The 62,500-nt window shown below is 52.5% G+C and overlaps 3 protein-coding genes across 3 annotated transcripts; 2 read left to right on the plus strand and 1 right to left on the minus strand.

The window, feature by feature from the left end:
* Positions 1-4: 4 nt before the first annotated feature.
* On the minus strand, positions 5-24,695 carry LOC149271098 (ribosome biogenesis protein bop1-B-like; the record flags this gene model as incomplete). Its single annotated transcript, XM_089507631.1, has 14 exons — positions 24,498-24,695; positions 23,556-23,735; positions 22,548-22,667; positions 3,234-3,388; positions 3,002-3,119; positions 2,806-2,907; positions 2,477-2,689; positions 1,888-2,049; positions 1,688-1,768; positions 1,442-1,511; positions 934-1,066; positions 560-740; positions 150-438; positions 5-66 (listed from the first exon to the last, which is right to left on the minus strand). Coding segments are annotated over exons 1-14 (2,064 nt in total), but the record flags the coding sequence as incomplete, so codon positions are not given.
* Positions 4,675-11,432, plus strand: LOC149271099 (basic helix-loop-helix transcription factor scleraxis-like). Its single transcript, XM_089507630.1, has 2 exons — positions 4,675-5,178; positions 11,394-11,432. Exons 1-2 carry the CDS (start codon positions 4,675-4,677, stop codon positions 11,430-11,432), a joined length of 543 nt encoding a protein of 180 aa, XP_089363756.1.
* Positions 24,696-24,882: 187 nt separating the features above from the next.
* LOC149271100 (heat shock factor protein-like) lies at positions 24,883-35,560 on the plus strand. The gene is made up of 14 exons (XM_089507629.1): positions 24,883-24,990; positions 28,434-28,542; positions 28,657-28,793; positions 28,960-29,084; positions 29,834-29,909; positions 31,754-31,815; positions 32,138-32,234; positions 32,392-32,522; positions 32,604-32,837; positions 33,780-33,863; positions 34,541-34,646; positions 34,771-34,836; positions 34,926-34,992; positions 35,364-35,560. Exons 1-14 carry the CDS (start codon positions 24,883-24,885, stop codon positions 35,558-35,560), a joined length of 1,599 nt encoding a protein of 532 aa, XP_089363755.1.
* The last annotated feature ends 26,940 nt before the right edge of the window (positions 35,561-62,500 follow it).

The raw sequence follows: 62,500 nt of genomic DNA on the forward strand, positions 1-62,500 counted from the left end.
TCGTGGACAGGTCCATGTCAAACCAAGCCAACTTGGAGTCATAACTTCCGCAGATCAGATTATCACCTGGACAGGAAACAGTTAATGGTGGTTAATGTGTCTCTATAGAGCGCCCCGGCTCTCACTAAACCCGCGGCCGGGTCACTCACCGGCGGGATGCACCGCGATGCTGGACACCCACTTGCAGTTGCAAAGTAGTTTCTTGGCCAGTTCCTGCTTTAAGAGGTTGTAGACGCGGACGTATCGCTGGGTGGCCACGAAGAAGAAGGGCCGGGTGGGGTGGAAAAGGACGTGCTGGACCTGGCCTTTGTTTTTACGGAACGGGTTCTGGCTCCGACGGCGGCTCAGCTGATGGATGAGAACCTGCGAGTTCCCGTTATCTGGGAGAACCACAGCGAAGTAGTCTCCTCGGGCGTGCCACGTGACCTGCTTCACTGCCTGCAGGAGAGACAGCACGAGACACTCACACAGCATTCTCAAGACAGTCTCTTCGGTAAAGAGAGAGGCTGGGGGGACAGGAAGAGAGTGCCGGGCGCGCGGCGGGGGGCTGCCGGCTCACCTTTTCGTGGTGGATAAAGAGGCGCACACCCTGCTCGTGCCGAGCGCCTTCCGCCTCTTCCCATTTCACCGGCTGCTGCCGCTCCTCTTCCGGTGGCTCGAAGGAGCTCAGGTGCTGATCCGTGGCGCTGCAGAGAAGTCGGTCTCCCAACCCAGGGTTCAGCAGGATGACGGATTTCTCTCTGCGGAGTTATAGAGGGGGGGCGAGTATCACCATGAGTGAGCAGTGCGGGGCTGGATGCTATGCGCGTGTTTACGTGTGCGGCAGCGCATGGTATTTAACACGTTCAGGAAGCCAATGACCTGGAACACGCACCGTGGTGGTGTGCATTGCGTGTGATAGCGTGTATGTAACGGTGGTTGTCAGACACTCACATGCACACGGCCACCAGAACCAGCGCCGGGTTTGGGTTCCAGCTGACGCTTTTCACGGCTCCATCCAAAGGCACGGTCTTCATACAGCGGCCAGAACTCACCTCCCAGAACCGCACCGAGCAGTCGTCGGAACCTGGCGGAAGAAGACACAGCGTGACGGGGGGACGGACCAGAGCCGGCGTGACGGACCAGAGCCGGCGTGACGGACCAGAGCCGGCGTGACAGGGGGACGGACCAGAGCCGGCGTGACAGGGGGACGGACCAGAGCCGGCGTGACAGGGGGACGGACCAGAGCCGGCGTGACAGGGGGACGGACCAGAGCCGGCGTGACGGACCAGAGCCGGCGTGACAGGGGGACGGACCAGAGCCGGCGTGACGGACCAGAGCTGGCGTGACGGGGAGGGACGCAGGCAGCGTGACGGGGAACAGAGCGCAGAATCCGCGGCTATTGGACGCGTTACTCCAGACGGAGCCGCGCGGTGAACAAGCGCAGAAAACGAAGCCGTACCTGACACGAGCCACTGGCCGGAGGGAGACGCGCTGATCGTGCGCACGATGTCTGTGTGACCGCGATAAACCTAGAAAGAAAACATCGAAGTAAAGAGAGGGGACTGAGAGGCACCCAGCGGCCGGAGCCCACCGGGCCACCAAACACGGACAGAGAGGATAACCCGGCAGCGACCGGCGACCAATCACATGCGGACTGGGAGGAAGGGGAGGAACGGGAGGAACGGGAGGCAGAGATGGATCTCACCAGAGACTGGAAGGTGGGGAACGGCTGCAGGTCGCGCGGTTTGGGCAACTTAGGAATGAGATCCTCCGGGTCCACATTCACCTGGAAGAGAAGAATGTAAAATCAGAGGACGGGAGGAGAGCGAAAGGGAGTGAAACAGGAGGGCAAGTGAGAGGGGAGGGGGAAGGTCAGATAAAGGCGCTGCAAGAGCGTCCACTCACTCTCATCTTCCTCTGACGGGGACACAGATACAGGTCCAGGCAGCGCTCAAACCTCTCGTGAATGAACCGCTGGAACGCAGGGACTGCACGCAGGCATTTGTACCGCTGGGGCACGAAGGGCAACTTCCTGTCTTCCGGGTCCTGCTGCTCCCACGCCAGCCTCTAGGGGGCACCCAGAAAGGAGACCATTCAAATACACAAAGGGTTAAACGGTACGGGAGGTCAGTATGGATCAAACCACAACAAATACAAGAGGCCAGAATCTAAGACGCGAGGGTCAGAGGCTGAGATGTAAGGAAAGTTGGCTTTACTGAGAGGGTGGTAGATAAATGGAAGAGCCTCCCCAGCAGAGGCGGTAGAGGGTAATTGAGTGGTGGGGATATAAACATGTGTGGAATAGGCATATGGATAGATAAGTGGAACAGCCTCCTGGCAGAGGTGGTAGAGGGTAATACACAGGTGGGGATATAAACATGCGTGAGGTTGGAGTCTTTAGAGCAGGAGAAGCCGGGGATGAGATTTGTAACCCCGTCTGCTCCGCATATTGACCTATTAAAAGTTTAAATGCCCCCTGATGCCCCCCACAAACCTCCTCTTCAGTCATCAGATACTCAGGGGGAGGGTTGTACGACTCCTCGTGCCCCGGAAGGGGCAGTTTGGGGGCCGGAACATGCATCTTGTGTCGCCCTAGGATGGCATTGGGATCTTCTTGTGCCCAGAGGTCGTAATAGCTGGGGGTCTCCACGCGGGGCTTCCGGGGCTGGATCCAACCCATCTTTATGGCGTGGACGAGCTTGGAGACCTGGCAGACGAGAAAGAGAGCTCCTGAGAAACAGACTATTGTGCCCTGTACCCCATCTTCATGTCCCAGAGTCAGCGGGGGGCCCCAGAAACCCGCCACCCGCGCCATTCCATTACCTTCTCCTTCTCGATCAGCGACGGTATGAAGCTTCGCTTGTCGGCCGGCCGGTTGGTGACCGGATGGATCATCTTCTCGTGAGTGAAGAAATCCACGGCCGGCTACGGATGGAAACAGGAGGGAGAACGCGTTACAAGAGAGACCGCGGCGGGGGAGGGGAATAGAAAGAAACCAGAGACGCCCCCAAAAAGTCACCTCGTAGGGGTCGTAGTTTAAGTCCCCAAACTGCCCCCGCTGCAGCCGCTCCACCAGGTCCACCTGCTCATCGGTGAGCTTCACATCCTGACCGGTCTTCTTATCGTGGATCGTGCGCCTGGAGTCGGGGAAGCAGTCATCACATATTATTCACAATCTGCCCCCTCAGCGTCCCGAGGGCACAGCGCACAAAACCGGCCACCGCTTCACAGGCGTGTGGCCCCCGGCTCACCAGTAATCGGGGTTCTCCATCTTGTCGAGGAAAACCTCCAGCTGGTCTTTACTCCTCAGGGGCTTGAAGATCTTGCGCCCGTCCAGGTCGTAGCCGATGTGCGGGAAGTCCTGGTACCACTCCATCGGGACGTTGCCCACCGTATTGCGAATGTCCTGCCAGGGAATACAGAATAATAAACATTTCCTATATAAATCGAGAGGGGGGGCCACCTCTGGACTCAAAGATTAATTCTCCAGCCCGCAGGAAAGGAAAAACCCCCAGAGCTGGAGGAAACCTTTAGAGAAGCCATGGCTGGAAGAATTGCCCTTCCCTCTGGACATTAAGAGGTTAATTCTATCCTGTGGATGGGGAAAAATTACATTCAAACCAAAATACAAATAATTTATCAGGGTGTCAGGCCAACAAACCTCAACGGTCTCTCCGTGAGACAGCAGAACCGAAAGCTGGCGACCTAAATTATTATTATTGATTTATAGCGCTATCAAATTCCGTGGCGCTGTACAACGGGTGATTATCATCAGCAGAGAGGCCGTCGGCTCTGCCTGGAACTAGAGGCTGCACGATGCGCATGCTCGGCACATACCCCCCAAAAGCTCCTGTGTGAGGCATAATCGGTGGGGTTGGCGTATATTGCTTCGCCCCCCACTACATATTCCGATCCTGATGAGTCCTTTTTAACCCAAACACCCCCGGAGACCCCTGCAAGCCCCCTCCAGACCCCCAAAACGAGGCACCTGTGTGCTGGGGGGGGTTAACCAAAACAAGTAGATATTGGGGTATTAGGGGTATCGGGGGGCTTCCCATCCTGCACCAGCAGAGAAACCAATAAGAAATAATGCGAATTTAACCCATTAAACGCCATTTCCTCCTCTCCTGGCTGCCAGCACTTTAATACCCTGTGCCAGCCCTTCTGGTTGCCCTGCGGCACGAGGGCCAGACTCCCGCTGTCTTCCAACCCCTTGGCCATTAATGCTCCTGTAAATTAACCCCTTTTTTGGGGTGCTGCTCTGGACCCCGGCTGGTTACTCGATCACCTCGAGAGAACCCCGGATAGAGCATAAGTTCCTCCATCGGCAGACACGCAGAGTGACGAAGGGTTAATGCTGCGTCTCGTTAAGCAGAGGCAAGTCTGGGCTGTTAAATCCCACAGCCGTCTGGGGACTCCCTCCCCCCCATCCAGCTTCCGATGGAGCCCCCCCTGCCCCCCCCTGTCTGCTGCCGGCTGCCGGCTGGGGGAGGACCAGACCTGCTCTCGCGGGTCACTATAAAAACCCCATCCCAGCTGCAGCTCCGACAGACGGCTGCGCCGCGCACGTGCGAGAGACAGAGGCAGACCCCGTCCCAGAGACCCCGCCGGGCACAGCCACGCTCACAAGAGCACCGACAAGAGTAGTGATCGCAGGTTCTCACCTCCCAGAGTCCGGAGTCCGTACCCGTCATGTCGTTTGCCATGCTGCGCCATGCCCCCCCGGCCCGCTTTCTGTACCCCGATATAAGCATGCTGTCCGACGACGAGGACAGCGCCAGCGACAGCTCCGGAGACAAGCCCTACCACTGCTCCGACGGGGCCGGCAAACGGGGCGACAAGAAGTGCCCGCGCCTGCAGCGGGAGCCCCGCCAGCGCCACACGGCCAATGCCCGCGAGAGAGACCGCACCAACAGCGTGAATAACGCCTTCACGGCGCTGCGCACGCTCATCCCCACCGAGCCGGCCGACCGCAAGCTCTCCAAGATCGAGACCCTGCGCCTGGCGTCCAGCTACATATCCCACCTGGGCAACGTCCTGCTGCTGGGCGAAGCGTGCGGAGACGGCCAACCGTGCCACACCACCACCCCCTACTACCACCACCACCCGGCCGGCGGAAGCCCCAACCACCGCGACGGCGAGCCGGCCCAGCCCAAGCAGATCTGCACCTTCTGCCTCAGCAACCAGCGCAAGATGGTGAGTAACCAGTACCGACCCTGCCTGACCGGCCCCCGGGGGCCGGTAACCATGCTACTGACATATTAAAAAGGTCCCCGGGTGACATCATAGGGCACAGGCGCGTGTTTAACCCCCTAGCGCCCGCAGGGGGGTCTGCTGGGGAGACGTTCGGTCTGTGGGACCCAGTGAGCTCCTGGGCCTTTTAACCCTTTGACCCCCATCGCCACATATCGTGACAGACCCCCCCCCCCCCCCCCCGACAGACCGGTCGGCGACCTTCCCACAGTAACATACAGTCAGATTAGCTTTAAAGACCTCGGAGGTCCCTTCTTCAGGTGACTGTGGAAGCAATGACCCACTGTACTGCCCTGCCTGGGGCAGCATTATTATTTATTCATTTATATGGCGCCATCATATTCTGGAGCGCTGTACAATGAGGCAATGAAATTAACCCTTTGCTTGGGGAGCTGAAACGTCTCTGTTGTAAAGAAGCCGCGTCTCACAGCGATGCTGAGTAATACAGAGAGCGGGGGATCCGCAGCGTACGAGACCCTGTCTGTCTACAGCCTGAGGGGTCACAAAAGCCCCCAGAATGACCCCAAACTTTACACAGAGGGGACGGGGAATGTTATGATATACCCCGGGCTGTCAGCATGACGGCACGACACCCGGCACAGCCTGCTTTATGACATCACAGCGCGGGGCACATCATGGCGCCCCCCCCCCCCGGCACAGGCTGCTTTAATGACATCACGGCGTGTGTACCCCCCGGCACAGGCTGCTTTAATGACATCACAGTGGGGGGCAGGACCCCCAAAGCATTCCCGGGGTAAATAATTCCAATACGACGAGGTTTACGCCATAATCTGTATTTAGTGAGTAAGGCCTCACCCGGGACACTTTCACGGGGCACGTGGGGGTCCCAAAAACACCGCTGGTACCGAGCAGAGGTGGCCCTCACGGCCCAATCCCCCTCTAAAGCCGTAGATCCGCGCGGGCCGCTCCATGGCAGACCTGCAGGGGAGAGGGGGCTTCCATTAGCCCCGTATGGGGGGCTCCAGAGTATATCCCCCCCACTGCCGGGACCGGCACCTCGCATTAACGCGAAGCCTGGAGCGCTGAACGCGATCGCATAAAAATAATACTCATTCTCCAACAAAACAACGAGCTCATCGAGCAGGAGACTCGCGAGACGCCGCAAACACAGACACGGTATCAGCGACACCAACAGAAAATAACTACTAATAATAATAATAATAATAATAATAACTAATACACGGTATCAGCGACACCAACAGAAAATAACTACTACTAATAATAATAATAATAATAACTAATACACGGTATCAGCGACACCAACAGAAAATAACTAATAATAATAATAACAATAATAATAATAACTAATACACGGTATCAGCGACACCAACAGAAAATAACTAATAATAATAATAACAATAATAATAATAACTAATACACGGTATCAGCGACACCAACAGAAAATAACTAATAATAATAACTAATAACTAATACACGGTATCAGCGACACCAACAGAAAATAACTAATAATAATAACTAATAACTAATAATAATAATAACTAATACACGGTATCAGCGACACCAACAGAAAATAACTAATAATAATAACTAATAACTAATACACGGTATCAGCGACACCAACAGAAAATAACTAATAATAATAATAATAATAATAATAATAACTAATACACGGTATCAGCGACACCAACAGAAAATAACTAATAATAATAATAATAATAATAACTAATACACGGTATCAGCGACACCAACAGAAAATAACTAATAATAATAACTAATAACTAATACACGGTATCAGCGACACCAACAGAAAATAACTAATAATAATAATAATAATAACTAATACACGGTATCAGCGACACCAACAGAAAATAACTAATAATAATAACTAATAACTAATAATAATAATAATAATAATAACTAATACACGGTATCAGCGACACCAACAGAAAATAACTAATAATAATAACTAATAACTAATACACGGTATCAGCGACACCAACAGAAAATAACTAATAATAATAATAATAATAACTAATACACGGTATCAGGGACACCAACAGAAAATGACTAATAATAATAACAATAATAACTGATACACATTAATCATAATACCTAATAATAAATAAAAGGTATCAGAAAATAAATCATAACTAAAATACCAAGTTTTAGAAAATAAATCATAACTAATAATAATAATACAAAAAATACATAAAAAGTATCAGCAACACCAAACTTAATAATTAATAATAATAATAAATACAAAAAACACCAAACTTAATAAATAATAATAATAATAATAATAATAATAATACACAGTAACAGCGACACCAAACTTAACAGAAAAGAATTATTATTATTATTATTTTCTGTATTTATTAATAATAATAGTAAAGTGCGAAGTATCAGCGCCAGGAAGCGGAAGAGAAAATAATAAATAAATAAATAATTGGGCTCCCCGCTTCGCTCTCATTGGCTGCTCGTTGTGAAAGCGTTATATATATATATATACACGTATAACCGGTGCGGGACTCGGGAGACGAGCGCCCTGTTCTTATCACACCCGTGTCATTATTAAGCCCCCGGCCGGCTGTGTTTATTATGCGTTAGCAGCCCCCCCGGACCCCAGCACACTAACACGCTACATACATTTAACCCCCCCCCCCCCTTGGTGACACACGGCGGAGGGGCAGATACCGGGGTGAGATTCAGCGATGGCGCACGCGCCCCGGCTTATGTGTAAATAAAACGACAGACACGCGGGACCCAACCATCGCCGGCGGGGGGGCCGTCAGCCCCATCTCTGCGAGGAAGCGGATGCCAGAACCAACTATTTACTCTGTCTGTACATCTGTCTGTACATCTGTCTGTGTGTCCGGCCGTAACGGGCACTGAGTATCACAGAGGACGGAGCCGGATGTCTATCCCATGCATGTTTAATACCCTTGCTGTATTACCCTCTACCACCTCTGCTGGGAAGCTGCTCCATTCATCTACCACCCTACCAGAGCCAGTGTTGTCTGATCAAATTTCTGTCCTCAACCGACCCTAACAGAGGCTGCCTAAACCAATCAGCAACTTAATAGGGGGACAGGAAAACCAATGGGGAGGAATAACCCTGCAGGAAGTTCGGTGCGATACACGGATACAGGTTATTTACATAGAAAGCGACGGCAGAGAAGAGGCGTCCGGTCTGCCCGAGTCCCGTATCTCGCTGAGCCTTATTCCTATCCCACGCTTGCTTAAATGTATTCACTGTATTAACATCTACCACGTCTGCTGGAAGGCTATTCCATGCATCCACTACCCTTTGCGTAAAGTAATAGTTCCTGATGTTACCTTTAACCCTTTGCCCCTCCAGCTTATGACGCTGTCCTCTAGTTGTGGTTTTATTTCTCCTTTTAAATAAACTCTTCCTTTATCTCGTTGAGATATTTAAATATTTCTATCATTCCCCCCCCCCCCCGTCACATCTTTCTTCCAGGCTGTATATACAGTATATATATATATAATGTGTATATAGCACAGTGTATATATATATATAATGTGTATATAGCACAGTGTATATATATATATAATGTGTATATAGCACAGTGTATATATATATATAATGTGTATATAGCACAGTGTATATATATATATAATGTGTATATAGCACAGTGTATATATATATATAATGTGTATATAGCACAGTGTATATATGTATGTACATAGCAGTGTATATATATATATATGTATGTATATAGCACAGTGTATATATATATATGTATGTATATAGCACAGTGTGTGTGTATATATATATATATATATATATATATATATATATGTATGTATATAGCAGTGTGTATATATGTATGTATATAGCACAGTGTATATATATATATATATATGTATATAGCAGTGTATATATATATATATATATATATGTATATAGCACAGTGTATATATATATGTATATAGCACAGTGTATATATATATATGTATGTATGTATATAGCAGTGTGTATATATATGTATATAGCACAGTGTGTGTGTATATATATATATGTGTATATATATATATATATGTATGTATATAGCAGTGTATATATATATATATATATATATATATATAGCAGTGTGTGTATATATATATGTATATAGCACAGTGTATATATATATATGTATGTATGTATATAGCAGTGTATATATATATATGTATGTATGTAGCACAGTATATATATATATATGTATGTATATAGCAGTGTGTATATATATATATATATGTATGTATGTATATAGCAGTGTGTATATATATATATATATAGCACAGTGTGTATATATATATATATATATATATATATATATATATATATATATATATATATATGTATGTATGTAGCACAGTGTGTGTATATATATATATATATATATATATATATATATATATATATATGTGTATGTATATAGCAGTGTATATATGTATGTATATAGCACAGTGTGTGTATATATATATATATATATATATGTGTATGTATATAGCAGTGTATATATGTATGTATATAGCACAGTGTGTGTATATATATATATATATATATGTGTATGTATATAGCAGTGTATATATGTATGTATATAGCACAGTGTGTGTATATATATATATATATGTATGTATATAGCAGTGTATATATGTATGTATATAGCACAGTGTGTGTATATATATATATATATATATATATGTATATAGCACAGTGTATATATATGTATGTATATAACCTGTCCTGGTAAGGTTTATCCTGTAATCCATGAAGCATTTTAGTCGCCCCTTCTCTGAACTTTCTCCAACATCTCTATCCTTCCGGAGATCCGCTCTCCAGTACTGTACACGATACTCCTCTGTACAACGGCACGAGTGATTCCCTCTCTCTGCTGCTAATACCCCTCGCTGTACAGCCCGGCCTTCTGCGGCTCTATTTCACTGTCCTCGTTAATAATGACCCCTGAGCCCCTCTCCTGGCACGCTGGGGTCAGGGCCGCATCAGATATTCTGTTCTCCGCCGTTGGGGGGTTTATGCCGCAGATGCGTTACTTTACATTTATTCGCATTAACCGTCGGTTGCCGCGGCGACGACGACCATGTCTCCAGTTTACCCAAATCATTTGCCATGGCTGTAACACGCAGGGTTTGGGAGTGAGGGATCCGCTTTAGATCCCTCAATCCATTAACCCTTTCCCCAGCCCGAGCTCCCGGCAGATCACTGGGAACCCGGCGCTCCCCTCCCAGCCTGCTTTTTCCATAACAGTAGTTAACCCGAGCCACGCCAAGCAGTCCCTCCAGACCCCGGCGGGACCCCGTCTCCCGTTCCACTGACAGACTGCGTTTAATCCCAGGCCTTTTCTTCATTAACAATTCTTTTCCATCTCATCTTTCAAACCTGTCTTGGAAAATCATCAGGACTCTCCGGGGAAGTCGGCGGCTGCTGGAAGGGTCTCGGCCCTTTAATAACTTTCAGGCTTCGTGTCTGTCCTGCGTCCGCCTGTCCTGCACACAGTCCCGTGTTTATCAGTGTCTGCCGCCTGTGCCCAGAGGCTGCACCATGTATCTACCCCAAGTTAGGCGCGGATTTCTGCTTCGTACCCCAGTGCTACGCAGCCTTCACTTGCGGCAAACGTCTGTTGAACCGGTCCATACCCAATACCCCTACCTCACGGGATCACCCTCTACCACTTCTGCTGGGAGGCTGTTCCACCTCAGTAACGTGAAACTTCCTTCCATTCCCTCGGAGCCTCCAGTGTCAGATTATGCCCTGCTGTTCTTTGTCAGGTCTAAGTGTACAGCGCTATGGAATATGAGGGCGCTATATGAAGAAGAAATGGTTTGGTTGTTCTCGTATGACATACAGTCCGTGTTAATCGCGTGTCCTGCGTTCATCACCATGATAAGACATCTCATGGGAGAAGTCACATGACACGGGACCGGCCCTTTAACCAGGTCACTGCCGTGATGTCACTCTAACCCCGGGGCGAGCGTCGTTCCTCCGTTGCCCCGGCTAGGGCGTGATAGGCACACCGTCCGTCCGGCCCCCCTGGGGTGCATTTATTCGGGGCAGTAGTGGCCGGAGAGGAGTTTGGGGTAACAGGGTGTGGAACGCACGGGTGAAGTCTCTGTACACGTGACATTAAACACGCTTCCCTCTCCTACAGGGCAAAGAGCGGGACAGAAAAACCGTCATCAGAACATAAGGAGAGCTGCGGGGGAGCACGGACCCCCGCCGAGGAGACCCCCAAACTCAGGGCACAGGGAGCTGCGTCAATGTGAAGAGTTCCTGCAGCGGCAGAGCGGACAGAACCTGCGCGACCGGACGGGGAGAGGGGACAAGACATTCATCCGCGGGGCACAGGAGAGAAGGGGCAAGTAATCTGCCCCCGGGCACACCGCAGAGAGCCCCTCAGCCGGCACAGGGGAGGCACACAGCGCCACGGCCGGGTACAGGGGGCACGCGATACCCCCAGGACAGACTGACGTACCTACAGCCACACTCAGAGGAAGGGGGCGCTATCCTCCGGCGTCTCTGCCCCCTCCCGGCAGCACCTCAGGACATTAGTGACAAATTTCTGCCGCAAAACCGACACGGACCCCCGACGTCCGCTCGCAGCCGTGCCTGGATACCCCCGACCCCCACGCCAGGTCCTTGGCATCTGAGGGTATGAGAGGCAGCGAAAGGGTGCGGCGGGCGACCCAAACCTCGTCCTTTGAATATAAGCTCTATAATTTAATACGGTGTCTTCAAGGGTTAATAAAGATAAAGGTACATAAAGCCACTTGTGTCACTGGGGGGGGCATTAAAGGTGCCAGGGAGAGACCCCCATCGCGGGGGGGGGGCTTACAGGCTGATGATTGGCCCTTAGGCGAGAATTCTTTATTAAAGACCTTTAATAATAAAGCCCCACCCACCACAGGGTCAGCCACTCCCCCTGCAGGGTGTTCTATTGAATGGCCCACGGGATGTGGGGGGGTGGCGGTGACGGGGTTAATGTTTGGCTGCGGCAGGATTTGGAGTCCTTGGCCGGGAGATTCACTATCGGAAAAAAATCCCTCAGGTCGGATTGGGATTTGGCGCATTCCGCTCCATTCCTACCCCCGAGCCAGCGCGCTCATTAACCCCCGCACAGCCAGAGGGGGCAACCCGGCCATAGATTAACCCCCGCACGGCCCGAGGGGGCAACCCGGCCATAGATTAACCCCCGCACGGCCCGAGGGGGCAACCCGGCCATAGATTAACCCCCGCGCAGCCCGAGGGGGCAACCCGGCCATAGATTAACCCCCACGCAGCCAGAGGGGGCAACCCGGCCATAGATTAACCCCCACGCAGCCAGAGGGGGCAACCCGGCCATAGATTAACCCCCGCGCAGCCAGAGGGGGCAACCCGGCCATAGATTAACCCCCGCGCAGCCAGAGGGGGCAAACAGGCCATAGATTAACCCCCGTGCAGCCAGAGGGGGGCAAACCGGCCATAGATTAACCCCCGCGCAGCCCGAGGGGGCAACCCGGCCATAGATTAACCCCCGCACACCCAGAGGGGGCAACCCAGCCATAGATTAACCCCCGCACAGCCAGAAGGGGGCAACCCGGCCATAGATTAACCCCCGCGCAGCCAGAGGGGGCAACCCAGCCATAGATTAACCCCCACACAGCCAGAGGGGGGGCAACCCAGCCATAGATTAACCCCCGGGCAGCCAGAGGGGGGCAAACCGGCCATAGATTAACCCCCGCGCAGCCAGAGGGGGCAATCCGGCCATAGATTAACCCCCGCGCAGCCAGAGGGGGAGCAACTCGGCTATAGATTGACCCACGCACAGCCAGAGGGGGGGGGGGGGGGGGCAAACCAGCCATGGAGTCTCTATACCCCAGGCGGCAGTACGGGTAAAGCGTGGTACCCAGGCTGGGGCACTAAACCTCAGTGCATACGGGAAGCTGAGCGCTCGCTCCCGGCCGAGACCAGGGTTTATAATAACAAGAGCAGAAAGCATTGCAGCCAGTGACCCCTATAATTACCCCTGAATGCCTGCGCAGCGCACACTCATACTAACCGGAGACACTGAAATCTCCGTAATCCCCCCAATTATCCTCATCACGCCCTCTTCCTGCAAACAGGGACGATCGGGGTCACCGGGGCTGAGTGGAGTATTCACCAACACGCAGCGGGTTACTGGAAGGTGCAGGTGATGGGGCACATGACGTGGAGTCAGCCCCTCCCACTGCGGGGCTACAGGGGGGGTGAGACAGGGAGAGTGCAGTCTGAGGTGGCGCCACCTGTCTGCCAGGCAGGAACATGCGCCACACACACTGTCGGCCGCCTCTGCCTGCATGTCTCCTCCTGACCCCCCTTCCTTTGAGCCTTAAACTGCTCCAGCTGTGGATGGGGGGGTCAGGGGTAGCAGGTGGGGGTTGGGGCATCCCCTGTGCCTGTCTGTGGCGGGAGGAAGCCAGCTCACCTCTGGAACACTTCACTCTCTCCTCATCTTCCCCCATCCCCATGGGGCAATAACTACCCCCACACTCTCTTCCTGAGCCCCAGATCAGCTTGCAAGAAGCTGCAGGTGACTCTTTAACCCTTTCACTGCCGAGGCAGCGTCCTCCCCCCAGGCACCAGTCCATGCGCTTCACACCCCCAGTTCCGATTACAGCCGGCCAGCCTTTAAACGCCCCACGTGGCTCATTCTCAGAAGCAGGGGCAGCGTGGGGCAGGCGGCTAGAAATCTGCCCCATTATTGGGCTTTTAAGAACGGAAACTAAAAGCCAAACTGAATGCACAGGAGAGCCGTCTCCATGCGCAGCTTCCAGCCTGTTTGGCATATCACTAGACCAGGTCTATCCAAACCAGGCCCCAGGGGCCCGAGACCCCACACAGGGCACAGGTTCGCCCACACAAAACATAAGAGCTTCTACCAGGCACAGACCCCACCTGACTCCTCCCCATGTGAGACCCCACCTGACCCCCCCCCCATATGAGAGACCCCTGTAAGGATGAGCAGGCATGGATTGTTCAAATTACAGATTGGGGGCTTCCTGTTGATCTGGTGGTCTCTCTTTTGATGTCGCTTTATTAAACTACCCGCTGTACCCCGTTCCTCTGGGGCTGGGGCTCGTTCCCGGGGGGCTGTGGCTCGTTCCCTTTAATGGCGTTTATGAGCCGTGCGTCTGCGGGCCGCCCGATCCCAGTAATGTATACATTAAACGTATAGGGTTTCATCGCGGACGGCACGCAGACTGCGGCTTACACAGATTCCCCATCGGCAAGAACCAGAAAGAGTTAACCCGGGGGGGGGGGGGAGAAACGGCTTTATTATCCTTAAAACAGCTGTCATCCGCCTTCCTGCTTTTAGCACTGGGACTAAGAGTTAAGGGTTAAAAGGTCATCCCCCATACAAAGGGTTAAAAGGTGAGTGTCAGCAGTGGGCTGTTTAATGTGTTACCAGCAGACAGTCGGACCCCCTGCAGGAATAAGCCTGCAGGTGGTAGAAACCAATCCGAAGGGGTGAACGTAATGGGCGGGGCAAGCCTAAGGACAGCCCTGGAGGAGCACCCACTGACCGCAAGAGGAGTGCTTTCCTGCCACAGATCGGCTGCGCCAAGCAGACAAGACTTTCCCGGATTGGCCAGTGGGTCTCAGGAGTACAAGAACTTTAACTGCAGGACGTGCGCGATGCGCATTAAAACACCCATCTGTCCTTCACTGGGGGGACTGCATGCAACGCAATACAGCGCAAACCAGGGACCGGGGGGGCTTCGTCGCTGACCAGGCACAGGAGGGCTTTGTCGTTGACGCACAGTGCAGGAAGTAACTTGGGGAGCGAGCCAGGAACAGCCCATGCCCCAAATACCAAGAGAATGACATCCGCTGCTCCGTGCACACAGGTGCCCCCGCCGCTCCATGCGCAGACACACAACACTGGGCAGCTTGAGGGTTAATGCGCGGCCAGCAGCATCTGCCCCAAATCCAGCCCGGTCTTATTAGCCGGATTGGAGGGGGACCACTTGCCAAGTACAGGAGGAGGGGGGGGGGCACCTCACAGCGAGCTGCTACTGAACAGCGACCCCCCCACTCCTGGGCCCGGGGTCAGACACTCGGCTTCTGCACCGAGGAGGGGAGTCCATGCGCTGCCCAGATCCTCATTCATTACCTGACAGCAGCTGCTAAACTCATTGTGTGCTCACCAGCGAGAGGGGGGAGCGACACCGAGCGGAGAGACAGGCGGCAAAGAGCGAGAGAGCGCTTAACTATACATTATACACCGATTTATTTATACATTATACAGGGGCAGGCTCACTGATTTATCTATACATTATACAGGGGCCGGTCACTGATTTATCTATACATTATACAGGGGCCGGCACGCTGATTTATCTATACATTATACATGGGCCGGCTCACTGATTTATCTATACATTATACAGGGGCCGGCCTGCGGATTTATCTATACATTATACAGGGAGTGGTGCATTGATTTATCTATACATTATACAGGGGCTGGCTCGCCGATTTATCTATACATTATACAGGGGCCGGTCACTGATTTATCTATACATTATACAGGGGCCGGTCACTGATTTATCTATACATTATACAGGGGGCCGGTCACTGATTTATCTATACATTATACAGGGGGCCGGTCACTGATTTATCTATACATTATACAGGGGGCCGGCTCACTGATTTATCTATACATTATACAGGGCTCCAGTCACTGATTTATCTATACATTATACAGGGCTCCAGTCACTGATTTATCTATACATTATACAGGGGGCCGGCTCGCTGATTTATCTATACATTATACAGGGGGCCGGTCACTGATTTATCTATACATTATACAGGGGCCGGTCACTGATTTATCTATACATTATACAGGGGGCCGACTCACTGATTTATCTATACATTATACAGGGGGCCGACTCACTGATTTATCTATACATTATACAGGGGGCCGACTCGCTGATTTATCTATACATTATACAGGGGGCCGGTCACTGATTTATCTATACATTATACAGGGCGCCGGTCACTGATTTATCTATACATTATACAGGGCGCCGGTCACTGATTTATCTATACATTATACAGGGGGCCGGCTCGCTGATTTATCTATACATTATACAGGGGGCCGGTCACTGATTTATCTATACATTATACAGGGGGCGGCTCACTGATTTATCTATACATTATACAGGGGCCGGTCACTGATTTATCTATACATTATACAGGGGCCGGTCACTGATTTATCTATACATTATACAGGGGGCCGGCTCGCTGATTTATCTATACATTATACAGGGGCCGGTCACTGATTTATCTATACATTATACAGGGGGCCGGCTCGCTGATTTATCTATACATTATACAGGGGCCGGTCACCGATTTATCTATACATTATACAGGGGGCGGTCACTGATTTATCTATACATTATACAGGAGTTGAAATTCTCCCACTGAGGTGAGCCCTTTATAATGAATAGTAAAGTCAAGGATCTAAAACCACAAGCCCACCGCAAAGTCTCCCTTTAATAAACCCCAAAGAGGGGACAGCATGAGCGGGAAAAGAGGGGCAAACAAGCAACGAGAGAAGGAGCAGGCATGCAGAGGGGAGGGGCATGCAGACACCAGTCGGAGGTAGAGTTGGTGGATAAGTGGAACAGCTTCCCTGCAGAGGCGGTAGAGGTTATTTCAGCAAGTTACAGACGTGGGGTTGTTTGTCACCAGTTACTAGGTGGGGTGGGAAACAGACACTGATTGGCTGTAATGAATTTCAGGGGTTTAGATCTCCTCTCCCTTTACTCTATGAAAGTTGTGTCAACGTTGCTTTACTGCACTGCTGCAAACCACAAAAACACCGGTCTTAACCGGCAGCTCACTATAGAAAGTCAAAGAATTGGGGCTAATTCACTAAATAGTAAGCTGAGACAGTAACATTATTAACTGTGATGATGCCATAAAACGCCAGGAGAGACGGGCAGCCGAGAACCTGAGACACACAGATGCTATACGGTAATATAACATAATATATATATATAATATATAACCCACCCCACCCAAGCGCATGCTATACGGTAATATAATATATAACCCACCCAAGCGCATGCTATACAGTTATATTACATAATATATAATATATAACCCACCCCAACCAAGCGCATGCTATACGGTAATATAACATAATATATAGGGCTGCAACAACGAATCGATAAAATCGATAATAATCGATTATGAAAATCGTTGTCAACGATTTTCATAATCGATTAGTTGAATCGATTTTTATCGATTTATAAAATTATGTTTTTCAGAGCAAACGCTCTGAAAAACTCCCGTCCTTCTATAATCCGATCTCAAATAGAGATCGGATTATAACTGTAGAATCCAGACCCCCCGCAGAGCTGCAGGAGACCTGGATCCTCTCTGCCACCCGGTGAGGGTCTGTGCAAAACACACAGACATCCTCCGCTTCTCCCCTTCCGCTTCTCCCCTCCACTTCCGCCGGGGCTTCTATTACTGAACCCGGCGTCACGTGACCTTCCGGTGCGGCTTCCATCATGGAAGCCCCAACGGAAGCGGAGGGGAGAAGCGGCTGTCTGCGCGCATCACACAGACCCCTACCGGCTGCCGGAGAGGATCCAGGTCCCGCTGCAGCGCCTGCAGGGGATTTGGATTTAAGTGGGCGATGTGCGCAACCTCCGGTACTTCATCTCGCTGCCACTTCCACCTGCCCCACCAGGGGTTAATATATCAACAGAAGAAAAACAGGACAAGTAAGCAGCACTGGGTAAGTATTATCTTTATTTGTATGCTCATTTGCCCTGTGTTTCTTCTGTTGATATATTAACCCCTGGTGGGGCAGGTAGAATTTTTGCGGGATCTATTAATTATGTGCATTTGTGTTTTTTTTTTATGTCTATAATATTTGATTTATTGTCCATATATTTATATATATTTATATTGTATTGTGTATTTTTTTTTGTCTATATTTAATAAATATAAATATAAAAAAACAATTTTAGTGATGTCAGTTTTTCTTATATCGGGGGGGCATAAGACATATCAGGGGGCACAGTGGCATAAAGGGGCTATAAGGCGTATCAGGGGGGACAGTGGCATAAAGGGGCTATAAGGTGTATCAGGGGGGACAGTGGCATAAAGGCGCTATAAGGCATATCAGGGGGCACAGTGGCATAAAGGCGCTATAAGGCATATCAGGGGGCACAGTGGCATCTCAGTGGCATATAGGGGTAAAAGGCATATCGGGGCATGGTGGCATATAGGGGGCTATAAGGTATATCAGGAGGGCACAGTGGCATATCGGGGCACTGTGGCATATATGGGGCTATAAGGCATATCAGGGGGCACAGTGGCATATTAGGGGACAAAGTGGCATATAGGGGGCTATAAGGCATATCAGGGGACAGAGTGGCATATAGGAGGTATCCCCTTATACCTCCTATATGCCACTCTGTCCCCTGATATGCATTATACCCCTCCTGATATGCATTTCTGGGACAGAGAGGCAAGCTGGGGGTGAGATGTGCATAACTGGGCAAAAATAGTTTACATGAATATTTACTAGTAAAGCTTTTTTTGGTATTTTTTGAGTTCTTGTTAAAATATAGCTTTAATTATGTCAGTAAAATAAGAAGGCGAATCGTGAAATGCCATTGTAAATTATACGTTTTTATTTAAAATAAACGAAAAATTTGCATATTGGTTTTTTTTTACCCGATTAATCGAAAAAATAATCGGCCAACTAATCGATTATGAAAATAATCGTTAGTTGCAGCCCTAATAATATATAATATATAACCCACCGCATGCTATATGGTAATATAATATATAACCCACCCAAGCGCATGCTATACAGTTATATTACATAATATATAATATATAACCCACCCCAACCAAGCGCATGCTATACAGTAGGGCTGCAACAACTAATCGATGATAATCGATAATGAAATTCGTTGGAAACGAATTTCATTATCGATTAGTTGAATCGATTTTTATCGATTATAAAATGAGGGTTTTTTCAGAGCAAATGCTCTGAAAAATACCCCTCGTGTTATAATCCGTTAGTGTGACTCACAGGAGTCACGGCAGCAGTTGCTACTTACAGTTCCTCCCTGCAGTCACTGCCGATTGGCCCGCCCACTTCCTTTTTCCAGTCCCTCCCTGCAATCGCTGCTGCAGAAAGAAAGGGGCGGGGCCAATCGGCAGTGACTGCAGGGAGGGACAGGGAGGAAGAAAGGGGGTCAAACGGCCGATTGGCTCCGCCCATTTCCTTAGCATCGCCATGGTTGTGACACTCATCTGAGTATAAAATTAATATTTGGGCTGCTGAAAGTTAGGGGAGGTGGGGGTTAATTTAGGGGCAGTTATAGTTAATGGGGTGTTTAGGGTTAACTTAGGGGCAGTTATAGTTAATGGGGTGTTTAGGGTTAACTTAGGGGCAGGTATAGTAAATGGGGTGTTTAGGGTTAACTTAGGGGCAGTTATAGTTAATGGGGTGTTTAGGGTTAACTTAGGGGCAGTTATAGTTAATGGGGTATTTAGGGTTAACTTAGGGGCAGTTATAGTTAATGGGGTGTTTATGGTTAATTTAGGGGCAGTGGTGATTGATGGGGTGTTTAGGGTTAATTTAGGGGCAGTTTAGGTTGATTGGGTGTTTAGGGTTAATTTAGGGGCAGTTGTGGTTGATGGGGTGTTTAGGGTTAATTTAGGGGCAGTTGTGGTTAATGGGTTAATTTAGGGGCAGTTGTGGTTGATGGGGTCTTCAGGAATAATTTAGGGGCAGTTGAGGTTAATGGGGTCTTCAGGATTAATTTAATGCTGAGGACTGAGGGTTAATTTAATAAAGTTAATTTAAGGTGCAGTTAGAGGTAAAGGGGGGCAAACTGAAGGGGAATCTAAATCCTGGGGGCAGTGAAGATTAACCCTGCTAAATCCTGCAAATCCTATGAGGGCACTATGGCATATCAGGGGGGTATACGGCATACCTTGGGAGGACGGAGTGACATCTGGGGGTATAAGGCATATGTGGGGAGGGCAGTGTGGCATGTCGGGGAGGGCAGTGTGGCATGTCGGGGAGGGCAGTGTGGCATGTCGGGGAGGGCAGTGTGGCATGTCGGGGAGGGCAGTGTGGCATGTCGGGGACGGCAGTGTGGCAGGGCAGTGTGGCATGTCGGGGAGGGCAGTGTGGCAAGCCTGGGCTCAAATATGCATAACTGGGGGGCAGGTTGGGGAAATAAAAACAAGAAAAAATGTTATTCTGCCGTTTGTTTTTAACATCCTATGTTACTTTATTAAATAATTTAAAATAAATGAAAAATTTAATTTTTTTTATCCGATTAATCGAAAAAAATCGGCCAACTAATCGATTATGAAAATAATCGTTAGTTGCAGCCCTACTATACACTAATATAACATAATATATAACCTACCCAAGCGCATGCTATACGGTAATATAATATATAATATATAACCCACCCCAACCAAGCGCATGCTATACGGTAATATAACATAATATAATATATAACCTACCCAAGCGCATGCTATACGGTAATATAATATATAATATATAACCCACCCAAGCGCATGCTATACGGTAATATATATAATATATAACCCACCCAAGCGCATGCTATACGGTAATATAATATATAATATATAACCCACCCCAACCAAGCGCATGCTATACGGTAATATAACATAATATAATATATAACCTACCCAAGCGCATGCTATACGGTAATATAATATATAATATATAACCCACCCAAGCGCATGCTATACGGTAATATATATAATATATAACCCACCCAAGCGCATGCTATACGGTAATATAATATATAATATATAACCCACCCAAGCGCATGCTATACGGTAATATAACATAATATATAATATATAACCCACCCCAACCAAGTGCATGCTATACGGTAATATAATATATAATATATAACCCACCCAAGCGCATGCTTTACGGTAATATAACATAATATATAACCCACCCCACCCAAGCGCATGCTATACAGTAATATAACACAATATATAACCCACCCAAGCGCATGCTCTACGGTAATATAACATAATATATAATATATAACCAACCCAAGCACATGCTATGTGGTAATATAACGTCCCCTGCGCCCGGATGCTATACAGTAATATAACATAATATATAATAGATAACCCACCCCACCCAAGCGCATGCTATACGGTAATATAACAATATATAATATATAACCCACCCCACCCAAGCGCATGCTATACAGTGATATAACGCCCCCTGTGGCCAAATGCTACACGGTAATATAATGGACCCCCCCGCATGGTATATACGGTGATATAATAGACCCCCCCCCTGCACGGTATATACGGTAATATAATGGACCCCCCCGCATGGTATATACGGTAATATAATGGACCCCCCCACACACGGTATATACGGTAATATAATGGACACCCCCCCGCACGGTATATGCAGTAATATAATGGACACCCCCGCCCCCCCCTGCACGGTATATACGGTAATATAGGGGACACCCCCGCCCCCCCCCTCACGGTATACGGTAATATAATGGACCCCCCCTCCCCAAGGTATACGGTAATATAATGGACCCCCCAGCACGGTATACGGTAATATAATGGACCCCCCCGCACGGTATACGGTAATATAATGGACACCCCCCCCCGCACGGTACACACCCCACAGGCACAGACCCCCCCCATAAGCGGTCACCGAAACACCCCACAGGCCGTGCTTCTTGTGTGCCCACAGCTCCCATCACTGATATGATCAGCTTGGCTGAGGATGATGGGAGATGTGATCCATTTAAGAAGAATAAAATGTTTATACTATGCGGGTATTTTCTCGTGTTTTGTGATTTATTTGCAGATTGGGGGGGGCTGTTTGTGATATAACGTCCGACACCCCTGCTGCCAGCTTATTGATTATTCAGGTTTTTTAGAACCTGTTCGGAGTCTCTGACCAATCAGCAGCCCTCGCTATACATTAAAGGGTTAATGGCGGTTCCCGAGACGTCACTTTTTTCATGATGGTATGAAACGCCGTGAAGGTGTTAAAGGGTTAAACATTGTGACACAATAATTTACTGTAATGCAGTATGATAAGGAGCTGGCGTGTTCCAGAGCACACGCGTGTAACCGACCCGCAGCCGTCCGGCGAAGAGTATGACGGGAAAAACAAACACCGCGTTCCGTGCGCCGCTCACCTATAACACTACACGGCGTAGAGCGGTAACGTGTACCCCACCAACATGCGCCCACCGAGCGCCATCAAGGGGAGCCTCACCTCCTCATCAGAAGAATCCTGGTCATACTCGTTACTCCGCGCCGGCGGCTCATCCTGCGATGCCAGTCCGGGATCCGGCTCGGAGAGAGGAGCCTTCAGAGACCTCCGCGGCCGGGAGACCTGGAATATGTAAAAGCATGAGTCCCACTACACCGTGCCAACTATACCCTTACACACCACTACACCATGCCAACTCTACCCAGCCTCCCCCTCACACACTACTACTACACCATGCCAACTCTACCCAGCCTCCCCCTCACACACTACTACTACACCATGCCAACTCTACCCAGCCTCCCCCTCACACACTACTACTACACCATGCCAACTCTACCCAGCCTCCCCCTCACACACTACTACTACACCATGCCAACTCTACCCAGCCTCCCCATCACACACTACTACTACACCATGCCAACTCTACCCAGCCTCCCCATCACACATTACTACTACACCATGCCAACTCTACCCAGCCTCCCCCTCACACACTACTACTACACCATGCCAACTCTACCCAGCCTCCCCCTCACACACTACTACTACACCATGCCAACTCTACCCAGCCTCCCCCTCACACACTACTACTACACCATGCCAACTCTACCCAGCCTCCCCCTCACACACTACTACTACACCATGCCAACTCTACCCAGCCTCCCCATCACACATTACTACTACACCATGCCAACTCTACCCAGCCTCCCCATCACACACTACTACTACACCATGCCAACTCTACCCAGCCTCCCCCTCACACACTACTACTACACCATGCCAACTCTACCCAGCCTCCCCCTCACACACTACTACTACACCATGCCAACTCTACCCAGCCTCCCCCTCACACATTACTACTACACCATGCCAACTCTACCCAGCCTCCCCCTCACACACTACTACTACACAATGCCAACTCTACCCAGCCTCCCCTCACACACTACTATTCCACACAAATATTCAGGTGGCTAGCAGGGCGACTTGCTCTCTGCACTCTCTTTAGAGCGTTACCTTGCGGGTAGAGGTCTCCCCTGCTGTATCGTCTTCTTCCTCCGCACTCTCGCTTTCCTCATTGTCGCTGCTTTCGCTTGCAGAGTTTTCCAGGCCGGAGTAAACACTCTCTTCACTGTCACTCAGGTCTGCGCTGTCCCCGTCACTCAGCACTCCATCCCCTTCAGAAAAAGGGGTCTCCTAGAAAGACACAGAGGATTAACACTCACACTCAGCCCTACACCACACTCAGCCCTACACCCCCCTCCCCCACAGCCTGTGCCCCCTGCTTCTCACATTCACCTACAACCACTCTGTGCCTCTCGCACTCGCCCACCAGTCAAAACCCCCTTGCTCCTCACCCCCAGTCAGTGCCCCTCGCACTCCCTCCCATCTAGTTCGCCTCACACCGAGCCCCTGATTCATGTCCACTACTCTTTCCCACTCCCCGGGGCTGTTACCGGCTCCAGGGGCCGTTTGGAGTCTCCTTTTTTCATATTGTTTCCCGCTCCACGCGTGGGTAAATGTAAGTGTCTCTGAGGTGAGCTCCAACACCGGAACAAGAACCTAAGAGAGAACACGCTGGGCTCACCGGAAGCTCCTAGGTCAGGACACACGCTGCCGGAAGTTACCCGCCATATTGCTGCAGGCACAGAGCCACATCACAACAGTAATTAGCACCGCCAAATGAACTGAGAGTGCTAAACACTGTGATGAGACGACCGCATCATGTCATAGAGCAGCAGCATATCGGATGGAGTCTGTCAGGGAGCAGTCATATAACACTATGAGCCTGTCAGAGAGCAGCAACATGGCCACCTGAGCCGGTCAGGGAGCAGCCGTCAGTGAGAGGACAAAGATGGCCGCCCTCGCTGGTGCAGAAAGATGGCGGACCGCGCAAGCGCGCACACAAGCTAGGCCGCCCTGACTGGTTACGACGTCACAAGATGGCGGCGACCATACCAGGCTGGGCCTCAAACCGTGCGCAGATACCCGGGGGAGTCCGTGCCGAGTGACCCCCAAGGCGGACCGATACCCAGTGCAGCTCACCGTGACTCGGTAACTATTACTCCAGCCCGCCAGTGTATACCGGGAATATACCGCATTATCTGTTCCAATGATCACTGTCCTGACTACTCCACTAAAACGCTCCTGCCTCATTTACCCCCGGCCTGTACCCTCAATTACCCCGTCACTCGTTTTATATATTATAGCGTGATGCCCCGCTTATTGCCCCCGCCGCTCTCTGTACCCCGGTGTCAGTGTTGTGAGATGTTTAACCCCTTGGTTTGTTTTTTCAGGCAGGTTTTATTATCTCTGCACGGACCGTTCTCCCGTACCCCCCGCGATGGACTCTCACGGCACCGGCGGGGGCAGTAACGTGCCCGCTTTCCTTGCCAAGCTGTGGACCCTGGTGGAGGACCCTGAGACGGACCCCCTGATCTGCTGGAGTCCGGTAAGGGCCTCATTCCCTCTGTAACTTTGTGTCTTCAGCTTCCCTGAAGGGTTAACATTATACGGAGACTGGCATGTCACCCGCAGGGTTAAAATACCCCTCGCGTGTCACTTTCCGCCAGTCGGGGTAATTGCGCAGCTGTCAGCAGTCAGAGTTGCCCCAGCTGTCGCGGTTGCGAAGGTGGGGGGGTATTTAGAGCCAATGTTGGCCAGAGGCGGTGAGTGAAGCCCCCTTGATGCTGCGCAGGTTGCGGGTCCAGACCGGGGCGGTATGCATGCAATTTACCCCAGCTGTGGGGGTCTTTGCTGGCTCGGGGTCAGTGACAGAGTAAGATCTTCTGTGTAATGTTTATATATTATGAGCGGGCCGGCGTGGGCCGAGACGTTATACCGCGCCACTCTGTCTGTATGGAGTGCCTCGTAGCGCCCGCCGTGACGCTGATTATTATGAAATACCTGTACCCGGTAACGGTCCCGGTAAAGGCGGAGCCAGCGTTCAGATGGAGCGATACCTAGATCCGGATACACAGAGCTACTAATTGGAACGGGAGCGCCGTTAACGGAACGACCGGCTGCTCTTTCCGGACGCAGCGATGGCTGATGGGTTAAAATGGACCGGTAACGTAACCTCCGGTGTGCCCCAACGAAACAAACCCCCCCCCCGCCGGCAGGGAATAACCGTGTCACAGAGCAGGTGTAGGGTCCCTGTGCTCATTGTGGCCCCAGGGCTTTCTCTCCCTTATGGTGGCCCCTGAGGCCTGGGCCCCCGGGGCTTTCTCTCCCTTTGGTGGCCCCTGAGGCCTGGGCCCCCGGGGCTTTCTCTCCCTTTGGTGGCCCCTGAGGCCTGGGCCCCCGGGGCTTTCTCTCCCTTATGGTGGCCCCTGAGGCCTGGGCCCCCGGGGCTTTCTCTCCCTTATGGTGGCCCCTGAGGCCTGGGCCCCCGGGGCGCTCTCTCCCTCTTATGGTGCCCCCCTGGGTTTTGCATCTCTGGGGGACGTCTGCTCCCAGATCCGGGTTCTGAAGGGTTTTCGGGTCAGGTTAATGCCGTGTCTGCCCCTCGTACAGGCCCAGGATAGTGCATGACATATAATGTATACGCGCCCCTCATTCCCCTGTACGTCGTATACCGAGGAGGCTTAACTTCCTATACTCGGGGCCTGTGTGATTATTCCTCCCCGTCAAGTTCTCTCTTGCTGAGTTTCTGATTGGTGAGGTAAGTATAGGCTTTGTAAGTGTGGGGGAGGGAGCTTCAGGACTGGATATTAAAAATAGGAGGGTCCTTTTAACCCTTTGAGTTCACACCGCATCTGCAGTATATGGTGGGCCAAGTGGGACCCCTTTCAGTGTGGAGTAGAGCAGCCAATCAGCTGCTGCAGAAACATAAGAAACGTTTTCTCTGGGTTTTCACTTTATTGTACCTTTATTCCTCCCCATTGGTACCATTATACCATGTGATTAGAGGCACAGTTTGCCTAAAACGAGATATTTATTAATAACTACATGCTGTTCCTTCTGTAAAATGTCACCTAAATATAACCAGCAAAACTGGGGAAACTGACCCGGCCTCCAGGGGGGGAAATGAGTCCTGAGCCCCAGCACTCAAAGGGTTAAACCAGAGGTTTCCAAACCATTATACCGATGGCAAAAAACCTGGGTGGTTCTGGTAACTGCCCCCTTTCATTGCCCGAGCCCACCGAACACGCGGGGCACTCTCTTCAAGCTGGGGTTCGCCGCGTTCATTATGCATAATAAAAGGTACTGTCCCTTTAAGAGAATGACCGGTAATGTCTCGCTGCCGCTTGTGCCCAGCTGGCCCCCGGTGGGCACTGTGCCCGTCCGCCCTCCCTCCCCCCATCCCTTTCTGTGATAAATAACTGCCAGCACCAGCACAATGTGAGTGCAGCGCCGCCCTGGCTGCTGAGGGGTTAATCTATGCTCTATAGTATGTGTTACAGCGCTGTCGGTTAACCCTTTCCCTGCCTGCAGCTGGTCGGTCAGCGGCACGCTGCGTGTCAAGTCCAGACACTAAAGTGCTTTTATCAACCCAGCCAGAGCCTTTTTATTAACAAATACTGCAGGGCGACAGGGTCTGCCCCTCCCACTACAGGGTGACAGACAGAAGGGCGTTATGGGACCCAGTCTGCCCCTCCCACTACAGGGTGACAGGAGTTACGGGACACGGGGTCTGCTCCCCCCCCTCACACTGCAGGGCAGTGTAGGAGGGACTTATGAGACATGGGGTCTGCCCGCCCACTGCAGGGTTACACATACAAAAGGGGGTTTGGGAAATGCGGTCTGCCCCTCCCACAGCCGGATGACACAGAGAGAAGAGGACATTGGGACACGCAGTCTGCTCCTCCCACTGCGGGGTAACACGAGGTATTGGGGGGGGCAGTGTTTGTTATCTTTCCATTGACGTTTTTCCAAGACTTGCAAACTCCTATCCTAAGTAACCCTGGGGCGAGCCCGGGGCGCACCCCCCGGAGGCTGCTTCAGCCGGGGGCTTCATCCATGTGAAGGGACCCGTGAGGGTGATGTACACGCGAAGCTTGCGTGTTGGCTGAACTCACATTAGGCAGTAAACATGACCTCATCCCGTCTGGAGCGCGCGGTCTGGGGAGGAATTCAGGGAAATTAGCGGCTGCCGTCGGCGGATTGTCCTGCCTGCAGCGGTAGCTGTGATCGGCCCCCCGGCCCCCGCCCGTCGCCTCTGTCCGCCCGCCAGGTCGGATACAGTTTCCTCGCTCTCCATTCTGTCATCTGCTGCGGCTTCGCTGTTACTGGCCAAGCGCAGCCCTGAAACGCGAGCCGCTCTCCGCACACATGGAGATCATTTGCACAAAGATCAGCTGGAGCGGGGAGCGCATTCCTCCCCCTCCACCGGTAGCCGTGAGGAGGGAGCTTTTGGCTACTGTCCGGCATGGAGTATATGATGGGGACAGGAAGCTGCCCTGCAGGGGAGTGGCTCCAGAATGGCAGGGACTGGGAGTTAGTTGGGAGGGGGCATTCGGTTCATGTAGCCACGTGGTATATAGTGTTGCTCATGTAGGTGTGATGGGGGGCCGCATGGTGTATAGTGTTGTTCGTGTAGGTGTGATGGCGGCCGCGTGGTGTTCGTGTAGGTGTGATGGCGGCCGCGTGGTATACAGTGTAGGTGTGATGGCGGCCGCGTGGTATACAGTGTAGGTGTGATGGCGGCCGCGTGGTATATTGCGTGGCTCGTGTAGGTGTGATGGCGGCCGCGTGGGATATAGCGTGGCTCGTGTAGGTGTGATGGCGGTCGCGTGGTATATAGCGTGGCTCGTGTAGGTGTGATGGCGGCCGCGTGGGATATAGCGTGGCTCGTGTAGGTGTGATGGCGGCCGCGTGGGATATAGCGTGGCTCGTGTAGGTGTGATGGTGGCCCGTGCCGGTCGGGATTTACAGCCTCTGCTCTTTTGGCAGGAAGGAAGCAGCTTCCACGTGTTTGATCAGGGCCGCTTCGCCAAGGAGGTGCTTCCAAAATTCTTCAAACACAACAACATGGCGAGTTTCGTGCGGCAGCTGAATATGTGTGAGTAGCCACGACGCCGCCACAGACCGCGCGGCCCCCGCTCCTGCCCCGCCTGTGGCGCGCGGCCCCCCGCTCCTGCCCCGCCTGGGGCTTACGCTTTACTCTTTGTATTAGATGGCTTTCGGAAGGTGGTCCACATAGAACAAGGGGGTCTGGTGAAGCCCGAGAAGGATGACACGGAGTTCCAGCACCCGTACTTCATCCGCGGCCAAGAAAGCCTTCTGGAGAACATCAAGAGGAAGGTTAACAATGTGAGTGGAGGGGCAGGAATGGGGTGGGTATAATGGGGGTAACCAGCTGGGGCGGTGGGGAGGGTTAGATGGTGGGGAAGGAGGGTAGTAGATAAATGGAGCTGGAAGTTAGGGTGTGACAGAGATGTGGTTGCGCAGGCTCACTCAGGGCCCTTGTTTTGTGCAGCTGTCTGGGGCCAAGAACGAGGAGGTGAAGGTCCGGCAGGACAACGTCAGCAAACTCCTGACCGACGTCCAGCTCATGAAGGGAAAGCAGGAGAGCCTGGACTGCCGGCTCATGGCCATGAAGCAGTGAGTACGGCGCCCGCCGCCTGTGCCGCGCCCCTGGGGTAATCACTAGCCGTGCCGCATGTACCGGTGTCCTTGCCCTGGGCTCGTTGTAGCGCTAGGCACTGCCTGGCATCCCGGCGCAGCTTATCCCCCGTCTGAGCGCTAACCTGTCCATGTGGCAGAGAAGGTTAGACCGATGGATCTGGTGTTGGATGCGGCCCAACGGTTTATCGGTTGCCGGCTGTACGTTGGGGCACACTGCCCTCTAGTGGTGGTTCCATGTACTGCCTGCGGTTATTAACTCCCTGATCCTGTTCTACTGCCGCATTCATCGGTGCCACTGCTGTTACTGAATAATTTTTCCGCCCCATGTGATGGTTGTCTTTAGATGTGGAGTGGAGTCTTACGCTTTGCTGGCAACGGAGTATCTGCTATAAATCTGGGTGCAGCTCGTGGAACCGTACGCCGGCCCAATGCTTTGTGGTGGACCCGTCCCACAGAGGAGCAGTGAGGCGGGTGCACCGTGCCCTGCAGCCACTACACCTCAGGAGGGCGGACCAGATGTTTCCCTCCCTGTGTAATGTGTAGTTCAATCAGTGGCTTGACTCCTCACACTAGTTATACGTTATACAGGGCTGGCTCGGCCCTTGGAGGTCAGGGAGATGTTCGAATCTCTTACCAGCAGCCAGTTCAGTGAATAAGTCCCTCTGCGGCGGGGCTGTGCGCTGCTTTGTTTTGGGGGTAACCCGTCTTTGATGTCTCCTGTGCAGTGAGAATGAGGCTCTGTGGAGGGAGGTGGCGAGCCTGCGCCAGAAGCATTCCCAGCAGCAAAAGGTGGTCAATAAGGTGAGAGGGGAGCGCAGACAGCCGGGGATGGGGAGGAAAACCAGGGGGGGGGGGTGGGTTTTAGGTCACTGGGCGGCAGACAGTCGGGGTGGGTTGGTTTGGGGGGACACTGGGCGGCAGACAGTCGGGGTGGGTTGGTTTTGGGGGTCACTGGGCGGCACAGTTGGGGTGGGTTGGTTTGGGGGGGTCACTGGGCGGCACAGTTGGGGTGGGTTGGTTTGGGGGGTCACTGGGCGGCACAGTTGGGGTGGGTTGGTTTGGGGGGTCACTGGGCGGCACAGTTGGGGTGGGTGGGTTTTGGGGGGTCACTGGGCGGCAGACAGTCGGAGCGGGTTGGTTTTGGGGGGTCACTGGGCGGCAGACAGTCGGGGTGGGTTGGTTTTGGGGGGTCACTGGGCGGCAGACAGTCGGAGCGGGTTGGTTTGGGGGGTCACTGGGAAGCACAGTTGGGGTGGGTTGGTTTTGGGGGGTCACTGGGCGGCAGACAGTCGGGGCGGGTTGGTTTGGGGGGTCACTGGACGGCAGACAGTCGGGGTGGGTTGGTTTTGGGGGTCACTGGGCGGCAGACAGTCGGGGGGGTTGGTTTGGGGGGTCACTGGGCGGCACAGTTGGGGTGGGTTGGTTTGGGGGGTCACTGGGCGGCAGACAGTCGGGGCGGGTTGGTTTGGGGGGTCACTGGACGGCAGACAGTCGGGGTGGGTTGGTTTTGGGGGTCACTGGACGGCAGACAGTCGGGGTGGGTTGGTTTTGGGGGTCACTGGGCGGCAGACAGTCGGGGCGGGTTGGTTTGGGGGGTCACTGGGCGGCAGACAGTCGGGGTGGGTTGGTTTTGGGGGGTCACTGGGCGGCAGACAGTCGGAGCGGGTTGGTTTGGGGGGTCACTGGGCGGCACAGTTGGGGTGGGTTGGTTTTGGGGGGTCACTGGGCGGCAGACAGTCGGGGCGGGTTGGTTTGGGGGGTCACTGGACGGCAGACAGTCGGGGTGGGTTGGTTTTGGGGGTCACTGGGCGGCAGACAGTCGGGGGGGTTGGTTTGGGGGGTCACTGGGCGGCACAGTTGGGGTGGGTTGGTTTGGGGGGTCACTGGGCGGCAGACAGTCGGAGCGGGTTGGTTTGGGGGGTCACTGGGCGGCACAGTCGGGGTGGGTTGGTTTTGGGGGGTCACTGGGCGGCAGAAAGTCGGGGCGGGTTGGTTTGGGGGGTCACTGGGCGGCAGACAGTCGGGCCGGGTTGGTTTGGGGGGTCACTGGGCGGCACAGTCGGGCCGGGTTGGTTTGGGGGGTCACTGGGCGGCAGACAGTCGGGGCGGGTTGGTTTGGGGGGTCACTGGGCGGCAGACAGTCGGAGCGGGTTGGTTTGGGGGGTCACTGGGCGGCACAGTTGGGGTGGGTTGGTTTGGGGGGTCACTGGGCGGCACAGTTGGGGTGGGTTGGTTTGGGGGGTCACTGGGCGGCAGACAGTCGGGGTGGGTTGGTTTTGGGGGGTCACTGGGCGGCAGACAGTCGGGGTGGGTTGGTTTTAGGGGGTCACTGGGCGGCAGACAGTCGGGGCGGGTTGGTTTGGGGGGTCACTGGGCGGCAGACAGTCGGAGCGGGTTGGTTTGGGGGGTCACTGGGAAGCACAGTTGGGGTGGGTTGGTTTTAGGGGGTCACTGGGCGGCAGACAGTCGGGGCGGGTTGGTTTGGGGGGTCACTGGGTGGCACAGTTGGGGTGGGTTGGTTTGGGGGGTCACTGGGCGGCAGACAGTCGGGGTGGGTTGGTTTTGGGGGGTCACCGGGCGGCAGACAGTCGGGGTGGGTTGGTGATTTTAGGGGAATGCTGATCTTCCGCGCCATGTCTTTGCAGCTCATCCAGTTCCTCATCTCTCTGGTCCAATCCAATCGGATCCTGGGAGTCAAACGGAAAATGTGAGTACCCGCCGCGTTTTACCGTCTTGGCTCCGCCCCCCGGTGTGTTCCCGCGGACGGGGCTCTCTCGTTGGTCTGGTATTTTCTGGATTGGGGCGGTCGTAGCCAGCCGCATATAGCAGCTTTTAGCCAAATAATTCATTGGCTGCCGGTGAAGCCAGTCTGCCCGGCGACTCGCTTTATTGATTAGTTACCTGGTAAAAGTCTGGTGCCGGTATCTGGCATGTCGCGGTGGCGTGATACACGCCGCTTATTTGCTGTTGTATGTATTGTTTTGTGTGACCCGCTCTAAGCGAAAGTCCCTCTTGTGCTGTTTTTGTAGCCCACTCATGCTGAATGACAGCAGCGCCACTCATCCTCTGCCCAAGTACAGCCGTCAGTACTCGCTGGAGCCTGTCCATGGAGCGACCGCGTACCCTGTGAGTGAGGGGGGCCTGGCTGTTACCGGCTATTACTGTGACCGCATCGGCTCGTCTTACCGGCCTTGGCCTCTGGGCTTGTCGTACCCCTCCGTCCGTCCGTCCGTCTGTCTGTGGGCCCTGGGCCCTTACTCATGGCTTTCTCGTGCGGTTCTAGGCCTCCCTGTCGGAGTACACGGGTGCCGGCCTGTACAGCGCAGATACCTCCGCGGGACCCATCATCTCCGACGTGACAGAGATGCCGCAGTCCAGCCCGTCTGTCTCCCCAAACCCTAGCCTAGAAGAAAGGTGAGCTGCGTGCGGAATGGGCCCTACTGCCCGGGGTCTCTGGGGCCCCTTCTCCAACACCCGTCTTCCTTCCTCCTGCAGGTGCAGTCCCGTCATCCTCATTAAGGATGAACCCCATTCCCCTGACAGCCCCGCAGCGTCCGAGCACAGTCTGGCTCCTCCAGAAGTGGAGAACAGGTCGCTGTCTCCGTCCATGTTCATCGACTCCATTCTACAGGACGAGGAGCCCAGCGGTGGCCCTGGAGGGGGCCGTGATGGATGCGACACGCAGTCGAGTTCCCCCAAGCCCTGCCTGAGCGTCGCCTGTCTGGACAAGTATGTGTTTGAAGGAGCTCCTGGTGCGCGGTTCCTGACCCAACGTGCAAAGCTTTGGGGGTCTTATACCCCTTATATACGCAGCAAGACTGCCCCCAGCATTAAATGTGTCCCCCCCCCCCCCCCAGCCGGTGACTACCATTACAAAGCATTAGCCGGTTCTAAATATGTTTAGCCGTGACATGCCGGGATTCCTGGGTCAGCCGTTGGCACGCGTTTTGTTGATCCCAGATGCCACGTGTTCAGAAAAGTGGCAGCAATTGAGTGGTTTGAAAGGTTCTGCCCCTGCGCAGGTACCCGTAAAGCGTCCATCCCGGACAGCGTGGGCCACTAGCCATCAAAAAGCATTATTATATCGCTGTCTGCGCTGGAGTGCGGAGCATTAATGTATTCGCTTTGGAGGAAAAACTGCCCAAGGGACGTGTGACAATAAGTTTGGTGCCGGGGGTAAAAACGAGCGGGCCGTGGGGTACGTGGGCCGTGGGGTGCGCAGAAGCGAGCCGGAGCTTTATCATTCGCAGACCTCGCCTGCCGCCCTGAGATCTACACAGTCGGTGGGCAGCTCCGTCCCACCCCTTGCAAGGATTGGCTCCCTGATTTGGGAATGTCTGCCTCAGGGGCCAATGCCTCCCCTCTAAGGGCCCCTCCATCTCTCTCTGCCACTGCACCCTGATTTGGGACCATCCGCCTTCTGTCTGCCCGCTGCATGCCGAGTGCCAGCTGCACCCCCCGGGGCTGGTCCTTAATCACCAGCCTGACCCGGCGGCCTCTTCACTGCGTCCTCGGCTTACTAGCGGGATCTTGCTTCCCTACTGCTGGTGGTCTTGCTTCTGTTACGCGGACCCCGTCACGCTCCCTTACTCGCGCTGCATGGTTTTCTATTAATGTGCCGCCGCTGAATATTTTCCTGGGTTCTACCTCCTTGTGTTTGTCTCTTTTCAGCGTCTCTAGCAGTCGCCCGATGGCTGAGATCTCCCGGCTCTTCCCCGGCTCCTCTCCGTCACAGCAGGGCAGGACAGAGTCTGGGTTAGATATGTCTGTATTTGTCCCTGTGGGCACCGCCACGCGTGTCCTTCACACTCCCCGTGTACACGGAATCGCGCCGCGGTCACTATTCTCCCGCCAAGGGCCCGGATGTGGCCCCTGAATTGCTGACTTGTTCAGCTGCAACCCCCAGACACAAAGTGTAGTTGCCTAGATAGCCGATTTTTAGGGACGCTGCCGGTTTGCTCCTCGGGGCAGCGGTTCGCTTACATCCAGCTCTCTACTGGCTCATAGACTCTCTCGGGCCCCTGTGCCCTCTGCCAGGTGCTGTGGATTTATTCCTGGCAGCAATAGGCTCACAGGGGCCCGAGAGACCTTTGCCAGGTGCAGCAGACTTCCTGGGGCCCCCTGGGAATAGGTTCCTGGGGCTTCCTTTGTGCTGAGCGTCGTCCGTCTGTCTGCCCCACCTCTAACGTCTGTCGTTCCTCTATTAACGCTCTCCGTTAAGCGGCAGTCTCACTTCATGCGCAGTGCGGATAAACGTGTCCTGATGGGGTCTCCATGCTGTTCCCACCGCCTTCCAGCCAAGTCTGTCCTTGCGCAGGTCTTGTGGCCCCCAACTATTTTGTTGGCAGAAGCCCACCTTGTCCCTTCTGATGCCCCCTCTGGGGGTCTCTCCTCCCCCGCTTTGCCCTCACTCCCTGTCTTGCCTCCATTAGGATGGAATTAAATGATCATATAGACACCATAGATTCCGGTCTGGACAACCTGCAGAACATGTTCAGCACCCACAGCTTCAGCGTGGACACCAGCGCGCTCATGGACGTGAGTGGCCATATTGTCCTGACCCCCTCCTGCCCCCTTTTTTTTTTTTTTTTTTCGTCCCTCCTGCCCTTTTTTGCCCCTCGTATTGCCTGTCCCCCCTCCTTATTGCTGTGATTTCTTGCAGTTGTTCAGTCCTGCAGGGGCCGCCATGGACTTCTCCCTCCCAGACCTGGATTCCAGTCTGGCCAGCGTAAGTATCTCCTCTCCTGCGTTGTCTTTTGCCCTGTGTGTTCAGTGTTAACATCATTCTGATGGGGTATTTAACTTCTTTTGCCCCAGATTCAGGAGTTACTGGCATCCCAAGAGCAGAAGCCCACGGAGAGCGAGCCCAGTGCCGCCGATGCAGGTAATGGAGAGAAGACGCTCTGGGGCGCGCGTTACCGTTACTGATGGGGTCTTGAACATTTCTGCATCTCGCCCCGGGGTAGTCGGCTGCTGTCTGGGGTGGGTCACTGTTTGTGCCCCACTCCCTGGGGTAGTCTGCTGCCTGGGGGTGGACCAGTGTTTCTGCCTCTTCCCTACGGGCTAATGGGCTGCTGCCTGGGGTGGCTCAGTGTTTTGCCCCCTTTCCCTGGGGTAATCGGCTGCTGTGTGGGGGAGGATCAGTGTTTCTGCCCCCTGTGGGCGGGTAAGTGTTTTCTTGTTTCTGCCCCTCCCCCTGGGGTAGCCGACTGCCTGGGGGTGGCTCAGTGTTTTCTTGTCGTTCTCTTGCCCCAGGGAAGCAGATTGTGCATTACACGGCTCAGCCTCTCATATTGATGGATTCCGGCGGCTCGGATATTCCCATCCTGCTGGAGCTGGACGGTGAGGAGCCGTATCTCCATGAGGAGGGCAGCGATTACTCTGACGACCCGACGCTGTCCCTGCTGTCCTGGGACCCCCAGACCAAGCCCGCCGGCTCCGGCATCTCCTAATCTCCTCGCTGCTGCGGGGGAACTGGTTGAATTGTCTGGTTTGCAATGGCAGTTACTGGGACTCTGCTCCCGCCAGGACTGGTAATTGCAGCCTGGGTGCACAGGTGCGCCTCCTCTCCTGTACTGCAGGGGCCCCGAAACGCCCCCAAATCACAATCCGCCCCGGTCCTGTGATTGGCCGCTGCTGTCGTTTATTCAGTAACCCTTCCCTCCCTGGCGTCTTTTGCCTCTTACACTACACGCGGCGTCGGTTCGTGTTAGGCTCTGGTTTTAAGTCGCCGTTGCACTAAATCTACTGCCCCTCGGGGGCCCGACTGACATGGGAGGTATTTGGGGCTGTGAGTTTAGTTAATGGTTGGGGCAGCTGGAGAAGAGAGCGCACCAATTGCCCCCAATCGCTGGAGAAGAGAGCCCCCCCCCGATGATCTCTCACAGGCTCAGTTGGGGTAAAGGGGTCAGTGAGGTGAGGGGTAATAGCTGCTGTGATGGGGGGGGTCCTGCAGTTTTACAACACAGGGGTCTCTGTGAAGATTGCATGTGTGAGGGGTAGGGAGTAAGGCACTGGAGGGGGGGTGCGGGAGGGCATGTGGGTGAGAGCTGTGGGTCTGCGGGGCAGGTATGTGTGTGGTGGGGCAGTGTGAGGAAGATATGTGACTTTGGACAGGTTGAGCGGTGTGGCAGGTGTGTGACTGTGGAGGGGTTGGAGCTGTGCGGGGGGGGGCAGTTATGCGACTCTGGAGGGGTCGGGGCGGGTGTTATTTGACTGTGGAGGGGTCAGGCTGGGTCCAGTCATGTGACTGTAGAGGGGTCGGGGCGGTGCGGGGGGCAGTTATGTCGCAGGGTTATCCCCTCTTTCCATGGCCGTCGGGGTAGGATGGGGCAGCTCCCCCTGCGCCCGATCTCATAGCAATAAGCTGGAAGCTCTGCAGTGCAGGAGGGGAAGGGTTAACCTTCCCGCTAGTCTCGCTTGGCGCTCTCGCCGTTTGTATATTTACTCTGTTTATAGCGTTTGTTGGATTTTATAAAAGTTCTTTCTGTATCCTCCGGTGTATAAACCCGAGCTGTCGTGTACAGAGACCGCGTCCCGCCTCTTCCTTCCCGGCAGCCCCGCCTCTTCCTTCCCGGCAGCCCCGCCTCTTCCTTCCCGGCCGGCCGCGGTGCCGCCTTAGATTCAGCAGCCGTATGTGTATCCCATGTATGTTTAATTCCCTCACTATATTACCCTCTACCAGTTCTGCTGGGAGGCTGTTCCACTTATCTACCACCCTTTTGCTAATATCGTGCCTCCCTTTTATTATACTGTAAAGTGCTGAGCATATCTGCACGGAATAACCAGAAATATACATTAAGTCAACGGATGCCGGCGGCCATGCTGCAGAGACCTTTATTATTTATTAGACAGTGGGGGAGGGGTGAGAGTGCACTCGGGATTCACATCATATTGACGAGGCCGTGCCATAAAGTGAGCTCTGGCGCGGAGGGGGGGGGTGGTGGTTCCTCAGGAACAGGCTATTTTCTATAAGGAACGGGGGCGCATTCTGTATCAGTTGGGTGCCTTATGGCCCAGCACTGCCTTCATCTGCCACGTCAGGGATGGGGCTCCACGGGGTCACACGGAAAGGGCCACACGGGGGTTTCTACGCTGTGGTTGTGGAGGATTCAGGGTCCGGGGCTCTCATTTTCCAGCTGAAACAAAAGTAGCAGGATTTGGTTAAACGTGGAACCGGTGCAGGTGTATCGCCCGGCAACCACGGAAAAACCCAGCGTGTGGATTGGCTGCTCGGTGTCATACGGAAGGAAAACGACCAATGAGCAGGGCCCCGTCTGCATGTTTGAGTTCTGAATCCTATTGGTTGTTATGGTTTTACCTAGTGTGGAGGCCACGCCTCCTCAGAGTCCCCTTACCTGGGAGAGTGAAGGACTCCTCGGACTCCGGCTCCTGACCTGGAAGTGAAGGACACAATTAGCGTGATGTACAGAGATCAACCTGTCACAGAGCCGGCCCACGAGGAGCCCGGGGCAGTTCATGTGAGGGGTTCTTACTTTCTTTGGATTCTTCCGATTCCGCTTGAACATCGAGGACTGCACCTGAAGTAAAGGAAGACAAACCGCACTGAGCTAATTCCCAACGTTCAGGTCACATCGGTCTCCGTGGGGCAATTTACTAAAAGCCGACTGGGGGATGGGCACTCATAAATTTGGTTCCCAACTCAAGCTGTAAGAATCTGCCCAGCAATAGTGGAACAGCCTCCCAGCAGAAGTGGTAGCGGGTAATACAGTGAGGGAATGTAAGCGTGTGGGGCAGACGTATGGCTGAGTAATAAACCCCGCGTAGAACCAATGAAATGGGGATCATTTTCCTGTGAGAGAAAAGAGTGCCCCCCGTCGGGGCAGGTGTGGTATGAGTGCTGCGGGTGCGTGGAGTTGGGGCCCGGGGTCCCGTCTCGTGGCCTGGGGTCCGGTGGGGTCTCACCTTCTTGCACGGCGGTCTCTATGTTGAAGCTGTCGCTGTTGTCGCTGTCCGAGGACTCACTGTTAGAAGCCGCGTCTCCCGCCGCCCCATCCGTCTGCGATCTCTGCCCCACGTGGATGCTGACCGGGTCCTCTGCGGGAAACAAGGAGCGGATCAGCCGGGGGCCGAAAGGGCCGAGAGTTTGGTGCCCCAAACCCAACTTGCCCCTGACACTTACCCGATGGGAGTGGGGAGGTCTCGCTCGCAGGGCTCGTCTCTGCTGCGGGGAGAAATAAAGAACAATGCCTGTTACGGGGCATCCTACCGCCCCGTACCTGCCACCTGCCCTAATCTGCCCCTTCAGCTAATTGAGGTAAATTGCCCTTCTGCCCTCAATGCGCTTCTTCCAAATGCCCTGCGTGGGGCAGATCAGAGCTACCGGTAACGGGGGGGGTCAAAGGGGTTTTAGGACTCACTTTCTCGGGGCGGTTCAGTGGTTTCTTCATTCTCTGAAATACACAAAGGGTTAAAAACACACCACGGCCCCCGACCCCCACCCATGCCCACCGCAGAGAGGCCACGAGGAGCAGCCCCCCAACTGGAGCCTTCCGTGGCTTTTACTGCCCCAGACTGATTACTGCCCACCCAAAATGCCCCACTTATTAACGTTCCCAGTGAGCGCCGCCTCCCCCCTCCGTTCCAGCCGCGTCCTCCCCGCTTAATCTCCCCCGGAGCGGAACAGAGACCCCCAATCAGACCTCTGAGACCCCAAGAAATCCAGAAACCCAACCGAGATGCGGAGAATGCACCCCCCCCCCCTGAGACCCAGGGAATGCCCCCCCCTGAGACCCAGGGAATGCCCCCGGAGAGAATTCCCCCCCGGAGACCCAGAGGACGCCCCCCCCCACCGGAGCGGTCACGCTTTGAGAGCCCGAGATTGTGGACAGAAAATCCAAAGCATCACTAAACGTCCCGCTAACGACACGGAACCCGGGACACGGAACGCACCTGCGATGGAGCTCTCTGCCGCCGGGGTCAGGTCAGACGCCGTCACCGGCTCCTCTGCCGAGAGAAACACGAAGTTATCCACTGGCACGCTTCACTCCGGCACCGGAGCCATACGCCTATCACAAGCATATTTCAATTCCCTCAATGCATTACCCACTACCACGTCTGCCGGGAGACTGTTCCACTTATCTGCCACCCTCTGAGTTACAATGAAAAACTTTTAACAACTGAAGAACCTCTTGTGGGGGAGTGGCTTTGTGTAGGGGCAGGGCATGTGTTGGGGTGGGGCTAGTGCTAGACAGCCTTTAGTGGGTGGGGAGTGGGTGTGACCAAACTATTGACCACCGCCCAGAGAAAGAAGAAACTGCCCTGGAGCCCCGGGGAATCCGTGCTTCATCCGGAGACTGAGGGTGAAACCCGGGCAGTTCTGCGTGCGTCAGATATCTGCCCTGTCCGGCCCGGCACGTAGTACCCGGGATTCTGTATCTCTGGCTGCGTTACATCTCGGTGTGTTTAGAGCTCTATGATAAGCGGATATCTATGCGCGGGCAGACAGACAGACAGACAGACAGACAGACAGATGATAGATAGATAGATAGATCCATTCTTACCCTGAGCCGCCACAATCGAGACAAGCAGGACCCCGGCCACACACAGCACCGCCATTCTGGGGAGGAAAAAAAAAAAAAGATTTCGCTAAAAAATGTTCACACAAATGCCCCTGGATTGTTATATCTGCCCCACTCTGGGGTAACTTCTGTTTCCTCCATACCCCAATATTACATAAACCGCTGCTCAGGCTCGGGACTCTCAGTGTTTGGATGTCCGGGTTGCACACAGACTCGGTCACTAAAGGGTTAGTTTTCCGAGGGGTCTCTCCGCTCATTAGAAAGGCTTCAGGAGGGACGTCGCTGACTAATTGCCCCGTTTCAGTGAGAATCAACCTGCCTGGCAAATATCCCTCTGTACTCAGGGGCCTGAATGTCTGTACCCAAAGGGTGATAGATGAGTGGAACAGCCTCCTAGCAGAAGTGGTAGAGGGTAATACAGTGAGGGTATTAAACATGCATGGGATAGACATACGGCTCCCGAATCCGAGACAGAGAGACAGACTGATTAAGGTTTGAGTCGTTACAGACGGGGGCCGGATGGGGCAAACTGTTTAGTGGATACCTCTCCACCCTATCTGACGTCCGGCGTGATGCTCTCACCTGGGGGGTAATTAATGATTTATTAGACTGCTTAATTACAGCACCTTTATTTTATTATTACTCAATTTATTAATGATACGGCCACTTGCCATGGGAGGCTGCTCCAGGCACACACTACCCCTTCAGTGCCCTCTGCCTCTAGTCCCCTCCTCTGCAGGATTTAACTCTTTAATAACTAAAAGCAGCATCAGAAACCCCATCGCCGGCTGAACCCCCAGACCCTGAATAATCCAGGGAATGTAATCAGTCATGTGACACAAAAGCAGCCACTGATAGGTTATTGCCATAGAAACGGAAACAAACCTGTTAATAAAGCTCCACATCATGGGACAGCACCTTTAACATATCTGATGCACCTCTCCCCCACCCGTTAGTATCTGCCCCGCCAGACCCCGTACCTTGTTGCCCTCCTCATGGTCCGCGTTCCACGTTCTGCGATCAGGAGAGTGTGAGACCTGCGTCCGGAGACCCCGGCATATACAGAGGCTGCCCCCCCACCCCAAAACACACGCAGCCAATCAGCACGCGGCCAGAGACCCGTGACGGCCACCTGGGCGCAGATCCCACCCCTTCTGCAGCCCCACCCGCCTCCCAAAATCTCAAGGTTTAACAGCTTAGGTGCCAAGTCCCTGACAGGAAAGGGTTAATGGGTGCAGTAATGGCGGCGCGGCGAGGAATGTCACCAGATGATATGTAACGATCAGGTTCACGGAACATACGTGTAACTCACAACCTGTGAAAAGCATCGCGCCCAACGTGATTCCATATTCCATCTGTCTGTCTACCCGGCAGCCGTAACCGGTACCCGGCAGCCGTAACCGGTACCCGGCAGCCATAACCGGTACTCAGCAGCCGTAACCGGTACCCGGCAGCCATAACCGGTACTCAGCAGCCGTAACCGGTACTCGGCAGCTGTATCCCATACTTGGTAGCCGTAACCGGTACTCGGCAGCCGTAACCGGTACTCGGCAGCTGTATCCCATACTTGGTAGCCGTAACCGGTACTCGGCAGCCGTAACCAGTACTCGGCAGCTGTATCCCATACTTGGTAGCCGTAACCGGTACTCGGCAGCCGGCAGAGCGTCTCCACAACATACAAAGATTGTAAAAATGCATATTTTTGTGAAATTCACATTTAGTTCTACGAGGCCTTAAATAATCTGCCCCTCCCCCTACGCTCATCTCCCCAAAATCGCCTGCTGGGCTTTGGGCGTCCTCTGCACCCCTGGGGTACATTGAATGTCGGTGGGTCTGATGGGGCATCTAGGGGGCATTAACTGAAGCTTCTGTCTCCTATGTCACCGGCTCTAGAGTGTGAGCTCTTCGGTCTGCATTTTCCCCTGAGCCCCATACATGCCGTGTACTGCGCTAAGGAATACGTCGGTGCCAGGTGGGGGTGTCCCCGTCACTCATCGCCGCTCTCCTGCCATTAACATTCTCCTGTGTGGGATCAGAGGCTGGTGGCGTCCGTCCCGAGCGGCCCCCTGTAATCACTGAGGGGACGGGGGTCCCCAATTACATTCCTCACATTCTCAGCAGAACAACAGCCCTTTTGTGTGTGTGAATGGGGCATTGTCTGCGTGCGCACCTGCTGCCGCTACCTGCCCGGGGCAGAAACAGGAGAGGGGCAACCTGTCATTAAATGGGTTAACTCTTCACATGCCAGGGACGGCAGGAGCAAACTACCCTTAAGTGGGTTAATGTGCCCTGCACTGGGTGTGGGGGTCCTGCGATGTGCCCTGCAATGGGTGTGGGGGTCCTCCGATGCGCCCTGCACTGGGTGTGGGGGTCCTGCAATGTGCCCTGCACTGGGTGTGGGGGGTCCTGTGGAGACCCGATACTCACCCTAACCCCAAATCACCAACAGAGACCCCAGGACCTGTACTTACCCCGGAGACCCAATGGGTTTATTTCTGTCTTATTTCTTTCTTTCATTCAGGGACACACTATGAAGCGCATGAGATCACACACAGACGTATATATATATGCGTTATACATGCATTTTATATATATATAAATATTAGATCCTGCTGCCGATATATATTAATATTAGCCCCTGCTGAACATATATATTAATATTAGACCCTGCTGCCAACACATTTTATACTGAAAACATTGGACCCTACGCAAGCATTTCCCGGGCCCCGCTCCATGCATCATATAAATAATGTATGGAAACATAGCATAGCAGGTATAGATCAACACATTAACACAAAAACCCAGCTTTGCATGTATAGATCAATTGAAATTCACATATGAACTCAGCACTGAAGGTATAGATCAAATAAACAGAATCAGACATATAAATCCTGTATTTGCAGGTATACAATAATAATGTATGGAAACATAGCATTGCAGGCAGGGGTGTAACTACAAACCTCAGGGCCCCGGTGCGAGAATCTGTTAAGGGCCCGCCCCACCCCCCAACCCATCTATCCCTTTCTCACTATCTCCCCTCTCCCTCCCTACCCCCCCTTCTCACGATCTCCCCTCTCCCTCCCTACCCCCCTTCTCACGATCTACCCTCTCCCTCCCTACCCCCCCTTCTCACGATCTACCCTCTCCCTCCCTACCCCCCCTTCTCACGATCTACCCTCTCCCTCCCAACCCCCCCCTCTCACGATCTACCCTCTCCCTCCCTACCCCCCCCTTTTTAGGTCACTTACCGTCAACTCCTGTGTTGGGAGCGTGAGGCGTTTGTCACGGGTGCCGGCGCTTCACTGCTGAGTGCCGGCATATGACGTCATATGCCGGCGCTCAGCGTGAAGCGCCAGCACCTGAGACAAATGCCTCACGCTCCCAACACTGCAGTCTGGGCAGCGCTGAGGCAGGCGACGGCGGCAGCAGCAGCGACGGCTGCAGCAGCGGCGGGGAGCAGAGGCATCCTGGATTTCTGTCAGTCAGGGGGGCCCAAGAGTTGCCGAGCGGTCGTTTTCAGCAACTGCTTGGCACCCCTTGGGCCCCCCTGACTGGCAGAACTCCAGGGCCCGGTCGCAGTCGTGCGACCCCGGTAGTTCCGCCACTGATTGCAGGTATAGATCAACAGAACACACAAACCCAGCATTTCAGGTAAAGATCAAATGGAAATCACATGTAAACTCAGCACTGAAGGTATAGAGCAAATAAACAACACATGGAAACAGCACTGCAGGTATTGGTCACCTGAATAAGACATACAAAGCCTGCATTTGCCGGTATACACAAATAGTGTATGGAAACAGCATAGCAGATATGGATCAACAGAATAACACACAACCCCCGCTTTGCAGGTATAGATCAACTGGAATTCACATATAAACTCAGCATTAAAGATAAAACCCTAAATTTCAGGCATAAATCCAAGGTTGCACCCCAAAGCCAGCCTTGGCGTCCACACTGCCCACATAGATCCTGACCAGCTCCCAGATAACACACATAGGGCTTGCCATCTTTGTCCCTAAACAGGCCAGCATTAGTCAACTTTGTCCCCAAATAGGCCAGCCTGTGCCATCTCTGTGCCATAAACACCCTGCCTGTGCCATCTTTGTCCCCAAGGCTCAAACACCCTGCTTGTGCCATCTTTGCCTTTCCACAAATCAATTATACACCTATGATTCACACACTTTTACAGTCACTCACTAATTCACAATTTAATTCACATAATTCATTCACACAATCATTTACACATATTCATGAATGCATTCTCACAAATTCATTCTCTTACTCATTCACACAATTCATCCAGATATTAATTCACATTCTTATTCATTCACGCAATGCATCAACACATTAATTAATTAATTCTCTCACTGATTCTCACTCTTTATTTATGTCAATATTCTTACTACCCCCTTCCTCACTAGTTACCTCTCCTCCCTTTTCTCACTTAGCTACCCCCTCTCCCTCCCTTCTCACTATCTACACCCTCTCCCCACTTTGCAGTTCACTTACCTTGCAGAAGTCCCGTGGTGGGAGCGTAAGGCCTCTGTTTTGCTGCTCTGCCGAGCTAGAGTCCTCACGAAGGAGATTGAGGGGTGCCAAGTGGTTGCTGTCTTGGTGCCCCTCTCTCTCCTCATCAAAAAAAAGACGCGGTTTCACAGGGTGCTGGGTGTGTGGGGCAGGGGGCGCTGTGTGCTGGGTGTGAGGTGGGGGGCGCTGTGTGTGGCAGGGGGCGCTATGTGCTGGGTGTTGGCTAGGGGGCCTTGTGTTCTGGGTGTTTGGCAGGGGGCCTTGTGTGCTGGGCGCGGGGCAGGGGGCGCTGTGTGCTGGGCGCGGGGCAGGGGGTGCTGTGTGTGTGGCAGGGGCAGTAAGCCATGGGCAGGTCCTGGCTCCCCGTGTCTGGAAGCTGCGCAGGCTGGCGGCGGGTCTGGTGATTTGTCTGGTTAAACAGGACAGGTTTTTGCGGCAGATAAATGTAACAGCAGCTCAGCTTCTATCTATCGGCAGACGCGGTCAGTTAGCAACGTGTCCTGCAGGTGGCGCCCAATCCCTGCTGTTACCCGGGGCCCCAGGCAGAGACAGACCCGCTAAATGCAGAAAACTACCGCCTGATGTCTCTATTCTGTGCCCCAGTCCCTGCATTAGCGCTCGCTACCTAATCACATTCACGCCATGCGCGGCACCTCACCGGGCACGCTCTGTGACATTCTGCCCCTCGGGGTAAATGCTGAACCCGGCAAACAATTTATTTTTACAGTTATTGCTGTTCCTGCAGACAATTTGCACCCGGGTACCGGCCGTGATAATGAATTACCCCATCTCAGGGAATGGAATAGCAAGGGGGCACAGGGGCATATCCCCCCCCCCCACGGGGCTCAGATCTGTAATTGAGGTATTTGTCTGACTACAGCTGGGTCATGTAGGGGAGGAGAGAGGGGCATCAGTGGAGGAGAGAGGGGCATCAGAAGAGGAAAAAGGGCCATTGAGGAGGAGAGAGGGACACAAGTATATGGGAGAGGGACTGATCTGACTAAACAGTGGCAGTTGGATGGTATGCGCGTTCCACAACCCCAGCAACAAATATTAACAATAAACCCCAAACAGCCCCTGAGCCATTCAGCTGCCGGGGGAGGGGGGGGGGGGTTGGGGTTGGGGCCGGTATGTGCAGTTTTTTGGGTCTCTATAAATACAAGAGCTGTTCAGCCTTTGACCTTCGTCAGATAAGAGCCACAGATGGCAGGATTTGTTTGGAGATTCCGGGACAGATGGCAGGTATTTTTGACGGGGCAGCTGGTGCTAGATGAACGGGATATTTTTAATGATTTGGGGCAAGTCCGTTAATTATTGCCCTGCGGTCAGTTTGATTTAATACTCAGGCGGTGTGGCCCCAGGGCGGTGGGGCAGGTCCCGATAATTATTGCCCTGCGGTCAGTTTGATTTAATACCCAGGCTTCTCAGTTCAGTCTCTGGGTCGGCCTCACATCATTTAGAGGCCGGGGGCCGCTGGGCCGCTGGGTCTCCTCTCACCCTGCTGGGGTTGGTGGCACCCGGAGGAGTTAGAGGGGACACCGTCTCTCTGTGAAAAAGTAATTTGCATTTCCAGCAGCTGCCCCTCTCCTGGCGTATTTATAAATCTAGTCTCCCCAAGTGCCCCACCTGATGCCCCTCTCCCCCCCACTGATGCCCCTCTCTCCTCCCCAGAAGATCTGCATCCAATTTATTGCCATGAAAAGTGAATAAATTCATTCTTGTTATTTATTATTATCTTTTATTTATTAAGTGCCAACAATGTCTGCAGCGCTGTACAATATAAATGGGGCAATTCACACAAATTAATACGGACACACCAGGACAAACCTGGCCCGTGAGCTTACAATCTAGCCTTATGTATTTTACAAAGTTCCTGGCAGGAATGAGGGGCTCTTGAGGGCTCGAGAGCTGCAACTATGCCATGAAGTCCTTCGGAGAATGAAATGTCGGATGACCTGTTGGTGGGACCGGGCTGCCTTTTCTCTTTTTTCTATCATTTATTATTATCATTATTATTATTATCTTTTATTTATATAGCGCCAACAGTTTACGCAGCGCTTAATACAATACATAAATTCAAGGGATCTGACAAGACAAGAATTGACAGACTAAGACAAACCGATACATTTGGTGGAGAGAGCCCTGCTCGCAAGCTTACAATCTATCATACTTCCAAAACAGAGATGCTCTGCCATCCGCGGATCACCGTCATATATGACCCCAAGCACGCATGTGAAATGGATGTCTCTGTATGACCGCTCTCCCTGTCCTGCCTCTAGCTGCCCCTCTCTGTCCATTCGACCTGTTTGGGAGGGTTATGAATCCTGGACGGACGCGTCGGGGGCATTATAAACCGCGTGATGAATAAACGCTGAGCGCCGTGAAGGTTTGGGATGGCGGCTCCTGGAGCCTGAAACGTGAGAGGAAAGCGATGAAACATTCATTAGGACTCGAGTCTCGGAAAGAAACCCGTTCTCGGCCAGAAGAAAGCTGTGACAGCGCCGTCTCCAGACCCCCACGGGGGCATGGAGATCTCCGCCAGGAGCCCAGGGAACCCTCCGAGTGAAGGAGCCCAGGGAACCCTCCGAGTGAAGGAGCCCAGGGAACCCTCCGAGTGAAGGAGCCCAGGGAACCCTCCGAGTGAAGGAGCCGAAGAAACTCTCCGAGTGAAGGAGCCCAGGGAACCCTCCGAGTGAAGGAGCCCAAGAAACTCTCCGAGTGAAGGAGCCCAGGGAACCCTCCGAGTTAAGGAGCCCAGGGAACCCTCCGAGTGAAGGAGCCCAGGAAACTCTCCGGGGTGAAGGAGCACAGGGAACCCTCCGAGTGAAGGAGCCCAGGGAACCCTCCTAGTGAAGGAGCCCAGGAAACTCTCTGGGGTGAAGGAGCCCAGGGAACCCTCCGAGTGAAGGAGCCCAGGGAACCCTCCGAGTGAAGGAGCCCAGGGAACCCTCCGAGTGAAGGAGCCCAGGGAACCCTCTGAGTGAAGGAGCCCAAGAAACTCTCCGAGTGAAGGAGCCCAGGGAACCCTCCGAGTGAAGGAGCCCAAGAAACTCTCCGAGTGAAGGAGCCCAGGGAACCCTCCGAGTGAAGGAGCCCAAGAAACTCTCCGAGTGAAGGAGCCCAGGGAACCCTCTGAGTGAAGGAGCCCAGGGAACCCTCCGAGTGAAGGAGCCCAGGGAACCCTCCGAGTGAAGGAGCCCAAGAAACTCTCCGACTGAAGGAGCCCAGGGAACCCTCCGAGTGAAGGAGCCCAAGAAACTCTCCGAGTGAAGGAGCCCAGGGAACCCTCCGAGTGAAGGAGCCCAAGAAACTCTCCGAGTGAAGGAGCCCAGGGAACCCTCCGAGTGAAGGAGCCCAGGGAACCCTCCGAGTGAAGGAGCCCAGGGAACTCTCCGAGTGAAGGAGCCCAGGAAACTCTCCGGGGTGAAGGAGCCCAGGGAACCCTCCGAGTGAAGGAGCCCAGGGAACCCTCCGAGTGAAGGAGCCCAGGGAACCCTCTGAGTGAAGGAGCCCAAGAAACTCTCCGAGTGAAGGAGCCCAGGGAACCCTCCGAGTGAAGGAGCCCAAGAAACTCTCCGAGTGAAGGAGCCCAGGGAACCCTCCGAGTGAAGGAGCCCAGGGAACCCTCCGAGTGAAGGAGCCCAGGGAACCCTCCGAGTGAAGGAGCCCAGGGAACCCTCCGAGTGAAGGAGCCCAGGGAACCCTCCGAGTGAAGGAGCCCAGGAAACTCTCCGGGGTGAAGGAGCCCAGGGAACTCTCCGGGGTGAAGGAGCCCAGGGAACCCTCCGAGTGAAGGAGCCCAGGGAACCCTCCGAGTGAAGGAGCCCAGGGAACCCTCCGAGTGAAGGAGCCCAGGAAACTCTCCGGGGTGAAGGAGCCCAGGAAACTCTCCGGGGTGAAGGAGCCCAGGGAACCCTCCGAGTGAAGGAGCCCAGGGAACCCTCTGAGTGAAGGAGCCCAAGAAACTCTCCGAGTGAAGGAGCCCAGGGAACCCTCCGAGTGAAGGAGCCCAAGAAACTCTCCGAGTGAAGGAGCCCAGGGAACCCTCCGAGTGAAGGAGCCCAAGAAACTCTCCGAGTGAAGGAGCCCAGGGAACCCTCTGAGTGAAGGAGCCCAGGGAACCCTCCGAGTGAAGGAGCCCAGGGAACCCTCCGAGTGAAGGAGCCCAAGAAACTCTCCGACTGAAGGAGCCCAGGGAACCCTCCGAGTGAAGGAGCCCAAGAAACTCTCCGAGTGAAGGAGCCCAGGGAACCCTCCGAGTGAAGGAGCCCAAGAAACTCTCCGAGTGAAGGAGCCCAGGGAACCCTCCGAGTGAAGGAGCCCAGGGAACCCTCCGAGTGAAGGAGCCCAGGGAACTCTCCGAGTGAAGGAGCCCAGGAAACTCTCCGGGGTGAAGGAGCCCAGGGAACCCTCCGAGTGAAGGAGCCCAGGGAACCCTCCGAGTGAAGGAGCCCAGGGAACCCTCTGAGTGAAGGAGCCCAAGAAACTCTCCGAGTGAAGGAGCCCAGGGAACCCTCCGAGTGAAGGAGCCCAAGAAACTCTCCGAGTGAAGGAGCCCAGGGAACCCTCCGAGTGAAGGAGCCCAGGGAACCCTCCGAGTGAAGGAGCCCAGGGAACCCTCCGAGTGAAGGAGCCCAGGGAACCCTCCGAGTGAAGGAGCCCAGGGAACCCTCCGAGTGAAGGAGCCCAGGAAACTCTCCGGGGTGAAGGAGCCCAGGGAACTCTCCGGGGTGAAGGAGCCCAGGGAACCCTCCGAGTGAAGGAGCCCAGGGAACCCTCCGAGTGAAGGAGCCCAGGGAACCCTCCGAGTGAAGGAGCCCAGGAAACTCTCCGGGGTGAAGGAGCCCAGGAAACTCTCCGGGGTGAAGGAGCCCAGGGAACCCTCCGAGTGAAGGAGCCCAGGGAACCCTCTGAGTGAAGGAGCCCAAGAAACTCTCCGAGTGAAGGAGCCCAGGGAACCCTCCGAGTGAAGGAGCCCAAGAAACTCTCCGAGTGAAGGAGCCCAGGGAACCCTCCGAGTGAAGGAGCCCAAGAAACTCTCCGAGTGAAGGAGCCCAGGGAACCCTCTGAGTGAAGGAGCCCAGGGAACCCTCCGAGTGAAGGAGCCCAAGAAACTCTCCGAGTGAAGGAGCCCAGGGAACCCTCCGAGTGAAGGAGCCCAAGAAACTCTCCGAGTGAAGGAGCCCAGGGAACCCTCCGAGTGAAGGAGCCCAGGGAACCCTCCGAGTGAAGGAGCCCAGGGAACCCTCCGAGTGAAGGAGCCCAGGGAACCCTCCGAGTGAAGGAGCCCAGGAAACTCTCCGGGGTGAAGGAGCCCAGGGAACTCTCCGGGGTGAAGGAGCCCAGGGAACCCTCCGAGTGAAGGAGCCCAGGGAACCCTCCGAGTGAAGGAGCCCAGGGAACCCTCCGAGTGAAGGAGCCCAGGAAACTCTCCGGGGTGAAGGAGCCCAGGAAACTCTCCGGGGTGAAGGAGCCCAGGGAACCCTCCGAGTGAAGGAGCCCAGGGAACCCTCCGGGTGAAGCTCCAATTCTCCAGGTCACGTCTCTGTGCTGTTTAAACTAGACTTGGGCACCAGGGGGCTCTTCGTGTTCGTCTTCGTGCTCGTCTTCGGGGAAAAAAAAATCTTCGTATTCCGCGAATATTCGCCCGTTCCTGTCTTCTCTTCGGGCGAATATTCGCGGACATTCTTCGTGCTCGTTTAATCTTCGTTTTCCTCCTGGTTGCCTAGCAGGGGTTAATACGGGGTTAATAACACATCACAGCAGCAGCAGCTGCCGTGAAGGTACGTGTGTGCAGCTCTATTGGTCGTTTCGGCAGGGGGCTGGTCTGGCATCAACGAGTGAATTGCAGAACTGCAGAATGCACTTCATTCGTTGATGGCAGGCGAGCCCCCTGCCGAAACGACCAATAGAGTTGCACACACGTACCGAGGTGTACTGTCCATAGATGTTTAATAAAAGAATAGGGAATATTTTACATTTTTAAATTGATTTTGGACCACTTTACATGCCTAACATTTGCTACCTATTTACAATGGCATACTTTGCAACAACCCAACTTACTTATTGGACAGGACTGGAAAATAGCAGGACTGTCCACCAAAATCTTGGGTGTGTTGGCAGGTATGCTGATGGAAAAATGTTGGACAAGAACTAAAAAATAGCTTAGGGTTAATGTACGGTTATGTTTAAGATTAGTAGCAGTGCACTGGTTTGGTTAAAGATGGATTATGTCTAAATAATAATAATTTAATTTTAATGTTTTTTTTTAAAAAAAAATAGGGGTTTATTTAAATGTATTTTAAAGTTAGATTTATTATTTAGTACTTGATTATATTTATTAAATGTTTATAGTAGCGTTACCTACCGAGCTATAACTACCTATGTGTATTTGCATTTTGCATACCTAGTTTAGCTAAATTAGATGGGACAGGACTGGAAAAAAGCAGGACTGTCCCTGAAAAAGTTGGGTCTGTTGGCAGGTATGTGGATGGAAAAATGTTATAGGGTGAAGTGTGAGTTATAGTGTTAATGTAATGCTATTAGTGAGTGAAGGCCAGGGCAAATAACAAGGAAAAGGTCCTTGTGTTTTGTGCATTGTAAGTGTGTGTGTATGTGTGTTATGTGTGATGTCACTGTGTGTTATATGTGTTATATGTGTTATTGTGTGTGTTATGTTTGGTTGGTTGTGTATCAGAAGGAAAATAATGAAATGGAAAAGGAAATGGGAAAGGCAAATGAGTGGGCAATTGGCGACCCGCTCACCTGTTTCACCCCAGGGCAAAGCACCCAAACACTGTCAGTCTTAGACGTTTGGCAGCAGACTTCCAGAGCTCAGACACAAGGCCCTAGCGTAAGCTGGCCACTCCGGCGGAGGTAGCAGGCGTTGCCACACCGCAAACAGAGGCAGCCAGGGGGGAGAAACTGCCCTTACCATTAGGGACATTTTGGGCATGACTCTAGCCAGGAAGCGAACTGGCAGAGAAGAGATGCTGGCACCACCACCAGCAGCAGCATTGAAAAGGCGAATGAGTGGGCAATTGGCGACCCACTCACCTGTTTCACCCCAGGGCAAAGCACCCAAACACTGTCAGTCTTAGACGTTTGGCAGCAGACTTCCAGAGCTCAGACACAAGGCCCTAGCGTAAGCTGGCCACTCCGGCGGAGGTAGCAGGCGTTGCCACACCGCAGACAGAGGCAGCCAGGGGGGAGAAACTGCCCTTACAATTAGGGACATTTTGGGCATGACTCTAGCCAGGAAGCGAACTGGCAGAGAAGAGATGCTGGCACCACCACCACCACCACCAGCAGCATTGAAAAATTGGAAAGGCGAATGAGAGGGCAATTGGCGACCCGCTCACCTGTTTCACCCCAGGGCAAAGCACCCAAACACTGTCAGTCTTAGACGTTTGGCAGCAGACTTCCAGAGCTCAGACACAAGGCCCTAGCGTAAGCTGGCCACTCCGGCGGAGGTAGCAGGCGTTGCCACACCGCAGACAGAGGCAGCCAGGGGGGAGAAACTGCCCTTACAATTAGGGACATTTGAGGCATGACACTAGCCAGGAAGCGAACTGGCAGAGAAGAGATGCTGGCACCACCACCAGCAGCAGCATTGAAAAGGCGAATGAGTGGGCAATTGGCGACCCACTCACCTGTTTCACCCCAGGGCAAAGCACCCAAACACTGTCAGTCTTAGACGTTTGGCAGCAGACTTCCAGAGCTCAGACACAAGGCCCTAGCGTAAGCTGGCCACTCCGGCGGAGGTAGCAGGCGTTGCCACACCGCAGACAGAGGCAGCCAGGGGGGAGAAACTGCCCTTACAATTAGGGACATTTGAGGCATGACACTAGCCAGGAAGCGAACTGGCAGAGAAGAGATGCTGGCACCACCACCAGCAGCAGCAGCAGAATTGGGAAAGGCGAATGAGTGGGCAATTGGCGACCCACTCACCTGTTTCACCCCAGAGCAAAGCATCCAAACACTGTCAGTCCTTGGCGTTTGGGAGCGGACTTCCAGAACTCAGACACAAGGCCCTAGCGTAAGCTGGCTACACCGGCGGAGGTAGCAGGCGTTGCCACACCGCAACAAGTGCAACCAGGGGGGAGAAACTACCCTTACCATCAGGGACATTCGAGGCATGACACTAGCCAGGAAGCGAACTGGCATTGAAGAGAGACACTGGCACCACCACCAGCAGCAGCAGAATTGGGAAAGGCGAATGAGTGGGCAATTGACGACCCACTCACCTGTTTCACCCCAGGGCAAAGCATCCAAAAACTGTCAGTCCTTGGCGTTTGGGAGCAGACCTACAGAACTCAGACACAAGGCCCTAGCGTAAGCTGGCTACACCGGCGGAGGTAGCAGGCGTTGCCACACCGCAGCAAGTGCAACCAGGGGGGAGAAACTACCCTTACCATCAGGGACATTCGAGGCATGACACTAGCCAGGAAGCGAACTGGCATTTAAGAGAGACACTGGCACCACCACCAGCAGCAGCAGAATTCGGAAAGGCGAATGAGTGGGCAATTGACGACCCGCTCACCTGTTTCACCCCAGGGCAAAGCATCCAAGCACTGTCAGTCCTTGGCGTTTGGGAGCAGACCTACAGAACTCAGACACAAGGCCCTAGCATAAGCTAGCTACACCAGCGGAGGTAGCAGGCGTTGCCACACCGCAGCAAGTGCAACCAGGGGGGAGAAACTACCCTTTCCATTAGGGACATCTGAGGCATGATTTCAGCCAGGAAGCGAACTGGCAAAAGATACTGGCACCACCACCAGCAGCAGCGTTGGAAACGGAAAAAGGTGAATGAGTGGGCAATTGACGACCCACTCACCTGTTTCACCCCAGGGCAAAGCATCCAAAGACTGTCAGTCCTAGGCGTTTGGGAGCGGACTTACAGAGCTCAGACACTAGGCCCTAGCGTAAATTGGCTACACCAGCGGAGGTAGCAGGCATTGCCACACCGCAGCAAGTGCAACCAGGGGGAGAAACTACCTTAAACATTAGAGAGAAAAAATTTAACTTTCCAAGCTAAGAGCTGGGTAACCCAATTTGGGCAGATTGAATTTAAGAAAGGCAATCTGCTCCATCAGATGAGGTGCCATGCGTGAGCGCTGTGGACTCAGTATGTTTCCAGTCATAGAAAACACGCGCTCACTTTGAACAGTGGTTGGCGGACATGATAGAAGCTGCTGCGCAACCCATGAGAGTGCAGGCCACACACTCTTCTTTTCATCCCAGTAGCTAAGAGGATCAACATTAGGAGCAGAAGGAACTTCACAGAGGTAAAGTTTGACCATTTCAGCAGCACTACTCTCCTTTCTGCTGCTAGCTCTGTCAGATGGTCCAACTATACTGCCAAGTGCCTCTTCCCAAAACGCAGCTGCTCCACTCAGCTGTGTTGTGCTGCTTGTGGCACTGCTGCTGATGCTGCTGCTAGGGGTAGCAGACCACATCATCTCTTCCTCCTCCTGCACCTCACCCTCCTCGGACAGCATTCCCATTTTACGCTGCCAGTCACGCACCTTGTTGACCAATTGCTCCCGGTAGCTACTGAGAACATTGAATTTCAAAGCTAGCTTTCCCTTAATTCTTGGATCACAAAGGCACGCTAGCATCATTTCGGGACTCTCTTCCATTCGCTTGCGAAGGTGTACTTTTAGCAGATCCTTCAGCTTCCTGACTATGGCTGCTACGTCAGGATGTAGAGTGCCACCTTCAACAGCCTCACGGTTTCCAAGGAACACATCCATCTTGCTGCCTAGATGGGAGAACACTGGGATTACCTGGGCCAGACTGGCAGTGTTTGAGCTTAAATTTTCTGTGGCATCCCTGAATGGTTTAAGGACTGCCACTAGCTGGGCGATCACTGTCCAATCCTCCCTATTCAATGGAGAGGTAATCCCAATATTGTGCTCTGAGGCAAGATTATGGATTGCCCTCTGCTGCTCCAAAATCCTCTCTAGCATGTCTAACGTGGAGTTCCACCGTGTACTGACATCCTGACGTAGGCAGTGTACGGGAAGACCTGACCTCTCTTGCTCTTCCCTCAAAAGTTGGCTAGCCTTAACACTATGGTGAAAGTGCCCAGCGATCTTTCTGCAGCGGGACAGAACTACTGCTGCCACATTAGTTCCTTCTGACATTGCTGCCTTCACTACAAGATGGATGATGTGGGCTGCACAGCGCACACCAACAATATGACCATCTCGCAGCGCTTTCACCATATTGGCACCTCCGTCAGTTACCACAAAACCAACTTCAACATTGGTGCCCGCCTCTGCTCCCACCCAAAGGCTAAACATTTTCCTCATCGCATGCAGAATATTTTGGGAAGTGTGCTTTTCATCCATCACTTCTGCATGGAGAAGGAATGATCGGTAGCCTGCTGCAGCAACTTCCTTAGACACACCGGGCTGCCACCAGTGTGCTGTCAAAGAAAGAAAGGCATGCTGGGCGCTAGGTGCACTCCACAAATCTGTAGTGAAATGAACACACTGACCAGCAGCCTTGGAAAGCTCCTCTTTCACTGCTGCAACACAGGACCGATACAGCGAGGGGACAATGTTCCTGCTGAAAGTGGAACGTGACGGAACTGTGTATTGTGGAGCCACAGCCGCCATCAATTGTTTGAAAGGCTCCCCTTCAATCATGGAGAAGGATGCCCCTCCAACAGCAATGAACTGACCAATAAGTCGCGTTACTTTATTGGCCTGCTGTTTGGGCATCGTTCTCTTGGAGTGGAATGCCCCAAATTCTTCCAGGGTGGGCTGGGCATGCAGTGCTCCAACCTGCCTTGGTCTCTGGCTGCCAGCACTAGTTGCTGCTGCTGCTGCTGCTGCTGCTATTGGCTCAGAAGAAGAAGCTGTTGGGGTTTTTCCACGGCCACCAGCTATGCTGCCTGCACTAAGTTTTACCTCTGCATCTTTCCCCAATAGCACAGCGTTGTGTTGAGTGCTGAGGTGATGCTTCATGCTAGCACTGGTAAAATGGCCAGACACTTTCCCTCTGCTTATTAGCTTCCCACAATGTTTGCACTTTCCATAGCGCCCTTCTTCAACATTTTCAAAGTGCTCCCAAATTGGGGCGCGCATAGCCTTGGAGTGTGCCTTGGGTGCTGCTCTTACTGCTCGGGGTGGATGAACAGAGGCAGAACTAGTGGTGGTGGGACTGGTGGTAACAGTACTGGCCATAGTGGGACTGCTAATTGCTTTAGATTTGCTAGGTTTTGCTGCTGCTGCTGGTGGTGGTGATGGTGATGATCGTAGCGGAGAAGGTGGAGGCTCAGGGGAAAATTGTGCACTAGTCATTTGGACACTGCTCCCTGAGGAATCTGATTCCTGACCACTCATCTCCTCTACTTCCTCTGGCTCATAGTCTAGCTCTTCATTAGCCAGATCGAATGGAATTCCTGCTAGGCTGGAGCTAAGACTGATATCGTCGTGAGACTCGTGACTAGTAGTAGTGCGAGCAGGAAGAATAGACTCTGCACTTGGCCTCTCAGTCTCAGGCTCCTCTGCTACCTCGCTAGGTGGAGTTCCACTATGTGTAGCCCTCTCTCTAACTGTCTTTACAAAAATTTTGTAAGGACTTGGTGGCTTGCTAGAGGTACTAGGAGGACATGGCGTGGCGGTACCAGTGGGAACAGTAGGCGCAGCACTAGTGGTGGTAGAGGCGGGGGTGGTGGTGGTGGTGGTTTTCCCTACAAAGGAATGAGATCGCTTTGGTTTGGGACCCCTCTGAGTCTTGCTGCTAATTTGGCTCTGCTTGGTACCTTGCATGCTGCTGGTGGATGGGGAAGATGCTGCTTGGGGCAAAAGGCACTTCTTTTTAGTCACTGGGCTGGTACTACTTGTGCTACCCTTTAACTTTGAACGTGCTTCTGGTGCTTTAGGCTTTCCGTAAAAAACCATAGAGCTTGTGGGCCTAGCCGCACTACTACTGCCTGCTTTTGGTGCCTTTCCTTTACTTGATGATCCTTCAAGCAATGCTTCCCCAAATGATAAGCGAGAGCTTGGCCTACTTGGCCGACTAGACTGACGCAAAGGCTGCATCTTAGAGCTGGTGGTGGTGCTGGTGGTGGTGCTGGTGGTGGTGGTGGTGGTGGTAGATGGAGCTTGTCCCTCCTTAGTCCCAAAAGGAGGATCCATTTCAAATTTTGTGTTGTGTGTGTAGTGTAGTGTAGTGTAGTGTAGTGTAGTGTTTAAAAAACTATAAAAAAAAAAAAAAAAAAATAAAAATAAAAAAAAGGAAAAACGAATTAAAGACAAAAAAATTAGAGGAAGTTCTCTTCAGTGCTACTGCTTAAAAAGTAAAACTATGCACTACTGCACTGTGCTGTGTGCAATCTGCCAAAATCCTAAAGTTATTGAAATTATTAACTCAAGATTAACTATTTAATAACTAGCAGTATTTTATTTTTAATTTGAATTTACACGGACCTAAGAGCTTAGCCTACCACTATGCTAGCCTAAAGCTATATTTCCTTACTATAAGTCTACCTCTAGGCAGACGCTCTCAAACCCACTAAGCTAAAGTGAGGTTAAATCAGATTCAGTATATGATTTATTAATTAATATTAAGTTATATAATATTAATAGATTAGAACTAATTTACTTATATATTATGTATTATAGATAGAAGAATATAGATTATGAATTAGAATTTAGAATTAGAATTACTTATATTATAGATTATGAATTAGAATATTATTATTTATAATATATTATAGATTAAGATTAAAGAAGATTAGAATTATTTTAGTACTACAGCTAGTAGCTTGAAGCTTTGCTTAGTACAGCTCGTCACAGTCAATTTTTCTTGAAAAGAATTAGAAATAAAATAAAATGTCACAGCAAAACAGTTATCTTCACTGCTTGCTGCACTCACTAGCCCAACAAGTTCACTTCACTGATGGACTGAGGTGAGCAAAACACTAAGGGTACTTTTAATAAAATTGAAATAAAATGTAAAATAAATGAGAAAATCTTTGCAAAACAGTTAACGTCACTGCTTGCTGATCAAAAAAAAACACAGCACTTATGCGGCTGCACTCACTAGCCCAACAAGTTCACTTCACTGATGGACTGAGGTGAGCAAAACAAATGAAATAAAATGAAAGATTAATTAAGAAAAATTGACTTGGTCTCTTACTGTTGCTAAAACAAAGCACAAACTATAGAGCTGCAGCACCAGTACTAATAAGATTAGCTGAACTATACGCTAGTAGTAATTAATTAATATTATTACTTTTATTTATAGCTAATTTAATTAACTATTAAGATAAGAAAGAATTAGAGAATTATTGATATTACTGATTTTAGATTAGACACTAGTAGATGTTCTGAATGTCTACAGTACACTCTACACTAGTATACTATTACTAACTATAACTGACAAATATATATATAATTTTATAATGAATTCAATTATTAATTATATTAATTAATATTACTGATTTTAAATTAGACACTAGTAGATGAATGTCTACAGTACACTCTACACTAGTATACTATAGTATATATATATATATATGACTGACAAATATATATATATATATATAATATTATAATGAACTATTAAATTATAGATTCTATTAAATTGTAATTTATAAATTCTATTTAATTTATTTAAGCAGGACAGGCAATAGGCACTAGTGCCAGCCCAGGGCAAGGGCACCCCAGTGCCACTGAGGCACTGGGTGCACTGTCAACTCAACAGCACTTACACTAAAGTTGATGACAAATTAATTTTAAAAAAATTAAATTAATCAAATTATTATTATTAAATATATTAATTAAGTAGCACTGAAGTGAGGATGAAGTACACAGTGAGAAATGGCAGGCTAAGGCTTACCAGTCTCACACAGAACAGAACAATCTCTCTCTGTAACGCTCGGATGCAGCACAGCAGTGTTGCCAAAGCAGTCACAGCGAAAAATGAATGGATCTCTCAGGCAAGCTCTGGTCTTATAAAGGCGCCTTCAGAATTCAAAAAACAGCAGCACAGGCATTGGACGAGACCCTTAGCGTGACGTCACAAGAGTGAGCTGATTGGACAGACGAGGATCAGCTCACTCCTGTTTGAAATTTTGGCGGTTGCGCGGCAAAAACGAAGACGATCACGAAGAATCGAAGATTCTTCGTGATTGTGAGTCTTCGTCTTCGCCTACGGTTTGCCGGCACTGTATTCTGTTCTACGTTCCTTCGGAACGAACAAAAAAACGGCCTCTTCGTGCTCGTTTTCATGTTCGCCCGAAGACGAATGCACAAGTCTAGTTTAAACCAAATATAAAAATATATCTCACAAAGGTTCGTCTACTTTAACAGATATTTAATAAGAGACAAAAACAAAGTAACCTACAATAAATGAGTGACAGCCCAACATACAATGCAGCGCTTTCCAAGACTAACCTGCAACCTAAAGGTCCAACGTAACCCAGCACAGCACCGATTGCCCCGTCCACGCAGGACGGGGGCAGAGAGAGACGGAACTAAGATTTTTCATTCAACAGGCGTATTAAATCTGTAGGTTTGCCCTCGTTAATAAATCAAAAGCCACGTGTGATACAGGAAGAGGTCAACTGGCAAAAACATTGACAACAATACTTATGTCACCACAACGTCTACTAAATGAAGGGAGCCCCGGAAGGAGCCTTAATATTAGAAGCCCCCCCGTGAGCGCCAGTCCCGGATCTTAGGAAATTGTTTCCTCCTCTCCTTTCTCGTCTTTCTTCAGAAGATTCTTCCCCGTTTATGGAATTATTTGCCTTCTGGGCTGAACGTCTCTGGCAGCGAGGCGTTCGAGATCATTAGTGAATGTATTCCCAAAAAGGGACGCTTCTTTCCTTTATATACAAAGTAGCCCTGGTCCCACCAGCCCCCCGGCAGACCCCGCCAGCCCCCCCGGCAGCCCCCCCCCATACCCCACCGGCCCCCCCCCCTGGCAGACCCCCCCCATACCCCACCAGCCCCCCCGGCAGACCCCGCCAGAACATCTGCGCTCCTCAAAGAGAAAGACCTCTCAGTCCCACCTCGATCTGGAGCGAGATCTGATGGATTCCTGGCTCCCGGGAGTCAGAAACGAGGCCAAGAGGCCAATTAGAAGTGAAATGAAACGGAGCAAATCCGTCCAAGAATCGGAGACGGAACAAAGTCCTCCGAGCCGAGCGCATGGTCAGAGCTCCTCGCTCGATGTGAAGGAGTCGCAGCTGCCCCATTACTGCGAAGCGTAACATCACGATTATATATTATATGTTATTACAATGTATATCAGTGAATATTCCCGCTATCCTCTCCTGTCTGCGGCCACCATGCACCTCCGCGTGCCGCCAACAGATGCTGGAAATCAGTAGGAATTGGGTAGCAGTTTGGGAGATGCCACTCGGGTAAACCTGCTGTGTTGTGTAGTAGAGAGGGTGGTGGATAATCGGAACCGCCTCCCAGCAGAAGTGGTAGAGGGTAATACAGTGAGGGTATTCATCATGCATGGGATAGACATACGGCTCCTGAATCTAAGACGAGACCAACGACTGACTAGTGTCTGACAGCAGGAGAAGCGGGCGAGCTTCCCGTGGCAGCCCACCCTGGGGCTTCTCACCCCCTTTGCACCAGGGTTCACTATAGTTCAATCGGTTATTCACTATTACCATATTACAGAAAACTCACCAAGAAAGCACAAACTGTCCCAAAAATGAATAAATAAAACAGGGATTCGCAGACTAGAGGGGCCGCCGCCGTCTGCATATTTACTAAAACCTCGTGTTTTGGAGATAAGATTACATTTGCCAGAAAATTCCACAGGTGGGGAGGAGTGGGGGGGGTAAATCGCGGAGGTCATCGGGCGATGAACGGGGAGGAATGCGGGTAAGAGGCTTTAGGAGGCGTTGTGAGCGGCAGGCGCCGGGAATTATGCGGCTGAGGCTGGGAAGTCGGGGCAGGTTAGAGGCAGAGCCGGACCGGGAATTAAATCCGGCCCGCAAATAATTGAATACCAGCCCCATGTTCCATGGCGTCATGTTTGATCGCACCCCGGGTTCCGGCCCAATATTTTTCGCTCGGAATAAGGGCAAAACCTGGGGTAGGTTAGAGGGATGGTGCGAGGGGGCTAGGGGCAGGTTAGAGGAATGGTGCGAGGGGGCTAGGGGCAGGTTAGAGGAATGGTGCGAGGGGGCTAGGGGCAGGTTAGAGGAATGGTGCGAGAGGCTAGGGGCAGGTAAGAGGGATGGTGCGAGGCGTCTAGGGGCAGGTTAGAAGAATGGTGCGAGGGGGCTAGGGGTAGGTTAGAGGGATGGTGCGAGGGGGCTAGGGGCAGGTTAGAGGGATGGTGCGAGGGGGCTAGGGGCAGGTTAGAGGAATGGTGCGAGGGGGCTAGGGGCAGGTTAGAGGAATGGTGCGAGGGGGCTAGGGGCAGGTAAGAGGGATGGTGCGAGGCGTCTAGGGGCAGGTTAGAAGAATGGTGCGAGGGGGCTAGGGGTAGGTTAGAGGGATGGTGCGAGGGGGCTAGGGGCAGGTTAGAGGAATGGTGCGAGGGGGCTAGGGGCAGGTTAGAAGAATGGTGCGAGGGGGCTAGGGGTAGGTTAGAGGAATGGTGCGAGGGGGCTAGGGGCAGGTTAGAGGAATGGTGCGAGGGGGCTAGGGGCAGGTTAGAGGAATGGTGCGAGAGGCTAGGGGCAGGTTAGAGGGATGGTGCGAGGGGGCTAGGGGTAGGTTAGAGGAATGGTGCGAGAGGCTAGGGGCAGGTTAGAGGGATGGTGCGAGGGGGCTAGGGGCAGGTTAGAGGAATGGTGCGAGGGGGCTAGGGGCAGGTTAGAGGAATGGTGCGAGGGGGCTAGGGGCAGGTTAGAGGAATGGTGCGAGAGGCTAGGGGCAGGTTAGAAGAATGGTGCGAGGGGGCTAGGGGCAGGTTAGAGGAATGGTGCGAGAGGCTAGGGGTAGGTTAGAGGAATGGTGCGAGAGGCTAGGGGCAGGTTAGAGGGATGGTGCGAGGGGGCTAGGGGCAGGTTAGAGGAATGGTGCGAGAGGCTAGGGGCAGGTTAGAGGAATGGTGCGAGAGGCTAGGGGCAGGTTAGAGGAATGGTGCGAGGGGGCTAGGGGCAGGTTGGAGGAATGGTGCGAGGGGGCTAGGGGCAGGTTAGAGGAATGGTGCGAGGGGGCTAGGGGCAGGTTAGAGGAATGGTGCGAGAGGCTAGGGGCAGGTTAGAGGGATGGTGAGGTAGAGGATGTGTAGTTAGGGAGATTAATAACGCTGGGTGGGGGAGGTGTTTGATTTCTCCGGTGTGAAGAGAGGGCTATTTATAGCGGGTGAGATTAGTAATTACCCCAAAGCAATGAGATTATGGAGACGAACAAAAGCAGGAATGGCTGCGAGGCAGATCGGGGGATGGGGGCTGAAACATCGGGACCATCGGAGGAAAACATACATGTGCGGAAAGGGGGGGTTATCTTGTGTTTACGTGTGAGTTCACGCGTGTCATGCCTGCATTTTAGTCCTGATCTCAAGTTACATCACGGCCGTCTCTTATTATGGTTTCTGGATGCTGAACGCTGCCCCACGTTAGCTCCGCACACCGGGTTATTGTGGGCTGGCTCTGTAAGAGCATCCGATGTGAGTCAGGATCGGGTAGAGAAGTGTACTCCGCCGAGATCCTTCGTACCGTTAAGACAGCTGATTAACATCACTTCTGTGACAGACTAGACTCAACTTACATCCTTTTAGCCCACATCTCTTTCTCATGGGACATAACCTGATGTAACTGCGAGGACTGCCTCTAGTTACAGGTCTGCTCATCCCTCTAGATTGTAAGCTTGCGAGCCGAGTCTCCACCGAATGTATCGGTTTGTCTTAGTCTGTCAGTTCTCGTCTTGTCAGACCCCTTGAATATATGGATTGTATTAAGTGCTGTGTAAACTGTTGGCGCCATATAAATAAAAGATAATAATAATAGTCTCCAGCCCTGGAACCTGTATTATGATTTGATATAGCGCAGTGTTTTACAGACTAGCAGACCCCTGACTGTGGACTTGCGCCAATGGGGGCTTCTGTACCACAGGCTGGCGACACTTTTTACCACAAGAATAATAAAGCGAGAGGAGGTTCAGAGAAAACGCTCCACGTCTCACCGGGCGAGGAAAGTCCTTCTCAACCATCCCGGGAGGGAGCGACGTGCCGGTCCGCGGTGAAGACGCCGGCGTCAACCCCCATCTATCACCGGCGGGCAGTCTGACGGACGACTCTGGATTTGGCAGATGCCAGGAGGACGGTACCTGCCTCGCTCAGCGAGGGCTGTAACGCTGGGTGTCTGGGGCATTTTTACGATGT

Source organism: Sceloporus occidentalis, unplaced genomic scaffold (assembly GCF_023333645.1).
Source record: "Sceloporus occidentalis isolate IW3139 unplaced genomic scaffold, rSceOcc1.0.p SCAF_567, whole genome shotgun sequence".
Lineage (NCBI taxonomy): Eukaryota > Metazoa > Chordata > Lepidosauria > Squamata > Phrynosomatidae > Sceloporus > Sceloporus occidentalis.

What these genes read in the sequence shown, in the direction of transcription:
- LOC149271099 (XM_089507630.1), top strand. Translation starts at nt 4,675, where the DNA reads ATGTCGTTTGCCATGCTGCGCCATGCCCCCCCGGCCCGCTTTCTGTAC. An exon ending in TCAGCAACCAGCGCAAGATG is followed by an intron (nt 5,179 to 11,393) that starts GTGAGTAACCAG and finishes CCTCTCCTACAG; the next exon opens with GGCAAAGAGCGGGACAGAAA.
- LOC149271100 (XM_089507629.1), top strand. Translation starts at nt 24,883, where the DNA reads ATGGACTCTCACGGCACCGGCGGGGGCAGTAACGTGCCCGCTTTCCTT. An exon ending in CGGCTCATGGCCATGAAGCA is followed by an intron (nt 29,085 to 29,833) that starts GTGAGTACGGCG and finishes TCTCCTGTGCAG; the next exon opens with TGAGAATGAGGCTCTGTGGA. An exon ending in GCCCAGTGCCGCCGATGCAG is followed by an intron (nt 34,993 to 35,363) that starts GTAATGGAGAGA and finishes CTCTTGCCCCAG; the next exon opens with GGAAGCAGATTGTGCATTAC.